Consider the following 70,358-nt stretch of genomic DNA (forward strand, 5'->3'; position numbering starts at 1 on the left):
CCTCAGACTGCAAAGCAGACAGCTCACAAGTGGCTCAGTTTGTTATAGTCCAACCAAGGCCAGTCTTGAATCAGTCAGACAGAGCTCCGTTTTCTGAGTCAGAGCTGTAACTAAGACCATTGGGTTGAGATAGAATCGAAACCCAGAATGCCACTGCCTCTGGTCACATCACCTCCTTTCAGACTCTGAGAATTCCTGTCCTTCCCCCAAGTCTATGCCCTGAAATGCCACCTGCTGCCCTAAGGGCCCATGTGGATCAGCAGCACGAGGAACTGTCAACCAGGGCCAGCCCTTATCCCAAGCGGGGATGCACGGCTGCTCCCCCCATGCCTGCTCTCCTCTCTGCCCCTACTGCTCTCTTCCACCCTCCCACTCCCCTCCGCTGGGGTGGAGTTTGCCCTGCCATCACCTCCCTCCTCTCCCCTCCTGCCTCCTCGGCCTCATTTTGGTGTTGGTTGCAATGCTGACAGTCCCTTCCAGCAGACCAGGTAGTCCTTATAGGCTGGGACCAGAGCTCCTGCATCACCCACCGTGTGTTCTTCCCAAATAGAAATAGATTGTCTTGTCCTTGGATCCCTATTTGTCCCCTGCAGGAACCAGTATCCAAAGGAAAAGGTAGTTTGGATGGTGAGTCCAGCCCCACATTCTCCCTTTTTGGTGGGTGCTTGGCCCTCCTGGTTTGTATGCATCCCATACAATTCGAAGCGGGCTACCCATTCTTTGTCCTCATCTTGGAGGGCTGCATAAGGGACCCCAGAGGGCCCGCACCCAGATTCCCATCAGTCTGCTCTGTAGATCTGCAGGGGTGCACTCCACTCTCCCTCCTTTGAGTCCAGGGCACTGAACCAGCAGGGATGCTGGTTCATGGGAACCCCAGGGTCAGAGGGATTTGCTTCTGCCTCCAGTGGACCCTAATTCCTCCTTGATCTGACTTCCATTTGCTTCTGTTTTGGGGGGTTAAGCTCCCACTTTAGGGAACTTGCCTGAGCTCATTCACACGCAACTTCCTTCCCAGAAGTCCTTGGTCACCAGAAGGAGACCTAAGGGCTTGTTCCTCTGGGTGCGAGATGCTGCCTCTCTGTGCTGAAAAGGGGCAGCCCAGGGGAGCGGATGCCCAAAGCGCACCAGCCTCCTCTTCCCTATGCACATCACGCCAGGGCTGGTTGCTTCCGGGCAGGAACCTGGCTGACTGCACGTGTGCAGAGGGGTCTGGTTTTCGTGGTGGGAAATGGCTCCCCGGCCCCCGGTCCCTAGAGTGATCTGGCACAGCATCAGCCCATCACTGACACGTTGTTTCCATTCAACCTGGCGTCTAGGAAGCGCCTTTCTCTTTTCAAGCACGGAGGGCCTGTATTTAACATGACAGCCCGCTGCAGTATTGAGTTAACTATAAAAAAAAAAAAAAGGTGATCCTTCTGGACAGAATCACTATCCACCAGACAAATGATTAAATTTACAACTCGATTGGCGCTGATCAATATAAATGAAATGTGAAACAACTTAATGTAGCCAGTAGAAACAGCTGGCCCAAGACTGTCTTCTCACAGGTGTCCCAGCCTGTCAGCTCCACACTGGCGTTCTCTGCATATGTGGGATTGTCCAAACGTGCTTTTATTTTCTTTTTCTCTTAGGTAAATATGGAAGTGCATTGCCGAATCAGTAAGGATAGGCTGGATTTTGCTGCAATTACAAACCCCAAAAGTCAGTGGCTTGTACCAGCGAAGGCTGGTTCCTCATCATGCTGCATTTCCTGTGCTGGCCAGCAGAGGAGGCTCTGCCCATCACAGAAACCGTGGCCCTAGGCTGGCAGCACATTTACTGTCTTGAAAGTTGCCAGTCTTCCTACCAGGGAAAAGAATGCTCCTAAAGGTCTTGCACTAGCAATCCACTGTCTGGGACTGGAAGTCATACAGGCCCCTTCCGTTCACAGCTCACTGGCCAGAACTGGTTGCACAGCCCCACCTGCCACAGGATGCCAGCAAGCATAGTCCTAACCACGTGCCAGCCAGTGGAGAAATGGAAATGTTTGGTGAGCAACATGAGTGACAAGCACATTTATTTAAAAACTGGCTAGATTTTAAATGAATCCATGGGATCTGGCTCTTTAATGTGATCCTGTCATGGAATGAAGAATGACAGCTCCCAGGGTGTCTCTGGTTCTCTAAGATATGTGTAACCTGCTCCAAACACACGCATTTCAGAGACTCAAAGCAATCTCTGGATGCATGAAGAAAGCGTGGGGAATGCCCCACCTTCTCCCCAAATTCTCTCCTCCAACTATCAGTGAATCCAATAACAGTAAACACACCTGGATGCATAACCTCCAAGTGGGCAAATGCACTGTACAAGCAGTGTATCCCAAACGGGGAAAGAATGGTTATTGGTTTACATCACACCTCTTCCCAGCAACTCCTTTCCTTCAGAACCTGGGCTAGGGGTGCCTTTCACTCCTTGGCTCCACCAAGTCCCCTGTCCCTAGGGGAGGCTGGGCAAGCACTCTGATCTACTCAGTGTGGTCTTGGCCAGGTGCTCCAGACTGTCCTCCAGGCTGGGCTGCAGCCAGCCAAGGGTGCAGCTGGCATCAGAGAGCAGGAGGGCGCGGCATTCAGCATTTGGGCTGCTTTGGGCACCAAGGCTTAACATTCATACATGTCTGTAGCAAGGTTATTTCAAAGTTGTTTTTTATTCAACTGTTATTCAGCAATATACAATACGGTTTATAAACAAATGTCTGACCTTGTTTCCAATCTTTATTTAAAAATAAATATTATTGACAGTGAATTTTAATTATGATAAGATGTATCTTTTTTAATCAAAATGTCTCAAAAGAAATAATTTACTTTAATAAAAAAAAAAAGAAAAGCCCCCAAAGGAAAAAGTAAATTAAAAAATTTCCGAAACACAATAAGCTACTAAAAATATTTCGCTTTGTCAGAAATTGGGCTTTGACCCAACATTTTTTACATAGTATCCTACAGATAACTGCTCAACAGTTCGTGCAAAATGAAGACTTGGAGGAAAAGTTTAGAAAAGAAAAATACATTAAAATAGAGAACTCATTGATCCCAGGCATACGGCGTGGTCCAAACTCCATCTGATTTGGAAACTAGATGCATTATTTTAAGTGTTCTACATTTGTGTGACTTCCCCAAAAATATGATTTATTTATTTCCCATGTGAACTTGGTCATGCTTCTCTGAGTCTGTCAGTGTCCGTCCGCCTGGCGACGCAGTCCTCAGCCAGGGAGCGGGCAGGCCGCGCGGGGCGGCCCGCTCAGGAGCGCAGCAGGGCGGGTCTGTCAGGGCCCCACCAGCAGGCGGAGGAACTTATGCAGCGCTAACAGGAGCAGGGACAGGAGCGGGTCTGTGGCGAAGTTAGGGCCGGTGCCTGTAGGGGACAAGAGAACAGGCAGGGTTAACGACTGATTCACCAGAACCCAGCGGCCAGGGAAGCAGATGGGAGGAGGGTACCTCCCGCGGTCCGCCCTCTGGACCTTGGCGCCCAGCTGGCACGCGGCCACTCCGGTAAGGATGGAGAGTTTTGCTGCGGCTGCTTCCTATTGACTGACCGCATGTTTTGGGAGCCCACGGTGGTCAGACAGAGCGCCCCTGCCTGAAGGGCGTCTGCTAAATAGTAGATCCAAAGTCTAAGTCATTATTTTGGTTGAATAAGACAATATGCTCCCTCTCCACCCACCCCCAATACTCCCCTGCAAAGTGCCCTCAGCGTTTAAGGTCCAGCTCCCCCTCCTCCAGAGAGACTCCATGATGGCACACAACTCCCGCCCTAACGGCACAGCTCTGCAACCACAAACACCCCGCCCGGGGCATCCTGATGCTTGTGCGGGAATCTTCTTTCCATGAACTGTAAGTCCAGTCCCTGGGGTCAAAGTGAGGCGCTCAGCAACCACTGGCTGGGGGAGGTGAGTGGACTAGGGACCCTGAGGAGCGACCCTCACACTATTCTGGTGGTAGGTCACTCCCATCTGTGTCTTCAATGTGGTCACTAACTCAGGCCCCTGGTCCATTTCTGGGACAGTAACAATCATGCCTTCACCCTGCTTCACGTGGGCTGCCTGCCCGGCTCCCCATCAGTCATCAGGTCTCCACCTGCTTGGAAGGCCCCCTGCGCAGCTGGGGGAAAGCCCACCGGTGAACCTCAGGCTTCCCACCTGGGGGTGGAGATGCTCCCTCCAGGATGACTGAGAGGGGCCAGTGTAGAAGCACCGCGGGCGCCCCAGGTGCTGGGGACATCACTACTACCTTGCGTAGAATCGGGAAGCAGTTTCCAGCCCCACCCTGCTCGCCTGCACCATCCTGAGGCCTCTCTCCTCCCTTTGCCCCACCTGGCCAGCTGGGCTGGAGCTCTGTGCCTGAGAGGAGAGACGCAGGAGGCCCTTCTTTGGGCCAAGCAGATGGTGCAGAGGCTGTGGCCACCGCCACTTGGCCACCTGCGGGAGCTGCTGCCAGGTGGCCAGATGCGTGGCTTCCCCATCCAGGCTGGGCCTGCGCCCAACAGCTTCCTCCTCTTTCCAGGTAGAAGAGCTGTTAGTCTTTTCTATCCAAGGCATTGCCCCCCCGTCCCGAATCATTTTTGTTCTGGCAATAACTGTCTGTGTCCTAGGCCCGTCTTCCCGCTGTACAGGGAGGAGGTTGGACAAATGATCCAGGCCCATTCTGGCTTGAGATGCTGGATTCCATCTGTTTATTTTCAGAAACGAGGCTATGACTGAAGATCTGAAGAAAAGGGTGGGGGCCAGAGGCCATCCACCGTGCACGTCTCATCCACGGTCAGTCATCTGCACGCAGCTGTGAGCCCCCACTGAGAAAAGGACAGGACACTCCAAGAGCGCTGACCTTCCCCTTGGGGTATTAATTATCCACACAGTCGTCACCCAGGCCCCCTGCAGCTTGGCCCAAGCTGACATCCTACCTCTTGCTACCCGTCATTGGGAAGGAACACAGTGTGGTTGCTCTGAAGACTTGGGTCTTTTTTTGCTGCTCCTCTGGGCCAGTGTCTCTGGGATGTGTCTCTGGAATGGTCGAGGGTGGATGTGGTGACAGAAAAGTTGATGGAGCCAGGTGCCTGGGTGCGTTCACTGAGGCTCAGATGCATGGAAAACAGGGTGTGGCCGGCAGAGCCCTGCCTCCCGGGCACACAGGGCTCACATGGCCAGACTGGGCCCGCTGGCCTCCTGCATCTCCTGGTGCAGATCCTTCTGCTTCTGCAAACCCTGACACTCAGGCCCATGCAGACAAGACAGGAACAAGTGTGTGAGGCACTTAAAAGCAGATGTTTGTGTGTGACAGAACTCCAGACCCTCAAGGCCCGCAGCGGCAGGAGGCGTGGCAAATGGGCCGTGAGCCAGGCAAGGTGAACACAGGGCACAGGAGATGGGAGGAGAAATTTTAATTTGCCTCCAAATACTGTTGACTTGTCTTTCCCACTATTACAGTCTCACCTACTCACATTTAAAAGTTTTTAATTTGCATAAGACCCTGGATTGAAACCATCAGCCTGCCACTGTGCTGGACCGAGATGGGAGCAGCAGGGACTGGAGGGCTGGAGTGGTGGCTCCCAGAGGCTGACACCTGAGGAGAGGGGACACCAGGGTCTGCGGTGTGTCGGCTGGTGGATGTCTTGGGGGCAGGGGGAGCCAGATTTGGTTCCTGGGTGGCCCCTCATCCTCTCCCTGACCCAGCCTTTCCAAAGAAGGGACCAAGGGAGGTGGGAGGGGGCAGTGAGGCACAGCTTCTAGGCCAGCTTGCTATGTGACCTGGGGCAACACCCTTCATCATTCTGAGACTTGTCCACACTCTGTAAAATGGGGATGTGCACAAGCACAGCTCCATGAGATGAGTGTGTGCGGGGCTTGTCTCACTGGGTTGGGGTCCAGATTAGGCAAGATCATAGTGGCAGATTGCAGAAATGGCTACAAATGCCCCTCCTCCCTCATCTTCCTGTCCCCAGTGTCCACGCCCTGGGACAGTGCCCTCCCACACTGACGCTGAGACTGGCCGTATGGCTTGCTTTGGCCGATGAGTGCTATCAAGTGTGAAGCAAGTAAAGGCTTGTAAAGTGCTTGTGCACTGAGCCCTGCCCTTTCCTCTGTGGCTGTGGGAACCCACTGCCAGGTGAATTAGACTGGGCTGGCCTGCCCCGGATAAGAGCCAGGAGACGACCTAGCTGAGGTCCCTGTAGACCATCCAGCCCCTAGATGAATGGGGAGATGACCACAGATGCCGGAATGAGCCTGACAGAGACCAGCAGGAAAAACCCCAACCCACAGAACCACGACCTAAACAAACGGCCTGGAGTTACACCAAAGCCACCACGTTTTTAGGGTCCCTTGTTATACAGAAAAATCTAATTGACAGATAGAGTCATGTCAACAGAAGTGCCACACACAGTGTGTGCTGTGCAAATAACGTGTTAATGAAAAGGGCAACATAGCTACTTTTCTGAAAAGCGTTGAAGAAGAACTCATTTCGAGGGTTGTCCTCTTAAGAGAAACATTTTCCAAGATGGAATAAGCATGGCAAACTATCTCCCCAAGCGTTTGTTTTTAAGGCAGACACGATCCTGGATCTCTGGGGAAAGAAGGACTCAAATTTTGGAACCTCTTGCTACATCACTCATTGGATACCCAACACTCCCTTTTGGCTTTCCAGATGAGCCAGGGCAGACCAAGGAAGCCTCTGGCTTCCAGGCTGGTCCTGGGGGAGGAGGGATCTTTACATCAGAATGGGTTAGAATGCAGGAGTGTGGCAGCCAGCGTGCCCCCTCCCCAGACACTGTGCATTTGGGGGGGACACTGATAATTGTCTAGCACTTGACTTGGGGCCCCCCCATCAGCATCCCCTGCCCCCATGTCTGTCCTCACTGTTTCCTGGAGCGAGCTAGGACTGCACACTGCTGGAGGGTCTGGGGCTCGCCTTGGCCCTCCAGGGCAGGGGCCGGGAGGGTGCCTTTGGCTCAGCTGAGGCAGGACCTCCTATCCCGGCCTTTTTGATTATGCGGCATGGGGAGGTCAGTGTTCCCGAGGACACAGAAGCTGCTGCGATGGCTGGATGCTAACAGTCTCTTCATCTATTTCCTCCTTTCCCAAGGAGTACCAGGAATAGCTCTAGAAGACGCAGAAATTTATGTCACGGCTAAGCTGGAAAATCAGGCTGCCTGAGAGGTGAAGGAAGCATCTGATGGAATAGTAGCTGATTCACTCTTTATATTAAATACATCACCATTTGGTTAATCATTCTTAAAGAAATCAAAGCAGCTTTGGCTCTGTGGGTATTAACTTTTATCAGTTGGATAGTGAGCAAGATACAGTCTATGCTGGAGCCATTTAAAAGGGCTCCCAAAGAACGTTGTGGGTGGACCCAGCCCCCATAGGCACAGAAAAAGTGCCAGTCCCAGCAGCTAGCAGCTGTAAACCCTGCTTCTCTATTTCCTCAGCAATGGCAGAATTCCAAGGGCCGTGTCAGAAAACAACAGGGAACCTCTGGGGCCCATTCATTTCCTTGTGATGGAAGGGAAGGAGGCGGCTTTGCTCCGGCCGCCCTCTGGGACCTTCACTCTGCCCACACTGTCTGGAGGTTCCTGGGAGGATGCAGAGGTGGCAGCTGGTCGCCCCCACTCTGTCCTGGACTCCCATAGCCACAAGGGCCCTGAGGGGACCGCCCCCACTCTGTGGGATCAGGACCAGTGGACACGGCCAGCTGGGACAGCCACTGCCCTCCCCCCAGTGCCTGCCCACACTTATAGGATCATGGATGGTTCTCCTGGCCTCAAGGGTAACTCCTGTCCCTGCTGTGGTCTGTAGCACCTGTCACGCTGGCTGTGGACAGGAGAGAGCCGCAGCCCCTCCCCGTCGGATCCCCAGACTTGGGTCCATCACCACGGCAGGTCTGCTCGTGACCTGGGAGTCGCAGCCGAGGGGGTGGCCTCAGACAGGAGTGTGCAAACGGTGTCCCCCTGAGAGTCCGGTGCTACTCAGAGGCTGCATTTCTTCGTTCTGTTAGTTGTGGCTCTAGCTTAAAAACTGGACATTTATTTCAGGTTCGAGAAGAGTAAGTAAAATCCAGACACATTGGGGGTCCATTTTTATGCATGAAAACGGGTAACAGGCTGGTTCGGGCTCTGGTGACCCGAGCTGAGTTGGAGGCTCACTCTGTCGCTGGCGCCGTAATGCCTGGCCTTGCCCCCTAGGATACCCCTATGCCGAGCACAGGGAGCCAGAGAAGAGCCGGTCCAGTCTCAGCGGATGAAGCCACTCTACCAGGAAGCATGGATACCCTAACATACTAGGATTAGGATGAGGGTCTGGAGGACTGGTCCCTCCACTGTGTCAGGCAGAGCAAGGCCACTTGTATCCATTCAGCCTCTTGTGCTGTCATAACACGTCTTTTGAATAAGGCTAAAAGAGTCAGAGCACCAAGTGGAGTGCCCTCAGCATGGATGTTCACTTCTGTTCCTTTTCCCCTTCCTGCCATCTGTGAATGAGAGAAGAGGGCCAGCTCCCAAGCGGCAACGGTCTGAGCTGGGCTGGACTTGGACATCCACTGAGCCACGGAGACCGAGGCCTGTCTGCCTGGGGCAGCTGGGGACAGACTGGCTCTGACCCCCGTTCCCATCAATGGCCCCGCTGCATCCTGGACCCATGCTGTGAGTGTGGGGGATGGCCAAGCACAGCCAAAGGAGAAGGCTCCTTCTTGGAGCTTCCTGGGGCCAGGGTACAAGGAGTCTCTCTGTGGGTCTGCAGGGCTGTGAAGTAGAGCAGAGAGCGCCCAGAGGAGTCATCTTGGCTATGGTCAAGCACCATAACTTTATCTGCCGAGGAGATGCATATAGCCTGTGGCACAGGGAGGCCTCCCTTTGCCCAACCCGCCTCACTCACCTCCATCCCCCACACCTGGCTCTTTGTGGCTGTCTGAGTTTGCAACCTCTGAGCCAGCTCTGGTGTGAGAGCCAGAGGGCCTGGCTTTCATCCCACCTTCACCCCCTTACATCACTGTGAGACAACAACTGGGGCCAGCCTTTGGCGGCCTGACCTTCCTGGCTTCCTGACGGCCACCTGCGCCAGGGGATACCTGCCCTGCTCCCTGCCCTCCCCTGGACGCTGTGCTGGTTAGGCCGGGCGGTCTGGCCGCAGTGGGGTGGGAAGATGCCACCTTGCAAAGAGGCTGTTTCCCTTGTTGACATTTTAATTAAAGCCTCTTCATGGATATTTATTCAAAGGGAGTCAGCAAGGAATAATTGAGCACTAACAGAATTGGAGAGAACTAATTTCTGCCATAAAATTAATGTGTGCTGGTAAGTAGGGCAAAAACTGGGAGCACCCAATGCTGATCGGTTTTAAAGGAAGTTGAAAGTGTGGGATGCAAAGGTGCAAGAGAATGGAGGGGGTGTCAGTCCCTCGGTCCTGTGTTGACCCTGTCCTGCTGGCCTGTCCTACCCCAGCCTCAGGCAGCTGGCTCCTGGGCCTGAGGACAAGCTGTCCTCCTGGTGGGGGATAGCATGACCATCAGGGGTGATGCCTGCAGGGCAGCCTCGGTGTCTAGGCAGTGGGAGGAGCCTGAGTGCTCCCAGGGTGAACAAGGGGCAGAGGCGGGGGGTCGCAGCCTGCTTTACCCACACCTGTCTGCGCCCTCTCCGCGGCCATGGCCTGAGGGCAGCAGTGACCTTCTAAAGTGTCTTCCTGCCTCTATTGCCATCCTGTGCCCACCTCCCTCCTTCTGACGCACCTGAAGAACTCTCCCTAAGGTGGAAAACCTTTGATGGGTGCCCTCCTCCCATAGGAGAAAGAGCCACGGTCTCAGTGCCACAGCTGGGGCATCTCCGAAATCCTCCCCAGCAACCTCACTCTCACTGCTCCCCGCCACCAGCCCTGCACTCTGGTCCTCCGTTCCCTGCCAGCACCTCGAGTGGACTCCAGCCTTATCCTGCAGAACCACTAACTCCTCCTTTTCTTTTGTCTAGGTCTGATCTGTACCTCAAGCCTGGAACAAGTGCTGCCTCCTCCAGGAAGCCCTCTCTGAGCACCCAGGCACAGAGGGCTTGGCACAAATGAATGTCTGTGCCATTCATGCAGCCCTTGCCTGTGCCCTCTTCTCCCCCAGCCTCATAAATGACCTTCTGACGACGTGTCCTCCCGCTCCAGCCGTGGTGGAAGCCCACGTACTGGAGGGCTGGCCCCAGGCCTCCTCCTCTCCTCTGCCCCCAGCAAGCCATCCCACCCGCAGCCGGGGTGGTGATCTGAGCTGAGACCAACAGTGAGGAGTGGACGGAGGCAGCAGACCCAGCTGGGCTCAAGCAGACAGAGCCAAGCTCCTTCAGGATAATAACAGCAATCGTGGCTAGCTCTTGCTGGGGCCAGGCACCGTGGCAAGTATGTTACTTTAAATCCCATCCTCGTAACTGTAGGGGTTACTATTCTGTCCCTATTTTACAGATGGGGAAACTGAGATCCAGAGAGGTAAAGTGACTTGCCTAAGGCCTAGGGTTGCCAGATAAAATACAGGCTGCCCAGTTAAATCTGAATTTCAGATAAACAATGGATAGTTTTAAGTATACATTAATCCCAAATATTACACAGGAATATTATACTAAAATGTTATTATTTATCTGAGATTCAAATTTAACTGGGTGTCCTATATTTTTATTTGCTAAATCTGGCAGCCCTACCAAGACCACACTAAGATAAATGGCAGGTCTGGGACAAGAACCTAGACACTCTGGCTTCTGTCCACATACCTAACCACCACATACACCAACCCTCAAGGCCAAAGAGCAGGAACGCTCCTTCCCCCAATGCCTCAGCTTGACCCCCACCCCAGGCTGCTTCCAAAGGAGAGAGCATGGGCATGAGATGTCCTTTTTTTTTGTATTTCAGCGTTTATAATGGTTTCTTAATGGGGCCAACTGTGTTGCTAGCTCTTTTCCAGCTTCTTAATTCTTTTGAAATGAGATCTTGCCCCAAATGATCCTTTAATGGTGCCACTTAAAGAAAATGGTAAACAGGCCTTTCCATACGGTCAGGTGGTTGGCGTCTGCAGGGCCACGGGCAGCCCTGACCACAGTGAGCACCAGGGTGCTCCCCGGGCAGGGATGATGGGGGGCCTCCCTCAGTGCTGGGCCCAGTCATCATGGGAGGAGCCCCCCGGTCCATTCAGATTCTTTAAACTTTGAGGCTGTGGGGTTCTAACAGGTCTGTGGTTCCTGGCGCCAAGAGAATTCTCTCCTTTAACCCTCTCAGGTGGCTTTGGGAGGTAGGAACCAACGTCCTCTTCCACAGGTGAGGCCCAGAGCGGTTAAGTGACTTGCCTAAGGTTGCACAGCTGGTAGGCAGAAGAGGAGTTATCTCCAGTGACTCCCTGGCACCTGTGAATCATCTGTCTCCACACTGCCTCAGATGCCCTACTCCAGGCAAACTGCCACACAGAGGCCATGTGCTCCCTTGCTTTCCTGCCCCTGGGCCTTTGCTCCTGCTGTTAGACAGCCCTTCCCTACTCCCTGATGCCCAGAGCTCACCCACCTTCTCCAGCCCAGCCCAGAGACACCCACTCCAAGACAGCTCTTAATTTGCCTGCTTTTCACCCCAACCCCCATTACCCCAGGCCCACCCCTGCCCTGGGCCTTTAACCCTCCCTCTCGCCACACCAGCTCTCATCTGGGCAGCGCAGTGCTCCTGACTGGCCTCCTCACATCCACTAACCGCAGCCGGCCCCGCACCCGCCTAGCCAGAGGCCAGGGTGCGCCTTTCAAACACAAAGTACACATTACACCACACCACGCCGACCCCCAGAAGCTTCACCTGGGCTGAAGTCCTAATTCCTCGCTGGGGCCCCAGGTCAGCCCACCTGCACCCACTCTTCTTCCTTCCCACTCCATCACCCGTCCACACTGCTCACCCCACGTCCTTCCGTTCACCACCTGCCCCTCGGAGGCTCCCTTTGTCCCATGGGATCCAGGGCAAGTTCCACACCCCCTGGGCAGTGTCTGGGCGGCCATGGCAGTTTACCTTTCCATCCCTGTCTCCTCTGCCAGTGGGTAAACCCATCACCGAGCACCCTGCCTGCACACTGCTGTGCTCTCAAAGTGCTTGTTGAATGAATGAATAGAAGTCTTTCCTGGATGTCCCTAGCTGGTCTAAGCAGGCATGATGCACCAAGCATCGACTGGCCAGATGCTTCACATTTGGCATTGCAAACACAAGCTGTATCTTCAAATACAAGCTGGAGCTGGAGACCCATCGCTAGCACAGTGATCTGACCTTCCAGCTGCCCAAGACTGTGTGCACACATCTTTTTGTCTAACTTTTCTCAAATTAATTTCATCGTTTTTCCTTTATTCCAATTTTCTTCATTAAATACTTTTTGTTCTATTATGCCATGTGCAGCTTTGTAAACCGCTTCAAATGTTTCCCTTAGGGGAAAAAAATTATATATATAAATGTATTTGTATATTTTGCATAATTTACATATTTTATTTGGACTAAATCTGTTGTTTTTAAATCTTTTAAAGCAGTGGCTAATTGCTGCATGGAACCCCAAAATTTTTTAAAATTTAATTAAATTTTCTATTGAAGTATAGTTGATTTACAATGTTATTTCAGGTGTATAGCAAAGCGATTCAGTTATACATATACATATATATTTTTTTTAGATTCTTTTCCATTATAACTTATTGTAAGAAATTGAATATAGTTCCCTGTGCTCTAGAGTAGGTCCTTGTTGTTTATCTACTTTATATATAGTAGTGTGTATATGTTAATCCCAAACTCCTGATTTATCATCCCCTATCCCTTTCCCCTTTGGTAACCATGGTTTGTTTTCTGTCTGTGAGTTTATTTCTGGTGTGTAAATTTCTGGTTTGTATCTTTTTCTAGATTCTACATATAAGTGATATCATATGATATTTGTCTCTGACTTCACTTGATAGGATAATCTCTAGGTCCATCCATGTTGCTGTAAATGGCATGATTTCATTCTTTTTTATGGCTGAGTAATATTCTATTATAGATACCACATCTTCTTTATCCAGTCATCTGTTGATGGACATCTGGACTGTTTCTATGTCTTGGCTATTGTAAATAGTACTGCTATGAACATTGGGGTTCATGTGTCTTTTTGAATTATATTTTCCTCAGGGTATATGCCCAGAAGTGGGATTGCTGGATCATATGGTAAGTCTATTTTTAGTTTTTTAAGGAACCTCCATACTGTCCTCCATAGTGGCTGCATCAATTTACATTCACACCAGCAGTGTAGAGGAAACCCCAATATTTAAAACCATTAGAGGCAGAATTGCTGTGGTTATAGCTCGAGTTAGGGCTGGGGGCCCAGGGTTCCTAGGAACAAAGTCTGGGAACCACTCACTAAAGGCTCTCTAGGACCCCTTCTGGATCTGAAACTCATGGATTTGTGGATGCTGGAGTGCTGGTGTGCCCATTACATAGACGGAGGAAGGGAGGCCTGTCAGGGGTTCAAGAGTGATCCCTGCCCCTCCTTGGGGCATTCTAGCCCCATTTAAATCTCACTTGTCCCCTCCATAGCCTGTATGTCCCTTGAGGCAGACCCAGATTCCCCAGGTCAGGCAAACAGTGAGTACTCAATTAGAGCCTGCTCAGTGAAGGCTGCTCACTGCGTGGGTCCAGGCCTCAGCCTCCTTGTCCCGCTCAGTGGAGCTGGGCCTGACCAAGGAAAAGCAGAAATGACAGACCAGAGACCCAAGGCCAAGGGAGAAGGGCTGCAGGTCCCCAAGGCCAGAACAGCCAGGACACAACAGTTGTTTCTCTACATTCCACCTCGATGACGCCTGGATATTTCCTTCTGTTTCACATTGAGGACTTTTCTTCAGAAACGCAATTTAACCGGAAAGGTTAACACATTTTAATTGCCCAGGGATAGTGCTCTGAAAATTCTATAACATGTGCTCATTAAATAAAATTAGCACAGAGGAGCTGCCCAGGATATGTCACGCATTAAAATATGACTCTGTAGAATAGAACGCATTATGGATTACTGCCTTGTGTATTTTTTGTTAACATTAGTCTTTAATGCGAATACAGTTATTCATCTGCCCACCTGGAGATTTGATTTTTTAAATGCTTGAAAAAAATGGCTATGTTAACTTATACATGAACAGTAATCAAGTCTTGGCCAGGCTGCATCCACCAGATTTCCCAGTGTCCCAGTGGAGGGGTCCCCTGCTCCTACCCCTCACTAGTGAGTGATGGAGGTACCATCTGAAGTTTGAGGGGTTAGGGGAGCTGGGGCAGGCTGAGGACTGGCTGTGTCCACTTGCTCCACCCATCCCTTCTAAGGCCCAGGACAGCAGGCAGAAGCATGAGCTGGCATGAAATTTCTTGGCCTAGCCAGTCTGTGCCATGCCACCACCTGGGACCTTTCTCCCTGTGGCCTCCTTCCTGGAAGAGGTGGACTGAGTGTGCAGAGTTCAGGTGTGGGGAACGCTGACCCTCGGGACATCTGCAGCCCCAGCCCCACTCCTCCTGCAAAGCCCATCTTGCATGCCACATGCACTCATCTTCCCATCCGTGTTTCATCCAGGAACCCACACATCCTTCCTTCTACCCCTGTTCACCCATGCATCCACGCAGTGACACCCTTCCTCCCACCATCCACCAGCTCCTTGTCTTTCCACACACTCCTTCCATCCATCCACCCATCCACATGTCCACTCATCCTTCCTTCCACACCCAGTTACAGCCTTCCCTTCACTCACTCACCAGATACTTGCTTTGCCACCACCCATCCATCCCACCACCCATCCATCCAAACTTTTAGTCCAAGCCCTGTCATCTCTTGGCTGGGTCACTAGCTCTAACGTGGTCTCCCCACATCCACTCTGCTCCCACCTCTCCATTCTCCACACTACAGCCAGGAGCACCATGCCCTGCCAGCCACTGGCTCCCCATCCACTGCCCTTAGGACAAAGCCAAAGCTCCTATCCCCAGCATAAGGCCTCATGGGGTTTGACCCCTGAACGCATCCAGACTTAACTTCCCCCGGGTACCCCTTCTTGCTTTCTCTGCTGTAGCCACAGTAACCCTTTGTCAGGTCTTTGTACCCTTGCTCCCTCTTGCCACAGGATCTTTGCACATGCTGTCCCTTCTTCCTGGAAGGCCTTACTCTTTCTCTTTATCAAGCCAACTCTTAATCATCTCCCAGATTATGGCTTAAGTGTCATTCCCTCAGGGACCATCCCCCCTATTCTTAGTTCCCATAGCCCATGGGTCTTCATCTGGAGTGCCAGCAATGTCTGCAAACTTCTACTTGCCATGTGACCATTTGACAGTGTCTGCCTCTCCCTCTTCAGACTCTCAGTCTGGTCTTATTCACAGTGTGTTCTCACTGCCTAGCACAGTTCTTGCCCATAAAAGATGCTCAATGGACATGTTTTGAATGAATGGAGTAAATGAATGAAGGAACGAACTGGTGCCAGGCCCAATGAGTGTGAAAGTGGGGTCATGGGGACACAGACATGAGAAAGAATCGGGTCTTCCTGGGGCATCAGCCTGGATGGGGTGCTCAGTCAGGCACTGACTCCAGGACAGCAGGGAAATGCTGGGGGCCTGAGGCAGCAGTGGGGCACTTCTGGGTGCTCAGGATGGATGACAACCCTTGGGCTGGAGGGTCAGGGAAGCCTTCCTCCCTCTGTGAAGTGACCCGCCCACCAGCAGCTCACCCTGGCTCTACATTGTCTGAGTCCCTTTTGTGTCCCAGATGAGCCCTGAGTTCATTCTCAGAGTACCTCCTGCTCAGTCTGGCCACCGCCGCTGGGCTGTCAGCTCCTCCCCGACACAGGGGCGGGGTCTACCTGAAGCTTTGGGCAGCCCCCTGGCCCCCTGGTCAGAGCAGATCTAGTCAGCCAGGAACCCCCACCCCAGCTCAGAATGAGCCATGACACCATGTCAGCTCCCTCTCCCTGGGGTTTATGAACGATCCCTCCTCTGGGCCAAGTGGCATTTGTGTGGGAATCAATATCATAATAAGAGTCTTGTAAGGGAACTGACATTGCAGCTGGGCCTTCCCGGTTTAAAGAAAACTGAGACCTCCTGGAGGAGAGCTGATGTGCAGGGGCTGGGGGTCAGCAGAGGAAGCGGCTCTCTATTTTTGACAATACCCATCCTGTGAAGGTGGGCGGCCCACCTTCCCGCGACCCTGCAGTGGGCTCTCTGTGCTGGTGGGAGGGAGGCTCACATCCGGCAGGAGCGGTCCTGGCCTCCTGGAGTGGACACAGCCTGCTCTTCACCCTACCCTCTCCCCATGGGTCCTGGGTGCCGAGCAGCAACTTTATCAGCCTGGCAGTTATCAGGCTCAGTGAGCCACAGTGAGGGCATCTGGGCAGGTGTGAACAGGCAAGGCAAAATGTGGGACCAAGGGGAAGACAGTGCAGGCCTGAGCCTATAACAGTGACCTTGAGCCCTGTCCTTGACACACCCATCCCTGCGGGACACCTGGCTTCCCAGCACAAGTGGCTCCATCTCGAGTGGTAGAAGTCCCAGGGAGGAGGCCACCAGGCACCTGCTCTCCAGCCCAGGCCGGCCCTGGAGGCTCTTTGGCTGCTCTTGACTGTTCCTAGGGGTCCTGGTTCCTTCTGCTCCCTTCCTGAGTGGAGACGCCCTCGCCTAATGCTGCCAACACCAGCCTCTCCTCAGAACGTGGCTTCCTGGCCAGCCCAATGGCCCACCTCCTGCCTCATCACAATGGCCTCCCCACTGAGGGGAGACTGGACACAGCGGAGCAAGACCAGGCACCCCACAGGAGCGCAGCCAGGCCTGCACGCAGGTGCACAGATGTGGTGGCTAGCCTGCAGGTGGAACATGAGAAACCACAGTGAACCTGTCCTTGCTCACCAAGGAGCTCCTGACTCATGGAAAACAGCGGCAACCAGACAAGGATGAGGACGTGGCATCATCCCCGTTTCCTATCCTCCCCCCTCCAAATGGCACGGAGAGAGAAAGGACCAAAATAGCACCTCGCCACCAAGCCGAGCTGTTTGCAATCTGAGTGCACTTTCTGTTCTGAAGTGTCATCAGCTCCCTCTCTCACTTTAGCCCCATGAGGCTCCCAGCACATGGAGGAGGCGTGGAGGGAGAATGTCTCTGAGGATGTCTCAAAACACCCTGTCCAGTCCCCAGGCCTCGTGACATGACTCTGGGCAGGCGGTGCCACTCCCACTAACAATGCCGGTGTAAGAGCCAGCATCCACTGAGCATTTTCTGGGAGCCAGACCCTGTGCTGAGCTCCTCTTTCTGTGGATTATCTCCCCTAATCCTGCCCCTCGCCCTCTGCCATGGGCACAGTGCCACCCAGATGATGACAGATGCGGGAGCTTGCATGTTGGGGGGCAAGAAGGGACGGATCAAAACTCGAATCCAAGCATGTGGAAAATGAGAAGCATGGTCCTTATAAAGGGTGAGAGAGTAAGGCACAGACTGAGACTTCTGGGTGGCTGGAGCTATGCGGGGCCCAGAAATAAGGAGATTTGTTGGCATTCACACCCTGGATTACCAACCAGCCAGCCAGCTGCGCAGCAAGGAGCATCTGAAATGTCAACAGGAAGGAGAAAATGGTTGGAAAGGTGGTGAGTAAAACTCCCTGCTGAAGTGTCGTCAGCCTGGCTCAGGTTTGTTCTGTCTCTTCAACCATAATGGGCAGATCCTTTAAGAGAGGACTGATGCTGCCTTGGCCCCGAGGCATGCACGGCCGCGCCCTCAGGATGTGCCCTGTTTACAACTGGCCTTCACAGACCTCAGTGGTCTGTCCCCCATGGCAGCCACCGGCAGGATAGCCACTCCTGAGCTGGATGGGGCAGAGCCCCTGGGCGTGGGTGAGCGGGTGGATGGTGGCTGGAGAAAAAGCTTTTGAAAGAGTTAGGCTCTATTTTATACAGACAACGCCCCCCACCCCAAACACATTCCTTGAACCATAAAGACCAGAAGCCAGTCCAAAGTAGCTTTGATATTTCAGCCTGGAGAGCAGTAATGATGGAACAAACAACCAATCTGTTCCAGAAATAGCCTCACCCAGGAGCGCCAGTGCAGGGACAAGGCTTCTCAAGGCCTGCCTCCCAAGGGTCCCCGCCCCACGGCCACCCAGCACCCGCAGCAGCCCCTTCCACGGCCCTCTATTCAGAGGAGGCCAAACTGGGTAATCCGTCCCATATTTACAGCACACCTTCCTGAGAACACAAAAGCCACTGTCTTCCCCCAGAAGCCCCATCCCAGGGAACGAGGCCTGTCATCCTTTATGAGGAAAAGTCAGGGAACGGCAGTTGCAGGGGTCAGGCCTGTTTGCTTGTCATCTTCAACCTCCCTGCAACCCTTACATAAGACAAAGTGGGGCTTCTCACTGCTTTGGATATGAGTTTCCGAGGGATACCTGGTAACAGTCACAGAGCATGGGAGAATCGAAAAGATGACACCCCCCGGGGCTGCGAAAGTGTCTGAAAACCAAGTTGGCATCTTCCATAAGGCTCAGGGCTTGAGACCATGGCCAAGCCCCTGCCTCTGTCCACATGCGGTAGAAGTAATCAATACGGTATCACCAAAGCACTTGACCTCATTTATTCCCACGGATGCTTGGGGAATCCTTAATATCCAGAGCTTTTAAAGATGTGCGCCTGGTGTATTTAATGAGAAGCTCCTTGGTGGGTTCAGCTCCTGGTGACATTTAGAAAGGCTAGCTCTCCGCTCTTCACGTCGTGGGGCTGCCACCCAGCTGGGGAAAGGGTCTGGGCTCCGAGGAGGGGACTGTTGGATGAAGAGGGGCAGGAGGAGTCATGGGGAACTGCAGAAAGGAGGGAAGCCAGTGAGACGTGTGTGGTGTCTACTAAGTGCTCAGTGAAAGGCAAGAATTACCATTTATCATCATTACAGTCCAGGGTGCAGCTGCTTCGTCCTTAATTTGAGGTCTCCCTGATGCTGCGAGAACAGCTGTACAGTGAGCTGCCTCACTGCCCAGTGATGGACATAGGTCCCTCCATTTGGTGTGATTTTCTCAGTCCACGGGGCACGGGGTGGGGAGGTAAGGAGAAGCCTCCAGAAACTTTCCCAGGACTGAGCTGAGCAGGAGGGCACAACCCCAGGCACCTCTTCCACACTGCCCACAGGAGGCGTCCTCTGACTGCCTCAGGTGGGTTAGGGCTGTCTGCCCTAGGGACTGCCACTGACACAGGCAGCTTTGTCCTGGAGCTCCCCGGGCCCTTGACGCCCTGGGCTGAGTCTGTGGCTGCCACCCTCGGTTTCTGCTCATGCAACCACGTGACTGGCTGATGAGGGAGGCGACTCCACGTAGTTAAAAATCACACGTTTGCCACTAATGCGGGCGTCTCCTGCCAGCTGTGAGGCTCAGCCATTTCCTCTACAAAACCCTTTAAAATTTTCTTTCAGGATGCTCTGTGAGCCTCACCCTCTCTTCTCTGGGACAACTTTTGCCAGATTTATTTTCTCTTTAATTATGATCCTCGTGTTACACCAGAGCTTGAGGGAAGAGTGGGTTGTTTATTTAAAGTGATGGTTTTTGGGTCCTTGTGGGTCTGGGGAGATGGGAGACCAGGTGACGGCTGCCTGGCTCTGCTGGCCGAGCTGGAGACTCTCCCCACTTCCCCACGGCATGGAGATGCTCCCTGCCCATGTGGCGCCATTTCCACCAGCTTCCTCATCCAGCAAGGGCATGGGTGGAGAGTGAGTGCCTTCACCTTGTCCACAGCCCACTTTGGTCATGGTTTACAGTTGCCATGGCAACACACAAGGATGCTCCCCTTGATGGCTCCCAGCAGTAGCAGTCTCTAAAGCCATCACACCTATGGCCTTGGCTGTCTTTCTCTCATTATTAATTCAAATATTGAGAGCCAGTTTTGTGTGGGCACCAGGCAGCAGTTTGCCACATCCAGTCGGCTCTCTGTAGGGGCCAGGGTGGCTCTTCTGGGAGCCGGAGCCCGGAGGCTAATTAAAGGTTCACATAACACAGATTTGATCCCCAGGTCCCTGCAGAGGGGAACTTCTTGCCAACATACAAGCCATTCAGTTGCAAACCGTATTCGATTGAGGCCTCACTTGGCTTCATGGTGGCACCTTTCCAGTTAGAAGGGTTTGTCTGGAAGATACTCTGTTTTGTTTTCTTTCTTTCCTTTTTTTTTTTTTGCTTCTAGAAATGGCAACCAGCAACAAAGTATTTATGAAAAATAGGTCAGTGTTCAGATTAATTAGGAGCCAGATTTACAAACATGGCTAAGCCAGAGCCCAGTCTCCTGTGCTGGCCCTGCTGTGCTTACACAGCGCATGTTATTTTTAAGCACAAATATCCAAATGTCTCTTGACAAATGAGACGTGAAATGAATGAGTTTTTGCACATAAACTTTTAGTGCAAATATGTATTTGGCTACCTTGGGCACATACGAGGCACAGGAAGGCTTTTCTGGCCCAGGTGTGCTGTCGCCAAAGGATAAAGTTTCGAGTAAGTCCCTCCAGCCCTTCCCTGGCATTAAAAACGTCTCGCTTAAAAAACAGAGCAAGACAATGTTGTCTGGACCTCTGACTTTCTTCCAGGAGCAATCACTGAATGAGACACTGTCCTGGGAGGCGAGTTGGGATCATCTCTGAGGTTGCCAATCTGAAACAGCCAGTGTGTCCAGTCCACCCAGGCCTTTGATGTCCTCTTTGATTAGAAACTCAGCTCTGGGTTTGTACTGGAGTTGGGGTGGGGTGGAATTCATCTTCCTTCCACTGAGAACTGGGTTATTCCCTTTGTCCCCCCAGATCTCCCCTCCACCTTTCTCCACTCTGCTCTGAGCCTCTACAGACAGGCTGCATCACCTGGGCACCGTTGCCCCCAGCTCCCAGGAGGATTTGGCCAATGGGAGGCCCTGACAGGGGACTGCAGGGCAGGAGGACAGTGAGGTCCTTGCTGGGTCACTGTAGGTCATCTGGGTCCCTCTCCCAAGGCCTCAGCTCCTTGCAGGGAGGCCTCGCCATCCAGCTAACCTCTCTGGGTTCTGCTAATTCCTCTCTTCCGTTATGGCCAAAGGTGCTAATGGCTCTCCTGCTACTAGCCCCGGGGACCAGTTCTCATTCTTGGCTGCCCTAACCTTGTCCACACATTTAAAAATGCTCTTGTCGCCTCTCCTCCATGGCCCAGTTTGAATGTGCCATCTGCTGCGCCAGCCCCCTCACTGCTAGGCTCTGCAAACACCCTTGCCTGGTAACCAAGTGGCAACAGTCCTTCCTCATCCCCTCCCCTCTAAGCTGCCAAGAACTGTGAGCGGGGGAGGCCAAGCCTGAGGTCGCCGCCTCGAGCTCCCTCTCTGACTCACAGCTGCTGGTGGCTCTGAGTGATCGGCTGGGCTGCGTCATCTCAGGGAGGCTGGGCAGGACCAAGCACTGCTCAGTGACACCGTCCCGCAGAAAGGTCACTCATGCCTGCCACCCAAAACACAGTCTGCTGTCTTCATCCCATCAACAGCCACGGCCTCAGTGGCCTTGCATGGTGAGGCAAGAAGGGACACTTTAAGGTGGCATGGTCCCTCTTTGGGATCAAGCCATTCAGGCAGGTTATGGATTAGGGTCACCTAACTCACTTCTCCATGCCCAGAGTGGGACACAGGGGGCCCATGGCACAGTGACTCTCCCAAGAGCTTCAGTTGGAGACTGGAGGACACAGGCTTTCTGGCCTTCCAAACAGGAGCTGGAGAGAAACTTAGGGTTCTTTCTGAGACGTGTCTACATGGTTTCTGGCCTGTTTCTGTTTTTGTTCAGGAGTGAGCAAGGGTTTGGAGGCAACAGAGATCTTAGGGGCCCTATCCCTACTGTACCCCTATCTTAGCTGCACGTCCCTGTCAGTCCTGCAGGGGGCGCAGCTGGCTGTGCTCTCTGGAGGGACATGAACACTACTTCCCACTCCGAGGAGGGCAGAGGAGCCCCCTGCCTGGGCTGCTACTCTGATCTACGTGGCATTAATATGCTGCCCTGTGGCTGGCAAGTGCCCAAGGCCCCACCTGCTGGGAGGCCCTGGGCTCTGTGCCATCAGAGCGGCTGGGCTGACCTGAGGACCTCCAGATCTTCTAGAAAGGACACTATCGGTGCCACCTTCCTTGGCTGGATTCTCCGCTATAGCGATGAGTTGCACTGGAGCCACCCTGTGACCAAACCCAGAGATTAGTGATCTGACCAGCGCTGGCCAGCAAAGTCAGGTCAGCCTTGGTTAGGCTCGGAGGATCAGGCTCTGGCCACGGGGAGAGGGAGATTCAAGCAGGAATCAGCTCGTGAGCTTGGCCTCATTAACATTTTTGTGAGCACTATCAAGTTTACTAACAAGGTCTCTTTTCACATGGTGCTTCCTTGGCCAAAGCCTTTAATGGCCCCTGTTGCTCCACTTGGCATTCAAGGCTGTCCACAGCTTGGCCTCCAACCACCAGCCACTCAGCTTTATCTCTTTCTTCTTTGGCTGGAGCAGATAACGGCCATGGTGATAATAATAAACTTTAAACAGCAATTTCCATTCTGAGTTCCCTCTGAGGTTAGGGATTACTGAAGTATTTCTGAAAGAAATACTTTCAGAGATGTTAAGCCACTTGCCTAAAGTCACACAGCCAGTAACTGGTGTAGGCACAACTCCTATCTGGGCTTCTGGCCTGCCAAATCCTCTGCTTTGCCACTCTACTCACAGTCTATGGAACATCCCATACGAATGCTCCAGCCTGGGACACACAGTTGCTAGTGCCCCAAGGGGATGGGGCAGAAGGCTGTTTTCTTCACCAATCAGCATCAGCAAAGCCAATCACTCCGCAAGTCAATTAGTGCTTTTCTAGTACACCTACTGTGTGCTAGGCTTATGATTCATGATCTTCTTCCACCCTGAAGAGATGAGGTTGGAAAACAGGTGCTAAGCTGAGAACTATACTTTCCAGTCTGCCTTGCATCTGTTGGACCACTTGACAGAGTTCTGGCCAATGGATGAGGGTGGAACTAATATTTACCACTTCCAGGCCTGGGCTTTAAAAACCTCCCTTGCCATTCTCCATATCAGCTTTTCTCTGAGAGAATTAAGCCTTACCAAATTGTTCTGAGTGGCTATTTTTTCAATCTTCCAAGAATGACAGACACTTAGACCTATCCTAAATGCACAAGAAGTCAGTTCATCATGTGTAATGTGTGCCTTACAGCATTATGCTTGGTTCTCTCAGGGAACTGGGCTGAGAAGGGCTGCTTCCATTCTCTCTTCCCTTGTCTGTGGGCTATATGTTGATACCCAGACCGACCTTGGAAGCCACCTCTTGAAGACGGTAGAGTTTTTGTCAACCTGAGTCCCTGAATGACTGCATGGAACAGCACCCCCTACCCTGGCCCCCAGCCAGCGATGTGAACCAGAAATAATACGTTTTAATCTTGTTAAACCTCTGCATTTTGTGGTTTTTCCCAGCAGCTGGTGTTATCTTAAACCAATACAAAGGAAAGTTTCAATTCAGGTGGGGAAGTCTAAGGCTGTTTGGGGAGAGGCCCTCCACAGGTTCCCAGCTGACCCACCTTCCCCCATAGCCTGGGGGAAGGTCCTGTGGGTAGCTGTGTGGAGCCCAAGAGAGATGAGGCCTCCAGATCTAGCCAGCGGCCTGAGCCACATGGAGAAGCTCCCACAGGGAGTATAACTGAGTGAGAAACAACTGAACTGATGCGGATGTTTGAAAGCTTAAGAATCAGCCAGGGAGGGAGGCTAGGATGTCTGTCACCTTGGATTCAGCAGGAGAGCCCAGGAGCCTGCATCCTTGACAAGCCCTGATGCTGGTAGCAGGTGGTCTGCACTTGGAGAACTATGAGAGTGGGCCATGAAAGTGTGCTTCAACAACCTGTCCCCCTCCATGGGGGTTGCTACATGATGCGACTGTCCCAGAACCCAGTTTCCCATGCTGCAAGGCCGGCAGAGATGCCCTCTGTGGGACTATGCATCAGACAAGACTGAGTCAGAGTGGCCTGCCTAAAATCAGACCCAGGGAGTGAGCACTGGGGCTGAGCTCATCTCTGAGGCCCAGCTTTGAGTGGGTGCTGGGAGTGGGGAATGCCTCGGGCAGAGTGACACCATGGGCAGTAGGCTCTTGCATCCTCCATAAAACCCCACCATGGCTAAGCAGCCCCTCCTGCCCCAGAGCTGCCTGCCCTGCCGTCAGCCTACCGTCCTGACCTGTTCTCTGACTCCCTTCTCCCCTGCTGCTCTCTCCCCTTCTCCCTCGCCCTCTCAGCTCCTTAGGATAGCAGACCTTAACCTCTGGGTGCCCTCCTAACAATGGAAGGGCTCCATCCCCACCCACTCAGTGAGGGCCTAAAGGAGACTGGAGTGGAGATTTATCGCAGAGCCTGTTCCTAGGATCACGCTGGCGTGGACAAAGTCTGACTCTTCATTTCAGTCAAGCAGCATCCCGACTTAGAAGGTCTGAGTTGTAACCAGCTCCCTCCACTCTAGACTGGGTGCTATGTCCATCCTTTAGGCGCTAAGGGTTCCAGGAGAAAAGCAGGACCACCGCCGTCGGAGTGCAGCCCTCAAACTCAAGAGGGCTCCCCAGACTCCAGCCCGTGTGTACCAGGAAGTTGCGGGCTGGGCAGCTCCGACATTCAACATACATGTAACGAATGCTCCAAGCAGCCCACAGCAAAGACAAGAAGAGGGCAGAAGTGAGGCTGCGGAAAACGCGCTCCGGGCGCACCCAGGTTAAACACCAACGACTCCGCATCCGCATCTGACCCGAGCCGAGCCGCCGCTCCGGCGAGCACCACCCCCGCGCGAGCCCGCCCCGGCGGCGCCGCCCTTACCCGAGCCGTGCCTCTGGCGCAGAAGGACCGCCTCCCGGGGTGGCGGCGACGCTGAGGAGGCCGCGGCCGCGGCCGCGACGGTGGTGGCGGCTGCGTGGGCCGCGGAGGCGGCGGCGGCCTCGGGGACGCTGGGACCCGGGGCGGCGGGAGGGCTCCCGGGAGGCGGGCTCTTGTCTCCGCGGCTGGGCTCGGAGGTGGCGCGGCCCGCGGCGCCGGTGGCGCCCGCGTTGTTGGCGTTGGCGGCGCTGGCTGGGCCGTGGCGACGCGGCCCGCTGCTCTGAATGTGGGACACGGCCTCGGCGGCCTGCATGTTGGGCGGCGCAAAGCGCGAGAGCACGCGCAGCAGCGCCTGGGCCTTGTGTTCCTGCGTGTCGTCGTCGCTGTAGTCCGACACGCGGCACTCGTACACTCCCTCGTCCTGCCGCCGCACGGCGGACAGCCGCAGCCGGTGCGAGATGTCATTGCCCTGGACGCGCACGGTCTGCAAGAGAGCGAGCGTTGGGGTCACAGGCCGGGATGGGCAGGTCCACAGCTCGCTCTCCCGGCCAGCCCCCCAGGGCGCCCCCAGGCCGCAGCACCCCAGCACTTTTCAGACCCGGTTCTGCCCATCATCACGATTCAGTTTTCCTCCCCCCTCCCCCACCATGTCTCCCCAGTGGCATGGAGCTCTCAACTCTAAGTGGACCCTGGGTGACCCTGCCCATTGCATCGTGTCTGCAGCTCCCCGACATCTTAACAGAGTGTCTCAGGTTGCTCCCCCTGCCCACACAAAACTACCTTTGTGACTGCCCATAGCTTTCCCTTCAGAACCGCAGAACCTACCCCTCCTTCCTCCCTCTGTCACCTGGGAGAACCTCAGGCTCAGCCTTTAGACACTAACCTTCCATGTCTTTCCCACAGCAGCGCACCACATCTGACCACATGGGCTCTGAGGCATGGCCTTACTTCTGGCCCTCCACATCTACTCACGCTAACGTTTCTTTATTCTAGATTTTGGAGGGCCGGGTGGTGTTGAAAGGAAGGCTGCCCAGCCCTCAGACTACACATACATACCTATGCTCGGCTCCAGCCCTTCACAGCTAACCCTCCACACTCCCAAGGAGCAGGAAATGTAGAGGCTGTTGACGGACCCTCTGGGTCCTGCTACTTAGGAACCTGCCTCTGCTAGGCAGCCTGAAGCTCCTGATGAAGCACACCTCCCCTGTAGCCTGGTGGAGACGCGGGACAGCAGCGGCTTTGTGGCCCTCACCAAGCTCCTAGGGAACCCTCCGCTCTGAACCCAGCATAGGAGGAGGCCCTGGTTTTCCTGGAAAGCTTGGGTACATCTCCTCCCTGACCTTCTGGCAACCTGGCAAGTCTCTCCCCCCTCCCCAGCAACCAGCCTGCAACCGGCAGGGTGACCTGCAACCCAGGCGAGGAGAGGGCTGCAGAGGAGGGCACCACTTGGGTGCCAGGTGTGTGCGGGGCGGGAGCAGGGGCCACAATTCTGAGTATGGGTCATGGCTAGGGCAAGGGGCCAGAACGTGCGGTCCCGAAGAAGAGTTTTACAGCTGAGCGTACAGCGGAGGAAGGAGATTCAAGCCTGGGACCCTTGATTTACACAAAAAAGAACCAGATCCGCTACCAGCGACAGATGGCGCCCCAACAGGCCAAGCAGCCGACAACGCAATGCTGTGAGCAGGGCCCTACACCGCAGGGCCGCTGAGCCTTTCTAAAAGGGAGGAAGCTGCGGGGCGAAAAGCGGCCAGAAGGGGTCTCCCGCGGCCCGCGCTGGGCTCACACTTACGCTGATTTTAGTTGCATCCTTATTTGTTACCTAAAATGCAAAGAGGGAGAGAGAGAGACATTAGACTGCCGGCCTTCAGGCTCAGGGAACTCACATGCGCCTCCCACAAGAGGACCCTCTGCTGGTGGGCTGGGACTCGAAACTGCTCGGGATGAGGCCACGGCTGAGGGCCCGAAGGACATCAGGGTTTTCAGGAGTTTTACCCAGAAGGAAGATGGGCTTGGAGCTGGCATGGCGCCCGGCCAAGGAATGGCTGCCCTAGCACACCTGCCAGCCAAAGAGGGGAGGCTGGATTGCCACCAGGGTGGGAAGAAAGGCCCATCTCCCCCCCGCAGCTCATCCTCATTCCCTGCCATACTTCTCTAGGCCCCTTGAAAAGCTGGATGGAGGGGCCGGTGTATCTGGACAGAATCCAGTGGGAGACGTGAGCAGTAACTGAGGATGGGACTCTGGGTAGAGGGTAGGTCGGTGGTGTGTGTGTTTGTGTGTGTGCGTGCCCCCGCACTAGAAACTGGTTTAAGAGGCAGAAGGGCAGTGGGGGCAGTCCCTCTGATGTTGTGGGGGCTGGAGGGAATATGTACCCGGTGCTTTGCCGGCTTCTGGAACCCAGCCCGGAGGAGCTTAACTCCTTGGCCCTGTGCCCTGAGAACCTCAGAGCGGCAGAGGGCAGGGAAAGCCCGGCCCCAGCAAGTGGTCTTCTTTCAATATGCAGCACCCATTAGCCTATGGGCCCGCAGCCAGCAAGAGCAGGCGAACTGGATGAGGTGTGGCTTCTCAGGGGCTAGCCGTGGAGTTGGGGGGAGGTTTCTGGAGAAGGAAATGAATTAACTAGGCTTAACGGTAACAGCTGTGCTGTGGGGATGGGGCGGGTAGGAAATGGGCTGCACCACAGGGCGGCGCCCTGCTTTCCTCGCTGGGGTTACCCCAGCCGCCCCGGCCCTAGCGGGGTGAAAGCTGGCGCCGCGTGGGCGGCCGGTTACCTTGCTCCGGGCGCTGGGCACGCTGAGCGCCAGCTCGTGCAGCAGCTCCCGGGGCGGCTCCTTGAGGTACCACCACTGAATTTCCAGAGAATACGAGGTGGCTCCGCTAGCCCGGAATGCGCAGGGCATTTCGATGTCGTCTCCCTCCCGTACTGTCACATCTTTGGGGACTTCGGTAAATGTAGCTGGGGGCGGGGGAAGAGAGAGGCGTGACCAGCTGTGGGGCGGGGGCCTGGGGCAGCCCGAGGCGAGACGGTCGGTCCCCGGCTTGCTGGCCTTGTGCTTCCCACCCCCCAGCTACTCGCGTGGCCCAGGCGTTGGCAAAGTTCGGTCGAGCAGCTGCCGGGCCGCAGCAGAGACCGGCTACCGCTACAGGCTGCTTGCTTCCCTCCGGATCGGGCAGGGCAGCAGGGGTGGCTTAAACGCTTCTCCCCCGCGCCTGGCCGCACTACCAGAGCCAGGCTGGGGGGCGCCAACTCCCGCGCCCCGCAAGCAGCCTGTCCGCAGGTGGAGCCTAGGTCTGGCTCCGAATGACCCGGGCGCGGGCGCCACAGCTGCGGCGACCCTTCGCCTCTCTCCACCCCCTACCCCTGCGGGCCGGGGCTGCACACCGGGATTGCTGGAGACCGTGAAGCCTTCCCCTTCTCTTCCTCCTCCTTCGTGGCTACCCGGGCAGGCTGGCTCTGGCAGACCTGGCAAGGACCTCCCGAGCCCCCCGAGGCAGCAAAGTTCCCGCGCTCACCGTCGGCCACGAAGAGCAGCAGGGCGTGCAGCAACAACGGCGGCAGGTATCCGAGGGCGCCGAGCCGGTTCCTCTGTTCCATCTCCCGCAGGGGGCGCGGCGGCGGCGGGGGCCCGGGCGCGGAGAGGTGGCTGTGGCGGCAGCACGGGCTCGGATCCGGCTCGGGCTAGGGCTAGGACGCCTCCGAGCCTGCCATGGCCCCGCGCGGCGCCCCCTCCCCCGGCCGCCGGCGGCCGCCAATCAGCCCCGCTCCCTCGCCGGCTTGCCCAGCGCGGTTCCGGCTGGGGGCGCTGCACGGGGTGCGCAGAACGCGAGGTCCCGCCGGGAGGCTATTGGTGATCGGTCTGTGCCTCCCTCTATACGGCCGTCCACAGGACGACGGGGACCTGCAATTCAGTCTCTGTCCGGCGGGCCGGTCAGGGGTTGGGCCGCGCCGGGACCCATCCTGGGCCAAGAGAGTGCGCGCCTGGGATTCGTGAGCTTCTGCCTCCCGGTCTTCTGATTTGGCTCCCGACTGCCACCTCCTCTGGCTGCCTCCTAGCTCTCCCGCCGCCGCCTCCGCCGGTCCCTTCGCGGCTCTTTCCGCAAGGAGAGTGGGCGCTCAGCCGCGGCGCGCAGACCTGGCGTCCGACCCAGCGCAGCGCGGGGAGAGCGGGTCCGGTGTGGCAGACCCCAGAGCCGGAGAGAGGCAGAGAGAGGGGGAAGGGAAGGGAGGGGAAGGGGAAAAGGAGGGGGCGGTCAGTGGCTGGGCACTGTGCCGCCTCCACCGCTGCATCACCCCCGCCCTCCCTCCCCTTCCCTTCTCTTCTCTTCCACAGCCGGTACCGCCTCCGCCCCGGAGCGCCCCCCCCCCCCCGCTTCCCCGGTCGCTTGGAGGGACCACAGTCTTTCTGGTTGGAGCACAGCCCCGCCCCGCACCCGCTTTGGGTGGGGGTCCTCCCACCCAAACTCTCCCTGGCTTCTTCCCAATCTCCATCGCCCGAGACGGCCGCTTGTCCCTGCGCCCCGTGTGTCCCGAGGCCTTCTCTGCAGACCCCCGCCCTCAACTTCTTACCCCGTTTTGGGCAAAAAGGTGCACCGCTCTTTGTCCCAGGCCCAGGCCATGGCGGGTGGGTGGCCGCCGTGGGCCCGGGAGAAGGGCGGAGCGCTGTGCTGGGCCGGGGACGAGGACGGGTGACGGCGGCAACGCCGTGAGTCTGCAGTGTGCGAGCAAGAAGTGAGCGCAGAGCGCCGGGCGAGCAGGTGCCGGTGGCGCGGAGAGCGCAAGAGCGAGCCAGCGAGCAGCAGCCGTGAGTGACGGCAGAGGCGGCAGGGGTGGGGTGGGGTGGGTTGGGAGCGCCCGGCACGACTCAAGGCCCCGGAGGTTTCCGGGGGAGGGAGTGGGGTTCCCGCACCTTGTTCGCTGGCCTCTGCATCCCTACTCGTTCTTCGCGGTCGTGGCCCTCGCTTTACCCGGTGCAAGGGGGAATCCCGAAGCGGCAGGAGGCAAAGGTCGGGTCCACAGCCTCATCCCGGAGCCCACATCTTCCCGCATCCCTGTACCTCTCTCACAGCCTTCGCCCGGAGGCTTCCCCCTCCCCAGTCCTCTGCGGGAGTGCAGTCTGGTCCCCAAAGGGAGACGTGGGGGCAGGCTTGTGATTCGGAAGGGCACACACTCGTTTGGTCGAGCCCCACACTTCGGCTTGGATCTCTCTTGCCTCCCTTCCCCACGGGAGACCCCAGTCAGTGGATTTCAGTATCTCTGTCCCTGTCCGCCGGCCCCTACCTCTTAGCTCTGACCTAAGGTTGAGGGGAGAGGACCCCTATGAATTCACGTGTCTGCTATCCCTGCTCACTAGCCTCCCCCAGGCACCTCCAGAGGATTCCCCAAGAGCTGCGGAGAAGGAAGGTGACGGGGGAATACTTCCCAGCAGCTGACTGGGTCTAGGGTGCTCAGGGGGAAGAAGATAGAGGCCCTTTTTAAGCTTTGTCCTTACCAGGTGGGTGCCCTTGGGCAGAGCCATTTACCCCTCATGGGCCTGGGTTTCAGCATCCTCTTCTGCAGCCAAGGAGTCATTCCCACCCACTCAGGCCACTCTTGCTCATTATTGAGCCCTTGTCTGCCAAGGTCTCTGGCCAGGAGGGAAGGAATGCCTGTGGCCTTCGTCTGCTTCCTACAGTTTCTCTCCAGGTGCCCCAAGAAGGCAGTTACCAGATGCCTCTGTCATTTCATCCCTCCCACCCTCCCCAGCTTCCCGTTAATAATCCCAATTTCTTTTAGAAACTGCCTTGGATCACTGAATGTAAAACCCTGCAGGGCCCCACTGCTGTCCTCAGCTTCTGAAGGGAGGGGGCAGACTTGCACTGTACTACACAGATTCTAGGAAAGCGGATTCATTTGGGGGCTGATTCTAAGCAGGGTTATGATGGCAAGAGCCAGCCTACTGTGGAGTGGCCAGCCTAGAGAGGCAGCAATCTCCTGTCCTGATACCACATCCAGGCAGAGATGGATGGCCTGGCCAGTGATTAGGGATGCGCACCGGAAGGATTCCTGCAGCTAGAGGGATTCCTACACCTCGATTACCTTTAAGGTTTATGAATCTTCTAAAATTGTACCACCTTGTGGGTTAAGGTATTTCTTGCCCACCACCTGAGTTGGTGCTATTATTAAGAAGAATTAATAGCTATTCTTTTCCACATACTTTTCACTTACCAGGCACTGGCTACACACTTTCCAGCATGACAACTGAGCAATCCTTCTCAAACAGAAATCAGATTACTCTTCCCCTGCTCAAAACCCTGCAGTGGTTCCCTTTTCATTCAGGAAAAACACCAGTGGCCTCGCAGTGGTTGACAAGGTCAAACCATCTGCCTCCCACCCCCTCCACCTTGCTCTGTCCTCATCTCATGTTTTCTGTCTTTTTCCTGATCACACTCTTCTGGCCACACTTCTCACAATGTCAGGCACAGAGTGTGCTCCCACCCCAGGGCCTTTGCACCAACTGTATCACCTGACTGAGAGTTGATCCTTCCCCAGATACCTAGTTCACTAACTCTATCATGTTCTTCTGATTTTAGCTAAGAATTCAGTGAGGTCCACTGGGACCACCATTTTAATATTGTAATCTGTACTCCACCCCCGCCCCAGCCCGCACACTCCCAGTCTCTCATTCTGCTCTTCTTTTTCTTCTTTCCTTAGCACTAAACTCCTTCCAACATATGGTCCAATATCCTTGTTTATAGTTTCTTGTTTGTGGTCTGTAGATTCTACTTAATGGTGCTTTTTTGGTTGCTTTGTTCGCTGACATATCTCCAGTACCTAGAACAGAGTCTGGCATTGAGCAGATGGTCAGTAAACATTTGTGGAGTGAATGAATGAGCTCCTTTAACCCCTGTAACGGTGGGTACCTATCCCTGCGGGGTAGGCATTGTGATTTCATCTCGTTTTAGAGATGTGTTGGCTGAAGCTCAGAGAACTTAAGGAACTAGCCTGAGATCACGCAGCCGAGTAAGGCTTCAACCCAGGTCTGTCTTATACTAGGGTCCTAATTCTTAACTAAAACACCTCAATTTTCCCTACTCCAGGTGAGACTCTTGTCACTGTACCTGGAGTTGGTGTAGAGAGTGAGGCCCCTTTGCCCTTGACTGATGGCAGCCTGGTGCAACGTCTTCCCCAGTTTTCAGTGGGAAATCACAGCAGCTCTGTGGTTGAAAGGGTCTGTTTGCTCTTCTGTCCTGTCCTGTAGGCTGCGAGGCCGCAGCTGCATCTTTCTTCTCCGTGTCTTTAAGTCCAGCTGGGCCTGACCCACGCTTGGGGCTGTGTGACTGTGGGAGCCAGGAGCAGTGTTGGGAGTGTGGGGAAGGGGGCTTTGCCCCTTCTTTCCTGGCTTTCCTGGTGGGCAGGGCAGGGACTCCTGCCTCTTTGACCGAGCCCTTTGGCCAGTTTCAGTGAGCTGAAACCAGGCAGCAACCCCCACCCCCAGCAGTCCTTGCTCATGCCTGGCTGGCCTGCCTTTTGCCAGTTTCTTCTCACTGTGTCATGGTGGGACATGGTCTCACTTGGAAGCTCTGAAGAAGGCATCTGTGATGGAGCATGTATGCTGCTTCCCCAAAGGACAACTACCCTCTGGGGACACAGCTCCTCAGCCCTACCAACTACCAGTGTCCCTTGGGCTTCCACAGAGATGCCCTGTTTAGAGGGAATGTTGGCTGTATGAAATGAAACCCGTCTCCCACTGATGGACCCGTTAAGAGCATTTTAGAACTGTTGTGTCTCCTGAGTGCTCATTGATAGGTAGTGACAGGCACCCTTTGGGCTGCCAGGTTTTTCCCTCCCTCTTTCCATCCATAGGCTCTGAAATGCCTGGGGTGGGTCACTGTGTACAAGGACCTGGAGGTGAACCCCCCTGTAACGTGACCAGCAGGCGCTCGGTCCATCTGACCCACGGGCTCGGGTGTACCTGGGGGCTTGCTTGTGCCCTTGGCTCTCTCCCTCACGCCTGCCGTCATCACATGCTGTTCTGATCGCGCACTGTGAGTCGAGGTATGCAGCGCTTGTCAATACCATTTTGTTCACTGGACTCTCAAAGACACTTCAAAAGCACTTTTTAAAAAGACTGCCCAGCCTCTCCTGAAAGCACTCTTAAATTACAGCCCTAAGTAAACGTTTTTCCTGGAACTCCCTTTCAAAATTTATTTTAATGTTCAGGTCTTGGAAGTTTGGTTTCAGTATTCTTGCCTCAGCTGACCTTCCTGTCCCCTCCGTACCATGTATAGCAACAGTGATTTGGGGTAATGTATTTTGATCTTAAGATGCAGCCCATCCATAAACTTTTCTATCAATAATCCTGGCTACACTCTGTGTACCCTACAGCTTAAAGGAAAAATCAGATTTATGGAGACTTTTACTTTTGGCCAATTTAGTCATTCATTTGCTGTCAGTGTTGACGGATAAAAGGCCTGAAGTCCAGCTCCAGGGAGACTCCCCTCCAAGGGTGCGTCTCAGGTCAGCTGCTTCAGATGTGGGGCGGTGGGTGGGGGCGTGGCCCTCTCTGGGCCCTGGTGGTCTCTGTCCTGGATGATGGGAGGGAACTGATGACTGAGTGCCCCTAACATGTGGGGGGAGGACAATGGGGCTCCAGCCCCCACAGAGGCAGGAGAAGGTTCTGCTCTCACAGGCCACACGGCTGTGAGGGAGGCCGGCCTGCCCCCTGGCTGTGTGCACTCGGCAAAGCGGGCCCGGCTTGCAGTCAGCCTGTGCTGTGTCAGCAGCAGTTGGGGACCCAGAGCTGTCAGGCTCACAGGTCTGACCTATCGTTGCTGTGTCATTATCACCATGCTGGGTCCCCTGAGCCTTGGGCCGTTTGTTTTCTTTTCAGAAACAGGATTGACTGGGCTTGGGGGCTGTCTAGAGAGACGGAATAAGGGGGAGAAACTCCAGGCAGAGCCTGTTTCACCTAAAAATTTATTCAGCCAGCCTGTCCTGAGACCCTCATCACTCACATATCTGGGGGCACTAACTTTACGGTGTGCCTGGTGCTGGGGAACCCACAGCATCGTGCCCGTAGGGAATCTGCATTTCAGCCCAGAAAGGGGCAGGGACACATGTGCAAAGAGGAAACAAAAGCTAAGCCTGAGCATGTCAGCCAGTGATGAGGAACGTGCAGCCCGCAGCCCGCACACGGGCGTACTCACGCACACGGACACGGAGTGGGGGCTCCGGGGGTCAGGGGAGATGTGAAGCGCCAGCCAGGCAAAGACCTGGGAGAGGAAGAGTGCTGCAGTCAGAAGGAACAGCAAGTGCCAAGGCCAAGGGTAGGGTAAGGGGGGGTGGCGGGTGGAAGACAACAAAGTGTGGTGAGTGAGGGGCTCAGGGAGGGCTGGGAGGCAGGGCAGGCAAGAGAGGGCACACGGGTCCTTGTAGCCACAGGAAGGATTTCTGTGCCTAGAAGACTGGGACTCAGAGCCCACTGGGGACACAAATCAAGCACAGAGTGACCCCAGCCCTGGCAGGGGACCTTCAGGGCGGTGGCAGGTGGGTCCCACCTGGAAAGACTTCCTGAACTCCTCAGCCCTGAGTGCAGAGTGGGATTTTGACTGACTCTGGTGGGACAGGGTTTGGGGACATCAACATCCCGAGTGGGTAACTACCTGTGCAAGGGTAGGAGGCAGGAGTTCTGGGGGCAAAGAGAAGAGTCCAGTGTGACAGGGTCATTGGGTGGAGTTGAGGGACAGGCAGGCTAAGGCTTTGGGCTTGAAGGTGACAAGCAGGAGGTCTGACCCTGATGGCAGCGTGAGGTGCGGTGGGAGCAGGGAAACTGGCGGCCCCGAGGAGGGACAAGGGCAGGTGCAGGGTGGTTGCCACAGACCCTCTTTGTCTGGAGACAGCTCTGAGGAGGGCCTTTTGACAAGTCCTCACCTCTCACCATTCTCTGCTCCCTTGCACGTGAGAGCTGGCTCTGACCGACAGCACACACCAGGCACAAGGAAGGTGTGAGGGTTTCAGGGTGGCCTGTCCTTCCTGGGTCCTCGGCCTGCTGGAGGTGCCTTGGACCTCTGGGTTTGGTTAGGGAAACCCTCAACCCTCAGGTTCCCCAACTGCAAAATGGGGTTCTAATTCCTGCCCTGTCTGCTCTCTTCCCCGCTTCCATGGAGGTGCCCAGAGGTGCTAGAGTGCCAGGGTTGGCAGGAACAGTAGGTGGTATCCTTTAGACGCCATCTCTGACGAGCATCATCAGAGCAACATCTTGCCCGATGGCTTGGGCTATCCGTGGCTCAATGGAAAATTAAGCCAAATGCAAAGCAAAAGAAAGCAGAGCAAGGTGGTGTCTAGGGCTGCAGAGCCACGTGGGCTTTGGTTCAGATTCTGGTCTTGCCTTGGCCTCTTGGGACCTCAGTTTTCCTATCTGTAAAAAGGGTACTGGGCTGATTGCAGAGGGTGAATGGGAGGGTTGATTTTAAGACAGTGTTTGGGGTAGATGGCTTAGCTTAGTACTAACAGCAACAGCCCACATTTTAAAGTGCATATCTAGCTGCCTTGGGTGTCAGAAGGATGTAGAATGGGGAATTTCAGGGTCTTGACTGGCTGTCCTGGAGCCTGGGTGCTTGCGGAGGTATGGCGTTATTAGAGGGAGGTTATCAGTAGAGCTGAGTGTCCCCTAATGGATTTTATTACAGCTTCTGTGTGTTATGTGTATAATCATTTGCCAAAGTAAATCTTACAGACTCATGGAGAGTTTTTTTTTTAATATTCTCAATACACTTGGGGTTTTATTTCCCACTAGATCTATTAGTTTAATTTAGTAGAGGACAGTCTGTATACTTAACCAAAAATTGCTTTGACATTATGGAGAATTAAGAGTCTGGGGCCAGACGGATCTGAGTGGATCGATCTATTTGAGATGAAACTCTGTTATTTCCCTATGTGCGTTCTTCACCTTCATGGTGGGGCTGGTGATTAGAAAACGCGGAGCTGGCTAATAATGACCAGGGGCCAGCCAGGGGCCAGGGCTCCGGCTCCCATCCTTTCTCTGGACCCACGAGCATCTCTTCCTCAGCAAGATGGTTGTTTGATGGTTCCAGGGGAGATGCTTTTGGGGGTCAGAGGTGTCTATGGTGACCTCCCGGTGTCTGTGACCAGCCAGCCTTCTGCAGAGTCGGCATTATGTGATCAGGGAACCAAGGTAGGCATGGCGCTCTGAGGCTACCGAAGCAGCGATGGAGTGGTGGAAGCCGGGGGTCTTGACTGGGTCTCTCCCCCATGCTGAGCTGAGCCTCAGCCCCGCTGTCACAGGGCACTGGGATCCCCACCTGCTGGGGCTGCTGTGGGGTCAGCTGAGCTGATGTCCAGGAAGCAGCTTTGTGAATTGTCACACGGGACCGATGATCACAGTCCTGTATCCCCTGCATTTCTGGGTCCCAGGAGCCACTCAGGAAATGCCGGTCAGGCTAACAGAGGGCTCCATTTCCGGGACCCTAAGGTTTTGGCATCCTTCCACGTCTTTCTGGGCCGCCACCTAGAAGTTTCTGCCCAGAGCCTCCCTGTGGGGGGCCCTGGGACCGGTGGGAAGCGCGGTGACCCACAGGAGGCTCCTGGCCACTGGATGGCTCCCCCTCCCGGCAGGCCGAAGTGGTGCTGGACTTGGTGCCGCTCCTCATGATTGGCTCTGAAGGGTGAGGGGAAGCAGCAGGACTCTCGTTCCGCTGTCGCCGTCCTGCGCTGAGGTGAAGGCCTAGGGGAGGGCTCACTCTGGCCCCACCTGGAAGAGCCAAGTCTGGGTTTGGGATGCTGACTGGAGTCCTGCTTCGCAACCCTCTATGGTCCTGCCATGGCAGCCCCGGGCTTGCTCAGCTCCCTGTCCACCCCCCTCTTCTGGCCAATTGCAGCCGGCCAGATGCTCTCCCCCCATGTCTGTCCCTGGGGTGAGGGAGCGTACTCCCCAGCCTCCCCCCAGCGCTGTGACTGTCTCCCCGCCAGGGGCCCCGCATGAGGCAGAACAACTCGCTTTTACTGTGCATCTCTGAATGCTTGGCAACATGTGAGGTGGTCTCTGACGGGGGGCCTCCTCGGACCCAGAGGCATGGCTAGATGCCTTCCTCGTGGTCTCTTCCTCCCACGTCTTTGGCTGTCCTGCACCCGGAACAGCCCTCGTGCTTGGGTTAAGCTCTCATTTCAGGAAGGCCAGGCCTGCTTTCATCTCACAGGCTGACTCCTGTGACGTGCTGGTTGTGACTGGGGCCCTGGATTGAGGAGGACGGTGAGACACAGCTAGGTTCAGCTGTCATGGGCCAGTGACGTCTACCAGGGGCATGGGGGCGCTGAGAAGAAGTGGCGGGATTTGCCACCTCTGGAGTGGCTTCCTGGTCTCCCTGATCGCTGGACAGAGCTCCTTGCTCGCCCCTCGAGGCCAGCACATGAAGATCTGTGCCTGGGGTTGGCAGAGCCTGGGAGGGCTCACTGCAGTGGTGGGCACAGGTGCCTGGGTTCCTGCAGCACCGTATTTCAACCTGCCTTCCTGCTCCTGCCTAAGTGAGGTTATCTGCAGGGAAAAACCTCGCCTGGACGCTTTGCCTGGCATGCGGCAGGAGGCCCAGGCAATTGCATGGCTCCTGGTAAGTTTCAGACCCAGGCTGTTTCCGAAGGACCTGTGTCTTTCGTGGTTTCGTACTGGACAGTGGTCCCTCCCCAATGCGGGGCTGCAGGAGGCACAGTAAGAGACAGGCTTTGAATTCAACATCATCTTTGGCTTCAGAGCCACAGAGCATCTGGTCTGGGAGGCTCTGGAGGTCAGCCCATCTCCCCCTTTCGGGCGCACCTGGGCGAACACATGGACAGGGCCCGGAAGGGACAGGTCCGTCACGCAGGGGCTCCCATCCTGGCCATCTAGGCCCCCATCCCGGCCATCTAGGCCCCCATCCCGGCCATCTAGGCCCCCCTCGGTGCTGATGCCTGGGCTGGGAGCGGCTTCTCAGCACGGCCGTGACCTTCACGCCTGACTTGCCCCTTTAGAGGTCCTCCTGCCGTTAGACTGGCAGCTGCCAGTGCCACTCGGTTTGTGAAATGTCAGTGGTTTAATATCAATTCTGGAGGTTTTATTGCCTTTCCCCCCCTGTTTTCCAATGGGAGTTTGATCCAATCAAGGCCGAGCCAGAGTGATGGTAGGTAGATTTGTGTTCCCGTCTCAAGTTGACAAAAGGTCACCCTGCCTGGGGAGCCAGGGGCTGCCGTGGCTTTGCATGTGTGTGATTACTGTCTTGTCCCCCTGGGCTCTGGAGTCAGGCCCCTCTTTCCCCCAGGAGAGCAGTTTCTGGTGGGTGCAGCCGCTGCTCCCGTGGGGGCTGTTGGCTGGGCCAGGGTGCCTGGGGCTCTAAATTCACTCAGTGGCCAGCCACAAAATGCCCTGGTTTTGTTTGCAAAATGTCTTTGATGCTTCAGATCTAAATTAATTTTTCATAGTAATGTTTCAAAATATCATTTTTCCCTTTCCAAAAAACAAAACCCCCCAAAACCAAACTGTTGATTGAATGAGATTCTCCATTCGGGAAGAGGCCGGAGGCTGAGGAAACCCCAGGCCCCAGCCACACTGGCCCGCGTTCCCCTCCCTCTGCTCTCTGGCTCAGCCCCTGCCCTCTGTCCTGCTCATTCTGGGGTGGAGTATAGGTGTCAGGTTTTGATTTTGTCTTGCGGCACTTAGAGAGGTGGTGTTTAGAGATTCAGCCAGCCTGGCAAGCATTTAGTGAGCACCTGCTGTGTGCATGGTGAGGGAAAGCCAGGCCTAGACAAAGAGGAGCAGGCATGGAGGAGGAGGAATGGGGGCACTCTGGCCCCACAGGAGCGCAGCAGTACCCACTGGGGCCCTTCTCTGAGGTAGGAGGGCTCCCGCGTGCAGCTGTGGCTTCCAGAGCCCACTCAGCTGAGGGTGGGTGGAGGGACACCAGGGTGGCCAGTGGAGTGGAGGGAGGGGCTGGCTGTGGTACAGCTGTGCAGGGTGACAGAGCTGGCGGGTGCTCCATGGTAAGAAGGAGAGTGACAGAGTTCCCCTGAGTGAACCTGGGAAGGGAGGTGATGAAGGGACATGGCTCTCCCCACACCTGCCTCCAGACTGTGCGGGTGGGCACCCCACACCCTCCTTCAGCATTGCCAGGCCTATCGCTTGTAGGCTTTCTCTCGCATCCTGTAGCCTCTCACCGCCAGACAGTCTGGTGCAGGCTCCGCAACTCTCCAGGGGGTCCTGGCCTCCGACCCTAACCCATCTTCCAGGGGCTGGAGCCCCAGGGCTATGCTCTCAGGACAGCGGTGGTGGGTGCATGCTGCATGTGCTTATGTGCAGGAGGATGTGTGTGTGTGTGTGCGTGCGTGCACCCAGGCAGTGTTTGTTTGCATGGATGAGCGACAGCTGGTGTGAGCATAGGTGTGTGTAAACTGTGTGCATACGCCCAGTGTGTGTGCATGTGCAGTGTGAGTGCAGGCTGGTGTGGGACCCACAAAGGTGGGGAGGCAAGTTGGGGCCAGGTGACCGGAGAACAGGAAGCAGGAGACCACCCCCATCCTGGTCGTCCGCCCACCCTCACCTCCTCCTCCCCCTCTCCTCTTTCCCTCCCTCCTTGACTCTCTCTCATTCCTTTCTTCCCTCCTCCTCTTTCTGATGGCTCTTGGCTCTCCTGGGACTGCAGATCTGAGCCAACCTCTCTTCCTCCCCGTTCCTCTGGACCGTTCCTTCTCCTGCCTCGCTGCTCTCAGGGGAGAGAGTGGATGGGGACTGTGGACAGCCCTGGGGTGGCCAGAGGAGCGCCCACCTGCCCACCCAGCATGGGTGCTCCCTCTTCCCCTGGTGCAGAGTCCCACATCTCTCTTGGAGCCCTGAGGCCCAGCATGTGGACTCTTGGGCCTGCGAGGCAGGGTGACGCGGCTGGTCCCAGAGGTGCTGGGGAGAACCCGGGCCAGGGCACCTGGGGTGGGCACTGCTCCGTGCAGACCCTGTGTGGCCTGATGGCCAGTGTTTCAGATGAAGCTGGAAATCCAGGTTTTTATGAACAATCTATTTTTCAAATGTCGGTTCCATTACAGAAATGAACCTTACGGGGTTGGCAGGCTAGATCTGGCCCTAGGGGTCCAGTTTGCCACATCACCTGTTCCAGTTGTGGCCCCTGGGCAAGACACTCTGGGTGTGGCCCCACCCTCTCTCTGGAACCCGTGGAGACACCGACACAGGATTGAGCAGCACCCTTGTGCCAGTGGTGGGGACACTTGAGAGACTTGAGATATCTGTTAGGTACGGTTCCCATAGCTTTTTCAGACTCACCTGAGTTTTCTGTCCATTTCAAGTTCAGGTGAGGATGCTGTTCTTGCATCTGGCTTTTTTCTTTTTTCAGCCCTTAGGTCTCTGACCTGTGCTGGGGCATTTGAGCCCAGAGATGGTCTGGGTCGTGCCGATAGCAGGGAGGCGTCCGTGTGTTGCCTCGGAGGGGTGGGAGTTGCAGCTGGTGCCTGTCAGGCTGTGCGCTCTTGTCTCATCCTCCCAGCAGCCCTGTGTCAAGAATTCCCGTCCCTTTTACAGATGGGGAAGCTGGGCTCACACACAAGACGGAGGAGCTTGGCCCATAGGCCGTGCACTGCCTGCTTTGTCCCCTGCTCCTGGGACAGAGGGTCTCGAGCTGGGGAGGGCAGACAGCCTGTCCCCTTCTTGGGCCTTCCTGCAAGGCCCACAGAGGCCAGACTCTCCCTTTCCGTCCTTGGGGGCAGCTCTGTGTCTGTGTCCTCACTGCGTAGTCCTTCTCAGCACAGCCCCACCCCTTTCCCTCACTGCAGAGTCTCCCAAGGAGCTGCCTCAGTGCCTCGAAGTTCTGCAGTGTCAGGGACACTGTTTAGTCCTTATCTGGACCTTCTAGCACATTCCACGTGGCTGGTCGTGCTCTACTCCCTGGAGCACTGACTCCCTTGGCTTTTGTGATGCTCTCTCCTGGCTGCCCTCCTGCTGCTCTGCCCCCTACCCCCACCAGTGTCCTTGGAGGCTGGTCATCTTTGCCAAGCTTCTGAGTTGGAGTCCTCGCAACTTGTTCCCAGGCCCTCTTCTCTGGCCACAGATGGAGATGGTCCTTTGTCTTTGTGGGCTTCCACGTAGATGTCACAAAGGACCCTCACTGTGTCCACATGAGGCTCATGACTTCCCTCCGTAAGCCTGGTCTGCTACAAACCTGGTGGTCGTCTCTGTCTCAGCGACTGGCCTGGCGTCCCTGGACCAGGCTGAGGTCTCCCACAGCCCGGGTACCTAGCGCTAGCCTCCATTGTGAGAGAAACTATGAAGTTGCCGGGTCTCTGTGCTGAAGGGTGGTCCTCTGGCTCTTTCCCTCTAGGCTTTGTCAGTCCTGGGATGTGTGGTCACTCAGGGCCGAGAGGTACCCTCCTAGCCTGGTCTGTCAGGATGTCCAGTGTGTTTCCTTCTTTCCTTCCTCATCCTTACCATTTATTGAGTACCAACAGAGACGAGATCTGCAGTAAATACTTCTTGAACAAATAAATGAATGAAGAGAGTTATTATTATTCCCATGATGCAGATGAAAAGTCTGCATTCTGGAGTGATTTGGTAACATAGTCAAGGTGTTCAGCCCTGGTCCCTGGTGGAGCCGAGGGAAGCCTGTTCTGCCCGCAGGGGCCGGCAGCTGGAGTTGCCCCAGGCCCCTGGCTCAGCCTCCCTGTCCTTGGTCTCCTCCTTTCCCATCGAGGGATTTCCCCTCTTCACATCTCAAGTTGGGGGCAGTGTAGATGCAGCTTACTGGGTTAGTTCAGTGCAGACTCTGGTGAGCAACTGGGTAATTATTTCCAAAAATATTGACTTGTAATGTGAAGAAAGCTCTTCTCCACGCCACCCGTCAGCAGAAAATTGCCTTTGGTATTAACATTTCATCAACCGCATAATGTGAATTGATGTAAATGCATAATTAGAAATAATAGCCTGGGAAAATTCACTCTTATTTATAAAATTGGGCTTGTTAAATTAAAATGGGAGCTAACGACTTCCATCTCACTCTTAAACCATGTTCGAGGCTTTGCCTGCCTTGCTTTGCAGGAGCCCCACGTCAAGGGGTGCCTGCACGCATCAGCAGCTCTGTACGGAGACTCTGGAGAGGGGATACCCTCTGTCGAGGCACGGACCCCACCTGTCCAAGAGATGGCTCTCTAGTAACATGAACGGGCCTTTCCAAGACATCTTAATCAGCACACAACAAATGATAATCCCTATGGAAAGAGAGCTGGATGATTTCTTCAGCTCTCCTTCTTCTCGTAGAATAGGGGCCAGGCCAGATGCCCCGCCTGAGTCCCAGAGATGTTGTGGGGGCCGCGGAAGATGCTGCAATTTAGTAGATGAACACGCTCTACAAATGCTAAGGGTTTGCAGAGGGCAGTGAGAAAAGAAACTTCATCATCATTATCATTATTAATATTTACTCCATCAGTCAACAAGTACTCTTTATGCATCTACTCCATGCCAACCCCATGCCACGTGGTGGGTGTACAGACATGGAGAAGATATGTTTTCTGATCTCTCGGAGCTCACAATCTAGGTGGGAGGAGCAGGCATTTAAAATGCTTTCATTTTGGTTGCAAGTGACAGGAAAACAATTCACACTTAAAACAAAACAGAAATGTACTGACTTATAACTGGAATGGATTTCAGGCAGAGCTTGATCCAGGGACTCAAATGAATTTATCAGGACTCTTGTTTGGTCTGTTTTCTCTAGGCTTTTTCTCTGCATGTTAGCCTTATTCTGTCTACTCTTACAGGTTGTACCCAACCCCAATCCAACCTCTTCCCCTCCATGTGGGGAAGGGTGATACTGGCATGAAGTTTACATTTACAGCCGATGGCTGATTCTTAAAGGAAAAAGTCTGCAGCTTTTTCCATATGGAGAGAACCCCCACCCATCCACTTCATCCTTACTAGGTGAGTGGAGCTGACCCATTCCCTAGCTTCAGAGATGGAAATGTGATTCAGACCCTGCCAGTCAGAATACCCTGGCTCTTGACCACAGTCAGAGGTCCAGGGATGCACAGAGCCCTGGCTGGATATAATGTTCATGTCATGACGAGGAGCCTGGCCAGAGTCACCAAGAAGGCAGCACTCCTCTGTCCCCAGAATGGTGAGCTGCAAGGGTGGCCAGAGCCATCTTTGTCCCGTCTAGGGAGAAGCCAGAGCTGATTCACAGAGGGCTGATCCTACGGCGTTGCTCCTGTGTCTGCAGCATGCCTCGGGTGCAGCCACACCTGAGAGGAGGTGCTCCCCCGTACTTTTCAATTCCGTGGCCATTACCATCCTTTTTACAGTCTGGTTGGAGCGCGGTTTTCTGTCAGTTACTACTGGAAGGGTCCTGGCTGCATCTGTCCAGGTCTTCATCTCCAGTTAAAAATCACTCATCAAGTAGAAGCTGTGGCTGTTTTTAATAAAGCTCACCTTAAGCTAAGCCCCCTTCTAGAAGCCCTTGCTTGTGTTCTCACCCTTTCCTCTTTCAACACTGTTGACAGGTCGTCTGTCCCCCTCTTGTGGCCCCAGTGAGGGCTGAGCTGGCGGCCGTGACGGGGCTGGGAGGCTCACTCAGTATCCCTGCTGCCTTCCCCTCTTGGCCCACAGAGCCAGTCCAGGGCATCGTGGGGACCCCGAGGAGGGGTGTTTACAGCCCTTTCTGGGCCTCCCCGGCCCCTTCCCTTCTGCTCCTCTCCTTCCCCCAGGGGACACAGGTTCCTTTTTCATGCTGGAAGAAAGCTGCCCGCTTGTCTCCAGGAACAGCTGGGCCTTGTCCCCTCAGCTGTGGCTCAGTGCCTGCAGCGGCTGGACAATCCCGGCTGTGTCTCAGGGAGCCAGGGGCCAACGGAAGCGCCTTGGCTCTGGCCCAGGACCGGCGGGGGGCCTTGGGCCTGTGAGGTTGGAGGTGGGGCCCTCAGGGAGCCCTTCCTCCCGAGCCCCTGCTTTCTCCCAGAGCCCTGCCGATGGGGAGCTGACCCTGGCTGCAGAGGAGGCCCTCGGAGCCTCCGGTAAGGGATGCTGAAGGCTGTGCCTGAAGTGCTGGGCCTGCCCCCCTCTCACTGGCCTCACACTCCCAGGGGGTGTGAGCAGCAGATGAGACAGCTGTGGATTTTGTGCCCCCTTTGCCACTTTCCCTGAGCTCCAGGGCTCCAGAGGGCTTGAGGCTCTTCCAAGGGGTAGAAAGGAGAAGGGTGGGAAACAGCTGTCAGGGTCAGGGGTGGGTTCCCGGCCTGGGCTCCAGTGGTAGCATCGATTTCCGGCTCTTCCGCCCTCAGCTCCCGGGGCTGGGTAGCTCCTCCCACTGTGCTGTCATGTCTGCGCCATCCAGCCCCGCCCCACCTCCCTCCGCAGGGCAGGGCTCCTTGGGCCCTCTGTACTCTGTCCCCAGGTTCCCCCCACTACTGACCATAGCCCCAGAGATGGAGGGTTTGTTCTAAACCCGTTGCTGTGCCCAGTGCTCTGTAAACTCCACCTCAGTCGCAGCATCGAGAGGCGTGTGCTGTTACTGTTCTCATTTTGCAGGTGCAGAAGCTGAGACTCAGGATGGTCCAGTAACTTGCCCAAGGCCACACAGCTGGCTGACCTGCATCTTTCTTACTCCAAAGCCGGCGCTCGGAATCAGTGGGCTCTCAGGCTTTTCTGGGCACCTCGGCTCCAGGTGCCGTTTCTTCTGCCTGGAAAGTTGTTTTCTTTATTCAAATGACGACCATTTATGGAGTTCTCACCCTGTGCTTATTCATGGTCTTCCATTCTAGAGAGGGAGAGAGATAATAAACACGTGAATAAAAAGGAAGAAAAATAAAGCAGATAGTGTTCACTGCTGTGCAGAGAATTAAAAAAGAACAGTGTGCCTGGGCATGATGGGGGTGCATTTTAGCAGGGAGGTTGGGAAGGCTACTTGCAACCTGGCACCCGAATGCTGAGATGGGGACCAGCTGTGTAGAAACTGGAGCAATCATGCTGGGTAGAGAAGAGCCGGCAGGTCCCCAGGTGGGAGCGAGCACGGAGTGCCGGGGGGTGTAAGCTGTGGTCTGGAACTGCAGGAGTGGGCACTGGGGAGACACTCGAAGACTCAGGGGTGCTGCCCAGGAATGAGGCAGAACCATCCTGTGGCTTTATGTTACTAGACTCAGTTGTCCTGTCTGGGCATTGGGTCCATAACAGATATCAAAGCTGGAGAGAAGCCATAGTGACAGCAGACATCTCTCCTCAAGTAGCTGAAGGACTGTCATAAGCAGAAGAATTGGCCAGCTACATGTAGCCCCTGAGAGCAGAATTGGACCTAGTAGGGGAGATGGATTTTACATGTGTTCAACAGCCACAGATATTCAGTGATGAAGAGTCACCCTGAGAAGCAGTGAGCTGCCTGTTACTGGCGGAGTCCAAGGTGGGCTATGCCTGGAGTCAGGATTTGATGCTACAGCTGACCCTTGATAATGAAGCAGAGGGCTCTTGGGTACTGAAGTGGGTGGGACTTACCGACACTGGGTTCTCCCTTAGTGGTCTCTGCACTGGTTGAGTGTAGAAGGATGTTGGTGCTGGAGAAAGGATGCCTGCTCCCTGCAGACCTAGGCTTTTGGGTGGCTTGGGTCGGATTGCAGACTTGGCTCCAAGCCCTGGGCCAGAATGTGCCTGGTGCTTGATAAATTTCATTGTTTGATTGATTTCACCCGGGCCCTGGAGGGAAGTGAAGGGAAGATTTCTTGGTTTGAGGAGACCAAATTAGGAGCAGATGTCTTTTCAAGCTATTAATAGGCAGTTGGGGAACAATGTGGCTTATTTTTAAAGGAGCCCACAGCATGCTGTTTGCTGCTCGCTGTCCATTTGGTGATTTTGTGTTGGAGTGTTTCATACTGTTGGTGGCAGAGTCATTTGCAGGGAATGGCTGAGCCCCTCTGATGCTCAGTTCAGGTCAGGAGCCAAAGGGTCTAAATTTAACCTTTTCCCCTAGACTGTTCCACTTCCCAGCAAAGGTCCCCGGTACACCTCATGATTCTGAAAAATGGGTACAGCACAGAATGATTTTTCAGAGAAGGGTCAGTGGGATGCACAAGGCGGTCACTAATTGGCCCAAATCATGTTTTTATTCTAAAGTATAGAGGTTTGGGGTTTGGGTTTTAGACTAAACCAGGGTATGAACCATGGTGGAAGCCGTTAGTAGCATTAACCACAATTGTTGAAAATTAAAATTGTCAACTACTCTGTATGTGTGTTTTCTCTCTTGCTTGCAATTTAAAAACTAGCACCACTTAGCTCATTAAAAATAATAGTAGTGAGGAAAATGACTTTTCTTTGAAAAAAATCCCCAACATTTTGCCATAATGTGTTCCTCTGAAGAAAGTAATTATGATGCAGACAAGAGAATTATCTGACTTGATTAACTTGGTAGATTGAGTCTTTGTCCTCGTCCTGCCATGTGCTCACAGACCCGGGTCAGGATGAGTCGCTTCTGAGCAGCCAACCTGGGCACATGGCTTCCTACACTTACGGTGGGCGGGCAGGAGCCCCAGGGAGGCGCCCAGCTCCCAGTGGTGGCTTTTGGTCATTTGGAATGAGGCCTGGGCTTGTCCATATAGAGACTAAGCTCTGTGGGGTGCCTGCCCTCTCCTGGTCACCTGGGGCTGGTCTCAGCCCCGGAGAGGTGCCTGCTCGGAGAGCGTCGTGACCAGCCCGTATCCCCTTGTCACTCACGGTTGCCCTGCACACCAGCAGCTTCTTGCAGTAGGTACCTGCCGCTCTGCCTCCATGTCCCTCTGCCCGTGGAGCACATGTCTGGAGACTCCCCTCAACATCAACCAGTCAGAGAATTGTGCACGAGCTGATCGCGTACTCTGCGACCCCCCTTCCTCACCTGGCCTTTAAATATACTTTGCTGAGACCCTTTGAGGAGTTGGGGGTTTTCTTGGACATGAGCCACCTCTTGCTTGGCCCTGCAGTAAAACTTTCTCTGCTCCAGACTCCGATGTTTCAGTTTATTTGGCCTCATGGTGCAGCGGGCACACGCTCTTGCCTTCAGTAACACCTCCAGGGTGGGCAGAGTGTTGCAGAGAATGGTGGACGCCTTCTACAAGCAGGGCCTGACTGTGTGCTCGGAGGTGTACCCACCCTCAGCCCAGTGCCAGGGCTGGGCAGTGTCTGGGACCTGAAGGGCATAAGGGACACACTGCCTGCAGGCTTCTTCCATTGCCCGTGCCACTGGGTACCTGGTATACTGCTATGGATGGAACTGTGTCCCCCAAATTCATATGCTGAAGCTCTAACTCCCAATGCCCAATGGACTGTATCTGGAGATGGGGTCTTTAGGAGGTAATGAAGTTAATGAGGTCAGAAGAGTGTCATCCTAATCCCATGGGACTGATGTCCTTTTAAGAAGAAGAAGAGAGATCCCTCTCTCTCCCCACCCCAAGCACAGGATAAAGGACATGTGGGTACACACAGAGAAGGCGGCTGCCTGCAAGCCAAAGGAGGCCTCAGCGTGAAACCTATCCTTGCTGGCACCTTGATCTTAAACATCTGGCCTCCAAAGTTGTGAGAAAATCAATGTCGGTTGCCCCTCGGTCTGCGGTGTTTTGTTACCGCAGCCCTAGCTGACGCATACACATGCTCAGCGAGCTGACTGTGTGTTTCGTTGACACTGAAGCTTTGAGGGCCCTGTTCAGACCACATCTGGGGAGGGGAGCCCCCCCCTCCACTACCAGCCAGCCTCTCCACAGATTGGGGTGAAGCCAGGAAAAGCTCCAGTCAGATAACAGAAGGTGTACAACTGCCACACAGGCTGGCTCTTGCGGATGCAGGATCCCTGACAGAGGTGGTTCCTCAGGGTGCTGCTGGAGACCAGCCGCATTGTGAGCATCCTCCCCTTCGCTGGGACGGCACCCTTGCCTCTTCTCTAACAGCAGCACGCTTCCTCTTTGGGGGAAGTTCTCCCTCGCTCCATCAGGCAGATCCTGGGGTGAGGGGGATGTGACCCAAGCCAGCAAATCGGGAGGAGTTTTCAGTTAGGAGCCAAGGGAAGACGCTCACCCCCAACCTCATCATCCCTAGGGAAGCAGGGAAACTGGGAGCCTGGGAGCTGTGGCTGCCACAGTCTGGCCGTGCAATGGAAGCATCTCTGACAGGATGCTGCTCACGTGGGAAGAGACAGAAGTGACAGATGGAGCAGAGTCCTGAGGACCCAGTTCCTCCCCAAGGCCCCTCTGGACCCCCACCCTTCCTGGGGTTTGTTGTTGAGCCCACACATCCTCCCTCTTTGCTGGATCTGGCTTGGACTGTGCTTCTGTCACTTGTCACCCTAGGTCCCGACTGTCAAGCCACATTAAGACACATTTGTCCAGCCCCCGAGGCCCCTGCTCATTGTGACCCTGATGGCTGCAGCAGCGTGGCAGTCTGTCCTTTGGCAGATCTGCTCCAATTCAGCCATGCAATGAATATCATTTATCACCGAAGCGCTCTGCCTGACGCGGCCCCAATCCAATCAAGGACCGAGGCAGTCCTCAGGGAAACCAGGCTGAAGAGAGAGCAAAAGGGACAAGAGGCATGACCCCTTCAACAGCCAAAGGGCAGAGGGTTAGAGGAGATGGTGCCGTGGAGAACTGTGGACTGACCTTCCACAGCACCCACTCAACACCATCTGGGAGAGGAGAGCCGGAAATGGGCAGAGGGAGGAGGCAGGACAGTGGGGTGTTGATGCTCTGTGTGCTGGACCAGCAAATGTCACTGACGTACAGAGAAGCTGGAGCACACAGGACTGCATAGGGCCCTGTGATGGTCCATGGCCGTGACAAGGACGCCCATCGGCCGAAATTCCCCTGATCTCAGATCTGCCCCTTGTGTCCCATTAGTTTCTGGGGTGTGGGGTCATCATAGAGATAAGACGTACACAAGCAACCATGGCAAGCAGGAAGGGAAGACGTTCAAGGGCTCTGTAGTCTTCAGGGACATCAGAGCCAGAGCGGCCATATCCACAGGGGATCACAGATGCCTGCCTGGACGGGCCACCCTAGGAGTCTGCTGTGTGCTCCCCAGGGAGCCTGCAGATGGCTGACTCAGTGGTCGCAGTGCATCCCACAGCCTGGACTTCTGGAGCCAGCTTGGCCCATTTCCCAAGCCTAGGTGGTCCTCTGGTGAGTCTGCGAAGCCTCAGGGTGCTTTCTAACCACCCCCTCTTCTTAGAGCGGTATTTTGATCGTATATCTGCCGAGCCAGCCTTCTTAGAAGACTTGGCCTTAAGCGCCGTGGGAGGCCATCGTGTGCAGTCCCCTGCCTCTGGGCTAACTGGCATTCACACTGATCAGCCTCACCTGACCTCTTCCTGCATGCCACATCTCTCGCTGAGGAAGTCTCTCCTGTTATCTGACCACATACCACCCTGCTGCCAAGTGCATTGCTTGTGTTACAAACTTGTGTTTGGACTGAGGATATTAAAGAAGGAAGAATAATTCAGAAATGGCCTAATCTCACTAATTTTGTTTTTTTTTAACAATCAGAGGGGGATTTCTCTTGACTACAAACGAATCTCTTCCCCTTCCATCTTTCCCCGCCTCTGTGGGGCTATCTGTCGCTCCCGAATCTGCTTGCGTCAGGTTTCTCTGATGTCTAGAATCTCGAGTAGCTTCCTGGAGACAGATGGCATTGATTTTGCATTTGTTCCACAGGGCCTGTCTCTCATGAAATATTAACATCAGCTTCTGACATGGAGCTCCTGAAAATATCAGAAACAATTTAATCTGCGACTTTAAAAAGTATTTGGTAACATCTTAGGCCTGGAGAAGTTTCAGAGAAGGGACTGTTTTTCAAATAACTAGAGAATTTTGGAGAATCATCAAATTTGGCTCCTTTTTGCGTGTAATCTTCTTGCCTCTTCCTGCACCTCATATTTTGGACCACTGGGTTGTGTCTCAGTGACTTCAGTATGAGAGGAGAAGGTTCCCCAGCTTCCACGTTGCAGCACAGGGAGGAGCACTGGGCCAGGAGTCCACAGGGGAGGCTCTCCACAACCTTGGGGAAATCATGTCCCCGCTTGGGGCCTCAGTTTCTCCACTGGTGAAATGGGAGCATGATCCCTTCCCCCACGCCATCTCAGGTGCCTGAGTGCACAACTTACTGTTTTTTAAGGGAGAGTTGGCTAGCTGTCTCCCTTCTCTGGATGGACATAGAAATTCCTTGGACTTATTTGACCCTGAGTATCTGAGTGGCTCTCTTATGTGAATAGAGAATGAGGAAGATCCCAAGGCCCTGCAGAAGGGGCCCCCCAGGACCTCCTGCTCTGACCTCACAGAGCCCCAGGGCTGGTCGCTGCGAAGGAGGAGGCAGCTTACTTGCGTAGGTCCCCCCAGCCCCCAATGCCTGAAGTATCACACCAGGTCTGGTCAGGGAATGGGTTCTCGATTCTAATAAGATGATCGCGACACTCAGCACCACATGAGGACTCGATGGGAAAGCCCATTTCAGAAATGACGATTCTGGGCAATTGGAGACCAGGCTGAATTAAGTCCCTGCAGGAACTCAGGAGAGGAGAGGGCTGCTTCCTCCTGGGCTCCTGTCCCCAAGTCTCTTCCCGGTGCTGCCCTGTGGCAGCTCTGCCGCTCAGAGAAACCTGCAGATGCCACGTCTGCTGCAGACACTTGAAGAAATTGGCTTGGACAGGAGACAGCGCTAGTTAGGAGGTTGGGCAACTCTAAGTGGCAGAGATTGCCCAAGGCGACCTGATGTCCCCAACGCCAGGTCCCTGCCCAGATGGCCTCTCCTTTCTCTCATTTTGATGTGTGATCTGAAAGAACGTGAGCACCAGGGAGCAGGGACCTGCCTGCCTTAACTCCTGGGACCTCCAGAGCCAAGAATCGTGATCGTGCCAGGTATACAGAACCTGCTTCATTCATGCACTCATTCACTTGTTCATTCGGCTCTGAACACTGTGGGCCAGGGCAGGGTGGGCTGAGGATGCTCAGATATGGTCATGTTTCAGCTCTTCACTCTGAGCTCATAGCTGGTGGGGGAAAGGCAGGCCCCTATCTATAGAAGCCAAGGAAAGCAGGGAGGGAGCCAGAAATTCCAGTGTGGGGCTCGGTCGGCCATGGGAGGAAGTTCAGGCTGGTGCCTCTCACCTGCACCCCCATCTCATTTTCTGGGACCCATGGGAGCCTGGAGTTCCTAACTTACTGTCCTCACCAACAGCAGCCTTTGGGGCTAACCATGCACAATGCTCCCACAGGACCATCGTCCTGGGGGAAGTCAGCCTGGATCTTTATCAAAGTCACCTTTAAACTGACGCTTGGCTTAAATTCCTCTTGCTTTCCATCTCCCAGAGTTTTCCTTCCTGGAAATTAGTGGGAGAGCTGAAGTCTTCCCTTGTACTTCTTTGGAAGAAGAGTAGGACTGCCTGGGCAGAGTCTGTGAAGGATGAGGCCAGTGAGTGGTGTCTTGGGCATGAGGGAAATATCACATGTGGCATGGTGTTCCACCTCAGTGTCAGCTCAGTGGGGCTCGGCCACTTGCTACTGCTTTACTTGACAATTAGCCTTGGGAACAGGATGTGCAACTGAGACTTAATCAGGAATACTGGCAGGAGCTTAGCTGGAAAGCATTTATAAGATAGAAGAATTCCCAAATGTCAACTAGAAGGGCCTTTGGAGGCTGCTTTTTTGGAATGCTTGCAGTTATATATGATAGAAAATCATTATATACCTGGATTAAGCAAAGAGGGCAATTTATTGACTCAGTGACTGAAAGGCTTAGGCTTCAGGCATGGCTTGATCCAGGGGCTCAACTGCTCTCTATTTTTATGTGTTTATCTGCTGTCCTTTGTCTGAGCTTAATCCTCTTTCAGGCTCCCCCATGTGGATGCCCCCTTTGTCTATGTGCTGTCATCTGACCAGGGTAGCTGGTCAAGCGGAGAGAGACCCCCCCCTTCCCCAGTGGTTCAAGCAGTGATTATAGGAGTGAGTGCCATCAACCAACTTGAGTCACGTTTCTATACTTGAACCTTTTCTCCTTTCCCCTTTGCCTACCACCCCCTTTCTCTCTTGCTTTCTTTTCTTTGAGAATAATGACCTTTTTGATTTTATAAAAATAATGCATGATCACAAAGAATGTAAGCAAAAGAGAGAAGCAAAAAGAAAAGAAGAGGAAATTAGAAGCCCCCCTCTGCAATCTAACATCCCACCATCCAGACAAAATTGTTAAAATTGGGTGGTGGACGTTCTCAATATCTGGAATATGTACAGATTCACAAATAAAAACAGCTTGATAGAATGGGATTATTTCACACACGCTATTTAAAAATAAAATTGTCAAATTTTGCTTAAATTTAACAGCAGCAGTGAAAAACCTGAAGTGAAATGGAAACAATGTTTCTTCAATTCAAAACCCATCACTCTTAAAAGCGTCCCTCAGATTAAGAAAAACAAGTTACGAGAAACAATACGAGCTGCAAGTCATTTTATCTTAAAAATGTTTCAATTCTAGACAACTTGATCTGGCTTTGGATTCTAAAAGATGAGGAAATTGGTAGGGATTTTTTTTCCTCTGAAGATCCTCTGCCTATTTTTGTTCACTGAATTTTTTTTTTGTCTAAGTTTGTAACTTTTGGATTCTCTTCCACAGGGTTCCTTTTTTTGCTATATTTTATTATATTCAGTGCTCGTCATTTTTCATGACTTTTCCATTATTTTTTTCTATTTTGACGCTCTATTTTATTGTGAAATAGCTTTTTTTTTTCTTTCGAAGAATCATGGGTGATTTGCTGCCTGAGTTCTTCATACTAGAGAACCCTTGTCTCTTGATTTTTATATTTCAAGGACAACTTGAAACATACACAGTTTTGCCTTTACAACAGCCTTCCCACAGCTTTGCTCTAGAAAGTCCCAGGATTGGGGTTATTCCCACCTCCCTCCACCTCTCTATCTTCCCCCCTAATTATCATCACTTCTCCAGTTTCCTTTCCCTTTGGATAAACTTTGCCTGGATGGAACTTTCAATTAGATTTGTAAAGAAGAGTTCCTAGGTGCTATATTTCCTGAGTTCTTTCACATTCTTTCGTAATGTTTTCCTATTGCTTTTTGGCTCAAATGACAAACTGAATGGTCACAGCATTTGAGGTTCACATTTTCACTGCAGTTTGTGGACATTTCTCTCTTATCCACTGGATTGAAAACTGCTGAGGAAAAGAGTGAAACTGTTATGAGTTCATGAACCCCTCTCCCTCTGAAAATGCCTTTTTCCTCTGTGAATGCACGAAGAATTACTTTCTTTATTAACTACTATATTTCTTGATATCTATCACTTTCAACAAATTTTTTTCTGCACATATGTCTTTGGGATGAAAACTTAAGTTCTTCCTCTTGAGGAAAGTTTCCTGTATGATACCTTTGAATAGCTTTTCTTTCTCATTTTTGGCTCATGTGCTCAGGCCGGGCAGAAAGCAAATGAGCAAAAGTGGATAAGTTCCCAAGCTCAGTTTATAAGGCAAGTCTATTCTAGGCACCAACCTAGACACAAGGATCCAAAGAAAACTGTAAATGAACCTCATGTGGAAACAAAAGTTACCTACAAAATATTAGTATATCAAATCAAACATGAGATCATGGAAAACACACAGTGTGCTCAGTATGAAGTATTCTAGCAACAGAGGACCATTCAAGATTGGGAAGCATGCTAATGTAATTCCTCCACTGGCAGATTAAATCATGTGGGTCTCTTAATAGAGGCTGTAGCAGCATTTGATGAGTTCACCACCCATTCCTGATCCAAAAGAAAAGATGACTGGCAATTTAGCAAACACCATACCTACTCTCCATTTGGGAGGAAGCCTCTGTAAGTCACAGTGGCTGAAAGAGCAATTCAGAGGGTGACCAAGTGTTCTGGTTTTCCCAGGACAGAGGGGCTTCTGGGATGTGGGACTTTTAGTGCTAAACCTGACAAACCGGGATGCTGGTCACCAGATACAGAGTGTTGGCAGCAGCTCAGGCAACAGAAGAGTAAAAAAATGATTAAACTGTTCTACGGAAGAAAATCAGACTTTTTGTTTGTTCATTCCAGAGAGGGTGGGGAGATAACAGAAAGAGGGGCAAAAAACAGGGAGAAAAGAGGTTGAGGAGGGTGTGGAGGGCCCCCTGAGGGGTGGGCCTGGGACACTGAGGAACTGAGAGCCTCATGCTGATTGTGAAGCTGTGTTTTTGTGATGGAAGCTTCAGAGCACCATTCCCACCTCTTCCCTGTCGTGGATGCTGGTGGTGCCCGCCAGGTCCAGTTACAGGGTCAGTGGCTGCTGCTCCCAGCCCCCCTCCACCACCCTCAGGATACTGTGAATATTAGCTGCTGCCCACTTCCGGGGGAACTGCTCCAAGCTGATTACACGTGCCTGCTCCCCACAGCTGATGACTGAGTGATAAAGCGGGTACAAAGGCTGGCTCCTCTCTCGTGCTGCTAGGGAACCTACCCTAAGAGTACTCCCTTCAGCAAAGCCTAGCACACTTGCAGGTGGGTGTGTGCAAGTTTAAGATGGGCCAGGTGTCCCATTGGAGTTGTGGAATTAAACAAACCTCAGCTAAAATTGGGATTGAGAAGGCCTAAAGAGGGACCTCTCATGCCACGCCATGCATGGTCAGTTACTCCAAACAGGAAGAGACACTACATCCTGAATGGAAGGAAGGTGTTACCCACTTTACTATCCTGCAGGAAGAAGAAAACTTCTCTCTACCCTGACAGCCCAGCCAATCGAAGACCGCAGCAGCCCAAGCAATGAAAAGCCTCCATACTTTGGGCTCCCAGCTTCCTTCAGAGGATTCTGGTTCCTACAGCCCCTCCCGACTCCCTCCTTTTCCCTATAAAAGCAAACCACCTTTCCTTCCTCTCTGGATGTGCCTATGGTCTACCAGTTGCATATCCCAAACTGCAATTCTTCTGGCTATTCACAAATAAATTTGCTTTTGGCAGTAAAATGTCTGTTATATTATTCAAGTTGACGGAGTCAATGCAGTAGGAAGAGAGACCGCAGTGGAGCAGAATCCTGGGGCAGAGGCGTCTGCGGGGATTTGCAGAGATCGTGGAGAGAGTGTTTCACAGAGTGTGAGCTGGAGCTGGAGTTAGTCTTAGCTGGACCTGAGAGGGTGGGGAAGCTCACGTCTTCAGCTGCATTACATCAGTGACACATGGAGACCCGATGGGGCCAGATGACGTGTCAAAAGTCTCACCATAAGAGACAGAGCTGACATTAGAACTCTGATCTGTGTGAGCCAGAACTTGAGGCACTAACAACTGGGCGGAACTGCTGGCTGTGTGATTTTGGGCTGGTTCCTTCTCCTCTCTGGGCTTCAGTTTCCCCAAGGAGGCTGTAGGACCAGCGGATCTCCAGGGGCACATCCCTTTCTTCACTCGATATTGGAGGAAGCGCCTGCTTGCGGGAATGTGTGAGGGACCTGGAGTTCCAAATTCTGCAGTAGGAGGCCTCCCTCCTAGTCTTGGCTGATGTCTAAAGTAAAGGGTGAGCTGGGAGATTAGCACTCACAAGCAGGCACAGCTTAATGTGCACCTTTTTCTTTAAGAACAACATCTGCTTTTAAGTAGGTTATGCTTACTGTGGCTTGTTTGCATCCTTCTTTGCTTAGAAAGCAAACTCTTTCTTCAAAGCTAAGCTTCCTCCCAGGCCTACGGGATTAGCACATACTCCAGATTAATGCGGTCCAAATTAATGCGATTTATTGTCATGGCTTTCAAAGCTGTGGTCTACTTATACAGCTATTTTTTTTTTCTGAGCCCAGATTTAGGACACTTGGACCAACAAAAGATACTTTCTCAGCTGTGTGTTTAAATGTGAAATATCTTGCAAAGTTATGGAAAGCACAGTCCATTGAATAGATATGAATAAGGGAGATAGAATGAAACAATATGAGGTCAGGACATCTTGGGACGAGTAGTCACCATGTTGATCTCGGTTATGAAACAGGAATGGTCCAGCATCTTCAGCTAGACGATGCTTGAGCCTCTCCCGACGGCTGAGTGCTCCCCAGGCTTCAGGAACGCGAGACAACAGATTCTATGCACTTTTCCAATGTGGCTGGCGGCACTGTGCTTGCAACCACGTATGTGCCACACAGACAGTGTTTCTGAGACCCAGATAAGAAGTAGCTGATGGATCCCAAACCCACTATCTCTTTTGAGGCGTGTTTAACAGGAGCTGGTTGAAAACCCCATGCCTGGGTCATATTTGGACGTTTCTTCATCACCGTGAAGTCTGTGGGGGAAATGATGCCCACGAAAAGCCCACTGAGGACTGAGGGATTTTCAGATTCATCTTCCACTGTTTCTTGGCTCAGCTGGCATCAGGAAGGGGCCGCTCCACAAGAGGCGCCTGTACCTCCCCTCACTGCCCTGCTAGGAAACTAAGTCCTCCCAGAGCACCATTTACCTCTAAACGGTTATGCAATTACATTTGTGAATGTAATCCCATAGGGCATTATTCTAATTACAGCCCGCAATCCCTTTCAGCAGCTTTCAGAGAAATAATTTGTGCAATGAAATGGGGCTCTTCAGCCTGCAAGAATGCCCGGAATTCCCAGGCACACGCATCAGCCTCCTGGAATCCACGCGCCCTTGCTCTTTCTCAGGAAGGGCATCAAAGGGTCCAGTGTACGGGGAGCTGTTCCCCAGGGAAGGCACCCAAACAACCGCGCAGGTCTCCTTTTTGTCCCGGCCCTTTGCTCAGCTCCTCCTTGCTCATTATGCATTCTGCACAAGTTGTTTCCATGAATTTTATGGTGGGTAAATTACACTCAATAAAAACTGTTAAATAACTAGTTACTGAGTTAATTATCATCAAATACGGAAATGTGTGTACCATACTGATCATCATTGCTGTGAGCCCAGGCCAGATCGCGTGAAATGAGACTGACCTGAGGACGCCTGAAAGTGGACACTGAATGAGCCTTAGGATTTGATGGGCAGAGGTGTCCGAAGTAACCGCAGTAGCTTTTGTCCATAATGAGCTAAGTTGTTTCCCTCCTTCCCTCTTTCCTTTCCTCCTTCTGTCCCTCTGTGTCCTTCTCTTCCTCCTCTCCTTCCTCGTTACCTCCTTTTTTTTTTTTTGTGGCCTTGTTTATTGCTAGAGGTGGAATCTTTTCAGTTGTGCCAAAGTTTTACAGAGTTTATTCTTTGATATGTACTTACTTTAGGCTTAACACAATAGTAGGCTTCCTGGCAAGCCCCCATGTTTGGCATCTGCCCTTGGCAGTTCGTAAGAGGAGCCTCTGTTGCGGGCACTGAAGCCCCAAGAGGAGATGCATGGTCTTTAATCTTGGGACTTATGGTCACAGGTGCAGGGGAGCCGGCTTGTTCTGCCTTCCTGGGGGCAGGGCTGGTGCTGGGGGTGGGGGCGCCCTCCCAGGGGGGCAGCGTTAACTTGGAGAGGTCCTTCGCTGATCTCACGCCTGCAGCATACTGTGTTCTCCCAAAGTCACCCATTTTGGACTTTCTGTAGAACCTGATTCAGAATTTATGCCCTCATTATAGCCTTTTCTGCTCATAGGCATTTTTGTTTAAAAAAACCTTTAATATTTAAACATTAATTACTAGCATGAGTTCACTTTAACATTATCATCATCATCAGTTCTCTTTTTCAGTTAATCTGTGTTGGTTACAAAGAACCATGTATGTATGTATGGTGTTTTTGTGGGTTTTTTTTCAACACTTTTATTGTGGTATCATTCCTGTACAGAAAAGTACACATATTTCAGATGTTCAATTTAATGACTTTTGATAGATATATACACCAATGAAACCAGTACCACAATCAAGATAGTTAACATTTCCATCACTCCCCAAACGGTGCAAATTTTGAATTCCCAATTTATCCCTTCCCACCCTCTTTACCCTCTGGTAACCATAAGTTTGTTCTCTGTGTCTGTGAGTCTATTTCTGTTTCGTAGATAAGTTCATTTGTGTCCCTTTTTTTTAGATTCCACATATAAGCGATATCATATGGCATTTTTCTTTCTTTTTCGTGTGGCATTTTAGTTTTTGAATCTGATAGCTGGAGTTAAAATGTGGGAGAGAGAAAGTGTGAGCGAGAAAAGAACTGGATCTGGGTTGTTCTGAGTGTGAGTCGATGACCTTCATTCGCAAGGTCTGGTCCTCACGTTGAAGGGCTGCATCCATTTAATATTTTACAAAGAAGGGTTTTTTTTGTGTGTGTGTGTTGGAGGGTAACTAGGTTTATTTATTTTTGGAGGAGGTACTGGGGATTGAACCCAGGACCTCAGCATGCTAAGCATGCAGCTCTACCACTTAAGCTATATACCTCCCCGCTTACAGAGGGGGTTTTTAATCTAAGGAAATATCTCACAATGTGTATTTCAACAGATTCTATTAGTAAAATGGTCTACAAAATACTCTTAAGCATCCGTAGTGTTTTATTTTATGCAAACTGTCCATGTTGACATGATGTGGGAACCTGGATGTCCCTCCTTCACAGGACAGAAGCCTGCTTACTGATGCCTCTTCCTTCCTCTGACTTTCTTATGCTACTTTTTATCTATTTTTTTCCCAGTGCACAGAATTGAATGCTCAGTTCATTTACTTTTATTCTTGTTTAGTGATGAAATCAACCCAAGGCTATTAATTTTCCTCTGAGACTACTTTTGGATGGCTCCCATAGCTTGGGACATAGTGATATGAACCTCATTGCTGTTCTTTTCCAAGTAGTGTGCAGAATCTATTTAATCCAAGAGTTCTGTGGGAGAATTTTTTAAAGAATTATAGTCAGTTTACAATGTTGTGTCAGTTTCTGGTGTACAGCATAATAGTTCAGTCATACATGTGCATATATATTCATTTTGATATTCTTTTTCATTATAGGTTACTACAAGATATTGATTATAGTTTCCTGTGCTATACGGTATAAACTTGTTATTTATTTATTTTATATATAGCAGTTAGTATTTGCAAATCTTAAACCCCCAATTTATCCCTTTCCATCCCCTCCCCTACTGGTCACCGTAAGTTTGTTTTCTATGTCTATGAGTCTGTTTCTGTTTGGTAAATAAGTTCATTTGTCTTTTTTTTTTTCCCAGATTCCACATGTAAGTGATATCATATGGCATTTTTCTTTCTCTTTCTGGCTTACTTCATTTAGAATGACAGTCTCCATATCCATCCACATTGCTGCAAATGGATTATTTTATTCTTTTTTATGGGCTGAGTAGTATTCCATTGTATAAATATATTACAACTTCTTTATCCAGTCATCTGTCGATGGACATTTAGGTTGTTTCCATGTCTTGGCTATTGTAAATAGTGCTGCTATGAACATTGGGGTGCATGTATCTTTTTGAATTACAGTTCCCTCTGGATATTGTGGGAGAACTTTAAATTAAAAAAAAAATTAAAAGCCCAAAGGATTAGGTTTTAAAAATTACACATTTATTATTCATTTCCAGTTTTACTGTATTGTTCATCCTTTCTTCCTTGCAGTCCTTTGTGGGAAAAGAGCTCAGGAGTCAGATGACCCAGATTTGAGTCCTGGCTCCAGCTGCCTTTCTACCATGGCCATTTGTGCAGTGAGAACATGAGCACAGAGAGAGCTGCAGGGAGGATCCGGTGAGAGAAGGGGGAGGGGAGAATGTCCTCCCTCTCCCCTCATTTGAATGGTCCCCCATCCCATGCCTCCCTGGGGCTGCTCCTTTTATCCTGCTAGATGAGAGACACCACTGGAGGTGAAGTGATGCAGGCCTCCTGCCCCCGAGGGGGCCTGGTGGCTCGTGCATCTCTCAAAGAAATGATGCCTAGATGGTGCATTTCAGGCATATTTACGTGGTTGTGGAGGCTTTTCTGGGAGCACCTCTCAAATCCCCCCCTGGCAGGAGGTTTTCCTTTGGCATCTGACTTAGGGGGTCCTGCTCAGGCCAGTCTGGCTGGGCCATGTCTTCCAGTCTGCTCCTGGGAAACCCATCCTGCAGTTGGGAGCCAGGTAGGTCTTCCCATCTGGCAGCCCCTGCACTGACGGGGAGTATGCAGATGTGGAAGGTGGCGCCGTCAGCTGGCAGTCCAGGAGGGACAGGAACCCAGGCTCCCAGTGCCCAGGCCCATCTGCTTCTCCCAGCCCACGGCCCTCTTTGGGTACCCAGGCCCCAGAGTGGGTAAGGGCGAACTGCTCGGTGGATGCTGGGTCCAGGAGAGGTCCCCCCACTGCTCCACTTGCCTCTGGGGCATCTGAGAGGTGGAACTGACAGCACCAGCTGGATCGGAGTCAGTCGGCGGGCCCTAATAAGGTAAGGAGCACAGCTGACTCAGTGGTCAGGCTCAGGCTCTCGGAGATGAGGCCAGGGGAGAGGCTGGGAGTGCCTGGAGCCCCCACCTGCCAGGCTCACACCTGGCTCCCCTACCACTGCTGCCCGTGGCCTGGGTCTCCCCTGCCACTTACCACTGGGCCAGAACTCACATGGGCCTCCCCCTACCCCCAACTCCTCTCCACTGCCTGGAATCAGAGGCCTAGCATGGCATCCACTCAGCTGGGAGGCCCTGGCCACTGCCCACCCTGGGCCTTCCCCACATCATCTGTAAAGTGGGGCTGGACAGGCCTTCTTTCCTTCCTCGGGATCAAATGTAGTGGTGCTTACAGTGAACTTCGGGAAGGGTGAGATTTGTCAGCAAGGGGCTCTGAGGGACAGACAAGGCACCTGCTGGCTACCTGCACCCCTCACTTAAGCACTCCCAAGTAGTCTCAAAGATAAGGGTCCTCATTGTGAGCCACTTTGATCACTGCTGGGGGCAGCTTGGTAGAGCACTTTGAAGAATCAGTTTGAGGTCAGATGAACCTGGCCCTGTGACCTGGAGGAAATTTCTTAACTTCTTGAAACCTCAGTTTTCTCACCTGGGAAATGGGGGTAATAGCGATGCCTTCTTCAGAGAGTCCACATGGGCAATAAGTAACAGTGTCTGGGAGCACCAAGCTTGGTGCTGGGTGCTGGGTGCATGGAAAGGCTCTGTGGTGAAATAGGTGTTAGGGCTCCCTCCCCAGGCCATGGAGCAGGCCCCGAACACCGCACTGAGGGGTCCCTGGGAGGACGGGCTCTCTGGGCTTGCTCTTTCTCAAGAGTCCGTGAAGACGTGTAGGAGTGCTCCTGGGAGCACAGTGGGAAGGTGGGAGTAGGCTGGTGGGAATTATTTTAGTATATTTTAAACTAGGGCACTCTTCTGTTGTCAAGCCATTCCACAAATCTCTCCTGATGCCAGGCTCTCTCCACACACCTCTCCCGGTCACCTCCGGCCTACAGTTTATCACGGCCCTTGTTCCCAGTCTTCGTGGAACAGTAAATCTGTGCGCTGTGGCCCAGCCGATGAAACACCCTGACATGAAATCGTTTCCTCCTGAGAGCCCCAGCGGCACCTCCAGGATCCTTCCCACCTGGAAAATAAATCAGTTTCTCCTGTTCACGTGGAGGAGCTGATGCGCGATGTCCTCCTTGGCTTTGTCTCCGCAAACCAGAGGCCAATGAGAGAACTCTGTGGGCTGGTTCTGGGCTGGTTCTGGGCTGGAGTGGTGTTGAGAGACTGACCCGATGGGAGACAATTTCAGACCAGAAACCACCATGCATGCTTTCCTGGGCACTGAGGCCCCTAAGGAGCAGTTGGTCCAGAGCCCCAGCTAGAACCCACGCTGCGCGGGGCAGCGCCTGTTGGGGTCTGCCCTGGGTGTTCTGCAAATGTTTGTCGCATGGGTGTGTGAACAAGCCAGTGACAACCAGGGCACCTAGGAAGGAGGGACGGAGTGTCTGGGTGTCAGGAGCCTGGGCTCCAGGCCCAGCTTTGCAGTGCGGCTCTGTCTGACCTCAGGTTTTTCACCAGGGACACGGGGACAGCACAGCCACCCTGGCCACTCACAGGGCCTGACCAGAATGCTGTGATTCATTTGTGTGAGCTGACGGTTTTTTCCTCTGGCGCCTCCCTTTCCTGGCTCCGGGTGCCAACCTTCCCCTACTGAGGCTAAGATACTAGGTGATGGGGTGGGGTGGGGTGTGGAGGCAGTGGCTAACAGAGCTCCAGGCCCTGAGGCAGAGAAGGTTCTAGTTCACATGGTAAGGGAGGGGTGCCCACCCCTGTAAGGCCTCAAGCCCCTCCCCTTTGAGAATCTGTACCCACCCTGTAGGGGAGGGGCCAGCAAGGCTGGATAGGGCGGACTCTGCTCTCCAGGGGCTGGTGCCCAAAGCCGGTGGGGGGTGAGTCTTGTGAAGGGGCCAAAGGGCTGGGTTGTGGGGGATGGGGGTGGTAAGGAGGGCAGGGAGCAGGGGCTGGACCAGCTTCTCCCGTGACTGAGGTCAGCGGCAACATATTGGGCCCTGAGGGGTGGTGGGCCGTGGCTGGTGTGGCTGCAGGGGTGGGACGTGTAGGGGAGGCTGGAGAAGCCCCTCGGGAGCCTCTGCTCCCTGTGAGTGCAGCTCACTCGGCACTGAGGTGGCTGCTGTGGTCCAGCATGAGGCGACCTGCTGCCGCTCCTGGGGGTGCTGCGGAGTTGGGCGGCCCCTGCTCTTTCTCCAAGGGCTTTTCTGAGGATGTGTGAGAAAGAAGAGGCAGCCCGGGGACCCCACAGCCCAGGGCGCCTTTTCCGCTCTCGCGCGGCCCCTGCGTCCCCACGGCTCGGGCTCTGGCCCGCGGGTGGGCTTTCCCGGGTCTCAGGGTGCGGCCTGGCGGTCGGGTGTTCCAGCTCCGAGGTCCCCCAGCTGCCAGACCAGTGGCCTGTCCGCCCCGTGCACCCGGGACCTGGCCTGGCTGCTCCTCCCTCGCTGCCCCCGGGGACATCTCAGCCCGTGCTCTGCCCCATTCAGTCAGGGATGGCTGCTTGCACAGGCTCCCCAAACAGACCTTTAGGGTTTTTCTCCTTCCACATCCAGCAGGTTAAGGAGCCTGGAAGTGCTGGGCTTGTGTTTCCTTCTAAGATCATCTTTTCTAAAAATAAAGGGAGCCCACATGGCCTTTGGGATCAGAGAGCCTGCAGGGCTGTGGATCGGTTGTGTGACCTTGGGCGAGTCACTTAACCTCTCCACACCTGAGTCTCCTCAGCTCTACAATAGGGAAATCAGCAGTTGAGCCATTGGGCTGTTGTGACGCAGAGAAAGCCTGGCATCGAGGGAGAGCTTTATCAGTGTTGTGGTTGTTGTTGGGTACGTGGGAATCAGATTCAGGAGAGGAGCCGTGGGCCCAGGATTCCACGGAGGGTGACGAAGCCAACGCGGCAGCCGGGCCTGGGCTTCTAGCCGGGGTCCTTCTGTAGGAAGGGGTGACTGTTTGCCTCAGACACTCGATTCCTTGTGCCCAGGACCCTGTCTCCCCAGCTTTGCCTGGCTTCCCTGGAGTGCTCCTGGGGAGATCGGGCTGTGTCTGGGCCTGGCCTCCTCCCCCTATCTTGAGAGAGTGGGCAGTCTTGGGGGATGGGAGGCCCACCTCTCCTCAGAGAGGAGACGAGCAAAGCCCTTGGAACTCATTCTTCTTTATGTGCCTTCTGTTCATCAAGGACCCCAGTGGGGTCTTGGGAAGAGTGGGCCTCCGTCTGGGCTTCAGCCTTCTGCCTGCAGAGCAAAGGGCTTCCTTCCACGCCCTCCAGGCCTCTTTCAGCTCAGACGTTCCAGGCTCCAGTGGGTCTTGTTGGCCCTTCTGGAGGAGCAGGCAGGTGAGGTCCCTGGTGTCTGGGGACCTGTCCTGAGCCCCTGTGGGTGGGGTTTCCCACTGGACCCTCTGGGGTGTGCATTGGACCAGCTCTGCCTGGTTCCAGGATAGACAGTCTTGTGTTTTGGTCGGTGTGCTACATCCTTGGCACTTTCCCCTGGGCATATTGAGGGGTTCAGATTCACAGGGTGAGAACTGGCCATAGGCTCAGAGGGAGAGAGGCTGAAGGGACTGGATGGCTTTCTCTAGGAGACAGTGGGTAGTGGTTAAGAGCAGGACTTGAGAGGCAGCCGGTCCTTATTCAATCCCAGTTCTGTCCTTTATCAGCTGAGTGGCTCTGGGCAACTTACTTAACTTACCAGTGTCCTTATCTGCAAACCATCTGTCTTAATTTGGGTCCCTCTGAGAGCGGAGGCTGATGAAGAACTTGGGGGCAGGCAGTTTATTTGGGAGGCGATGCCAGGAAGCAGGAGTGAGGGAGTGGAGAGGGGGTGAGGATGAAGGAAGAGGAGAAGAGGGTGAACAGTATGTTGTTGATTGAGCTGGCTACTGCTGTGGGCAGCAGGGCGCCCTCTCGCTGGGGGCCCTGCGAGGTAGCATGCAGAATGCCCTGAAAATTGTCACTCCAAAGATGGCAGGTTGAGGCATTTATCTGCTGATTCCTGTCCCTCATTCTGGGCTGTTACCCCTAGCCTTGGCCCGGCTTTCACGTTGGAAGACCCCACCTTCCATCCCCTTGTGGAAGGAGCATGGAGCAGCTGGGCAGGTCTGGGTGTCTGCATGTGTGGATCCACCCAGCCCAGCACCTCTGGTGTGATGGGGCCTTCATTCTCATGTGTCTCACGTCTCAAACTGCCTGCACCCAAGTTCTTCACTCAGCCCTAAAAAAATAAAAGAATAAAAAGAAAATAATGCCATTTGCTGCAACATGGATGGTCCTGGAAATTGTCATTCTAAGTGAAGTTAGCCAGAAAGAGAAAGAAAAGTACCACATGATATCACTCATATGCGGGCTCTTAAAAAAAAAGATAAATAAACTTATTTACAAAACAGAAACAGACTCATAGACATAGAAAACAAACTTATGGTTACCAAGGGGGAAAAGAGTGGGAAAGAATAAACTGGGAGTTCAAGATTTGCAGATACTAACTACTACATATTAAACAGATAAACAGCAAGTTTTTACTGTACAGCACAGGGAACTATATTCAATGTCTTGTAGTAACCTATAATGATAAAGAAAATGAAAAGGAATATATGTATGTATATGTCTGACTGAAACATTATGCTGTCCACCAGAAATTGACACAGCATCATAAACTGACTATAGACTTCAATTTAAAAACAAAAACAAAAACAAAAACAAAAAAACCAACAGCAACTCAGCCACTCCTACCCCCAATTTTTTCTCTCCTTAGCTTGATGCTGGTACAGAATTCCACCAGGTAGTTATCTGGGACATTGCTTCCCTACCCTGAGTAGCGTGATCCTTTTAGAGGAGCATGTGCTGTCCAGGCTGCTGCCCCATCACCCCGGGGACCCCTAATTGGACTCACCTAGTTTGTTACCTCCTGGTCCCTAAAAGACTATGTGAAGAGGGAGAAGCTGCCTAGATTTGGGTCAAGATGATACTACAGCCCTGGGAGTATCAGGCTCTGCTGAGAACAGTGGACCCTGGAGCATTAGGAGGGCAATCTCAGAGCTGCGCAGCGGTGTGTGCTGCCCCTGGTGGCCCCCAGACCCATGCAGATGAGCGATTGTTAATGCTGCTTTGAGATCATCTCCTGCTTGTTTGGTGGGCCCCTTTGCAGCCCCAGGATAGCCTGACATCCAGAGGGACCTTGCCCATAGGGAGAGGGGGTGAAGTTATCCAGTATGGGTGCCAGGCTAGGACAGGGAGGAGGTCAGGAGATGGTGGGAGGCCCTAGTCCTCCTCCCTTCCCTCTTGGGAGCCTGGTGATCAGGCTGGTGTACAAAAACCCGCAGGACTTTCCAGAGCCATTTCCAATTTTGGGGAATAGCCACCCCATGTGTTGCCTGCCTCCTGCCTAGATCTTACGAGGGCTCCTGCTGGCCTTTAAGTACTGTGTGTTTTTCCTGGTAGTAGTCCAAAATGACTAGTTTGGAGCTCAGCTACAACAGATCCTCTCCAGAAAATAGAGTTAACAAGAGCAATCAGAAAAACTGAACAGAACTCAAAAAAGATAGAAATCTGAAAAAGGAAAAGAACAGAGTATCTTCAAAAAAAAAAAAAAAGAAAGACTGATGGGAGGAGATTGGTACAGCTCAGTGGTAGAGTGTATGCTTAGCATACACAAGGTCCTGGGTTCAACCCCCAGTACCTACATTAAATAAATAGATAAGTAAACATAATTACCACCACCCCCCCAAAAAAACCAGCAAGAAGACTGATGGAAGAAAACACTAGTGGGATTTTTCTCATTCCCATTCTTTTAGCCCTTTCAGTGTCTCCGATATTAACATTAAGTGCCTGATAATTAAGCATAGGAGCAGGGGGCAGGCTCTTACTTACATGGACCCCCTTAGAATCAGAGGACTGGTGTCTGGATGGGAATACTCAGATTCTAATCTCCAAATAAGCCTGTCCAGCCCCTACACTTGGGGCTGCTCTCTTCCTGTGCATTTAGGACTTTTGGGAATGTTCTGCCCTGATCCAAGAATTATTCCTTTTCTGAGCTTGTTACTGGTGCCTAACAGTGGAATCACTGTTAGCATTCTGTGTGGCCTCCTGGAGTGTTGACTCTTCCCCATTTATTAGCTGGGTGGCCCTGTCCAGGTTAATTAACTTCTCTGAGTCCCAGTTTTTCCATACTGAAATGGAGACAAGACTAAGACGTCCCAGAGTTATTTTGAGACATAAATATAAAAGCCACTGGGGATAAACTTTGTAAGTTGTTGCGCTTGGTGCCCACATGGGATCATGCCCACATGCTGGGAGCTTTAGGGGGCCACACCCACGTTTTCAAGGGCATCCACGGGACCTTGCCCAGGGTAAGTTGGCTACAGTGACGGTGACCTCGATTTTCAGAATGATTTTCAAAATTTTCAGAGAGCACAATAAAGCTGGTTTTTATCTCTTCTTGCAGCCCCTGCTCCTGGGAGGCTGGCAGAGGGATCGAGACTTCTGGAACCCTCACCCCCTGAGGCCCAGAGGGTGGTGCTGATAGTGAAATTTAAATTCAGTTGCGTCCTTATCAGTTCCCCCAGAAACCTGTCCTGGACAAGTCGCTCGGGGAGCCAGCCGGGATGTCCAAACGCCAGCGTCTCATCCACCATCCAGGCTTTTAAATCACAACAGCTTAGCAAGGTGCTTTTGAAAGAGCGCTTATTGTTTTTGTTCAGATTATCAAAGTCATACATACTTCCTGGGGATAATTTAGAAAATATGAAAAAGTGTAAATAAAAAATTAACCCCCCCCCATAATGCTCTAAAGAGATAGTTGCTCTAAACATTTTGGTGAATTTCCATTCAGTCTTCTTTTTCTCTCTATCTCTTCCTTCTTTTTCTTATTTTTGCTTTAAAATAATTCAAACAGAAAGGAAAAAAATACAGAGTTGCTATAAACATTCATGTACAGAGTTTTATGTGCTCATAAGTTTTCATTAATTTTGGTTAAATACTCAAACCTGGAATTGTGGTCAAATGGTGAGTGCATGTTTAATTTTATAAGATACCACCAAACTGTCTTCCACAGCGGCTATACCAATTTGCATTCCTATCAGTGGTGTTTAAAAGTTCCTGTTACTCTGCATCTATACTAGACAGCACCTGGTATTGTCAATTTTTAAAAAAAATTAGTCATTTTAATAAGTAGATCATATTATCTGACGGTGGTTTTAATCCCTAATGACTAATGATGTTGAACACCTTTAAATGTGTTTGTTATCTGAATATCTTCTTTGGCAAAGTGCCTTTTCAAGTCTTACCCACTTTGAATTGAGTTACTTGTTTTTCTGTTGTTGAGGTTTGAGTTTCTTTATACATTCTGGATACAAGCCTTTAGTCATATATGTGATTTGCTAATATTTTCTCCCAGTCTGTGGCTTGTCATTTTATTCTGTTAACAGTGTCTTTCACAGAGCAAATTTTTTGATTTTGATCAAGATTTGCCTTGTTTTCTATCTCAGATCCTGCTTTTGGTGATGTATCTAAGAACACTTACCCTAACTCAAAGTTACAAAGATTTTCTCTTTCTTTTTTTTTTCCTAGAAGCTTTTTAGTTTTACATTTCTGTCTTTAATACATTTTTAGTTACTATTTGTATAAAGTGTGAAGTACGGGTTGAACTGGGTGTGCGTCTACACAATTGCTTAATCATCATTTGTTGAAAACATTATTTTTTCACCATTGAATTGCCTTTGCACTTTTAGAAAAAAATCAGTTGACTGCATTTGTCTGGGTCTATTTCGGGATTCTGTCTGTTCCATAGGTCTGTGTGCTTACACTGTCACACTGTCTTTACGCTGTCACATTATCTTGATTGCTGTAGCTTTATGCCAAGTATGGCTGACCCTTGAACAACACGGGTTTGAACTGCACAGGTCCACTTATGAATTTTTTCACTGAATATGTGCTACAGTACACACGATCTGTGATTGGTTGAGTCTGCAGAACTGGGTAAACAGGGTGCTGACTGCAAGTTACATGCATATTTCAGAGTTCTAACTTTGTTTTCCCAGGTTTCCAACATCTTTTTCCATCTCATTCTGCAGTTTTATCATCTTGCCTTTTAATTGCAACTTTATTTGATTCACGTTTCTATTAAATGTTCTCTAACTTCAAGCAATAGTGGGCTGTTTTCTTCTGGTCCTTTAGTGGTATATTTGTCTAGTGTAGGTTTCTTTGTGTGTGTTGTGCTGTATCCCATGTCCCTTCTTTCTGTTTTGTGCTTTTGTGGCTCTGCTCTGGAGCATTTCACCTTGTTCAAGCATAGCATCTTCCCAGGCATCTTCCCTGCTCTGATCTCTGTACCTGAGACCCATGGGTTTTCCCTCTTAGCTGTAAGTGGTGGCTACATATCTGCTTTCTATCCACTGTCTGAAGTTATGGTAAGGGGGAGCGGGGGGTGAGAGCATCTCTGGGTGGTATGCAGGCTTTGTCAGAATAGCTGGGCTCTGCAACCTTTTCTGAGGAGTTATGGAATGTTCTGGGGCTTACTTGCTTAGAAATGTCACCATTCCTGTGTGGGGGGGCACCCTAGGACTTTGGGACATTTCCCCATCCAACACGTCACCCTGGAGCCTTCCCTGCCATCAGTGAGTCTCAGCCCTGGTGTTCTCTCTCCCAGTCCCCTATTTCTCCTTAGAAACAAATTCAACTCCTCTAGAGTGAGAAAAAAGAAAAGAAAAAGATAAAGAGATCTTCTTGGGTCAAGTCTGTAGAAAGAGCCTCTGCGATGAGGACTGGCGTGCAAGTGGTTTATGAAGGCAATGCCCTCAGAGCCTGGTAACAAGGAAGGGAGAGGGCAGGGAAGGGAAGCATGCAGGTTCAGGCCCAGCCCTCCGAGGACAGCTTCTGCCTGACCCCACAGGGGGATCTGGAATGGAATTTATGCCTCAGAGTTGCCCAGACTTGGGGCCAGGAGATGGGGAGAGGCGTCCAAAGATAGTAAAAGGGGATCTGGGTGGAGCACCACATTGTCCCACCTCTCGGGTCCTCTCATGCCTCACAATTTCACTCCGTCAGGCATAGATTCCCTGAGTGAGCGGTGGGCTACAATTTCTGGGGAAACGTAACTTAGAAGAAGAGGGTTAGTAGGATAAGTTGTGGTTTTCACTGCACTGGTTAGTTCTAAGGCCGTAACTGATTCTCAGCATGTCCCTCAGCCACCTGCTTTAGATTGCCCTCTGCTGGTCTATTTGGCTTACCTGGTGAGGGGGCCCCTACCTTCATCCTTTGAGAGGTCTGAACCGTATATCCTTTCAGGCTATGGTCGCTATAATTGCCATTCATAATGACCACGTGTGAGCACCAAGAGATGCCCCAAAGTATCCCATGTGTTCCAAATACACTCTTCCTCATTTCCGTTACGTGTCATAACCCATCTCCTCCTGACGATCCTTGCCAGTATGACAATTTCTTCCTTTTTCTGCTGATCTGTATAAAAAGCCCCAAACAACCAGATGGCAAGTATACCTTTAGGTTTAGTGGGATCCTTACTGTGTCTCCTGGTGAAACTCCTCCTCCAGGGCACTCGGAGGGGCAGGGGAAATCACTAGGAGGTCCTGGGGAGTGATGGATAGCAGTGCCATGCCCACTTCAACCTCTTGGTTCTTAGGTCCATATATTACATCTACTGGAGACAGAACATCTCGCTATGGTCTTCGATCCAAGATATATACTGCATCTTGAGGACTATATCCTAACCTTGTAGGATGTCACCTCCAAGCTAATGGGTCTTGCTAAGCTGGCAGCTTCTGGGTGATTGAGTATGTGATAGGTCCAATGGGCCTTGTGTATATCTGACCTCTTTCTCATACAGTGGGTCCCTTGGTGCACAGCAATGTTATGTGGAATTCAGTGACAATAAATCAGGCCCTGTTTCCCTGGATAGTGACACCACGGGCAGGAAAGACAAACCCGTACCAGAAATATGTATTAATCCCTTACAGGATGAGTCACTGCTCTCTCCAGCGTGGAAGGAGTTGGGTATAATTAACTTTCCACCTGTGTTTTGCTGGTCTCCTTGAGGACGACACCGTGTCGAAGGCTTCTGCTGAGTGGCTGCACGTTTCCGGGGCAGGAATTAGGTGGCTGATGATGTTAGTTGACACCTCCTGTGTAAGACCGCTTGTCCATCTGGTCGTTTATCACCTCCCCTGCAGCGGGTGCCTCCAGTGGGCACTGACGTGTGATGCAGAA

The 70,358-nt window shown here is 52.8% G+C and overlaps 1 protein-coding gene across 1 annotated transcript; it reads right to left on the reverse strand.

The window, feature by feature from the left end:
* Positions 1–2,877: 2,877 nt before the first annotated feature.
* Positions 2,878–29,018, reverse strand: VSTM2B (V-set and transmembrane domain containing 2B). Its single transcript, XM_072968807.1, has 5 exons — positions 28,329–29,018; positions 27,587–27,771; positions 26,607–26,636; positions 24,821–25,301; positions 2,878–3,387 (listed from the first exon to the last, which is right to left on the reverse strand). The coding sequence occupies exons 1-5, from the start codon at positions 28,408–28,410 to the stop codon at positions 3,299–3,301; spliced, it is 867 nt and encodes a 288-aa protein (XP_072824908.1). The 5' UTR covers positions 28,411–29,018; the 3' UTR covers positions 2,878–3,298.
* Between the last annotated feature and the right edge of the window lie 41,340 nt (positions 29,019–70,358).

The sequence above is a fragment of the Vicugna pacos genome, chromosome 9 (genome assembly GCF_048564905.1).
Source record: "Vicugna pacos chromosome 9, VicPac4, whole genome shotgun sequence".
NCBI classification, from domain to species: domain Eukaryota; kingdom Metazoa; phylum Chordata; class Mammalia; order Artiodactyla; family Camelidae; genus Vicugna; species Vicugna pacos.

What these genes read in the sequence shown, in the direction of transcription:
- VSTM2B (XM_072968807.1), bottom strand. Translation starts at nt 28,410, where the DNA reads ATGGAACAGAGGAACCGGCTCGGCGCCCTCGGATACCTGCCGCCGTTG. An exon ending in GCTGCTCTTCGTGGCCGACG is followed by an intron (nt 27,772 to 28,328) that starts GTGAGCGCGGGA and finishes CCCCGCCCCCAG; the next exon opens with CTACATTTACCGAAGTCCCC. An exon ending in AGGATGCAACTAAAATCAGC is followed by an intron (nt 25,302 to 26,606) that starts GTAAGTGTGAGC and finishes GCTCTCTTGCAG; the next exon opens with ACCGTGCGCGTCCAGGGCAA.